Source organism: Nymphaea colorata, chromosome 2 (assembly GCF_008831285.2).
Source record: "Nymphaea colorata isolate Beijing-Zhang1983 chromosome 2, ASM883128v2, whole genome shotgun sequence".
Taxonomy (NCBI): Eukaryota; Viridiplantae; Streptophyta; class Magnoliopsida; order Nymphaeales; family Nymphaeaceae; genus Nymphaea; species Nymphaea colorata.
The window spans coordinates 10,266,460-10,338,548 of record NC_045139.1 but is presented as its reverse complement, the minus strand read 5'-3'; the positions used below and the strand labels follow the sequence as shown (position 1 = coordinate 10,338,548).

The window sequence follows — 72,089 nt, the reverse complement described above, 5'->3', positions numbered from 1 at the left end:
CAGGCCAAGAAAGTTTGATAGAGCCAAAGAAAATAGCGTTGGCATTCGAAGTAGGCGATTAAGGAGCAGCTGGCAGAGGAACCTGGACCCAAAAGGATGAAGCGACCACCGCAAACCCATGCCACAGACCGAAAAGTCGCTGATCATTCTGACAATCAGGAAAACGGCAGCGAGCACATGTGGACGCCCGATGGCCGTTCAAGATAGAACACCTCTGACACCACCATTGGCCCCATCAAGAATCTGACTCAGATAGAAGCAACAGGCCGAAGAAGCTGATGAAGCTTTGAAGCACTATTTGGAAGAGGGGACACACCAAGGTGAGGGGGGCGGCCTACCAACGGAGACCACCTTGGGGAGCCTCGACAACAAGGAACAGTCACCCATTTGCAAAAGGAGAAACATACAGTGCGCGAGCGGGAGGAATGCCTGGAGGAGGCCGCGAGCGTCTTGCAGCTGAAGCGAGCCGGCGAAAACACAACTGAAGATGGTAAACTGCCAATTGAATGACAACACCAAAGCCTGATGGACCCCTTCAGGTGAGCAAAGAAAAATGACTGCAACACGACAAAGCGAACGATTAAGGGAGAGGGGGTTACTCGGCCTGATACCACAAAGACTGAGACCACCAACCCAAACCCCTGCGGTGGTTGCAAAGGCAGAGGAGGAGGCAGGGTGGCCATAACACCAACCCCGTGCAAGAACAAAGAGGCCAGTCAAAAGCAACAAAGCCAAGCACACGTGTGTGTCCACCCACTGCCAAGGGCAGCTGCGTCTGGACCCGCTCAAAGCTTAAGCTGAGCACGACCCCGCAGGCTGGTGAGACACAACTTAACGCAACGTGAGAGCAAGGCACCAAACAAGAACCGGTCAGCTAAGAAAACGCTCCAAAGGAGATCACAATCTATAGGCATTTCATCAAATAGTTGATGCACAACTTCAAGGTGAAGGGGAACAGGCTAAACCCTTCTAACCAGTCCCTAAACCCAGAGGGAAAGAGATGCTACGACTGCCAATGGTAGAACGATCAACTTTGGTGGTGCTGTCAACCGTGAACCAGTGTTGAGGAAGAGAGAGATGTCTCCAGCACTTCGTTGATCGAAGGAAGGTACTTGAAAGAGGCTCAAGGTTGATCACCAAAGGCAAAACTGCTGGAACAACCACACCAGAGAAGCTGGTCGGAGGAGGAGAAGGTCGTCATCGAAGCAAATTGATGTCAGAGAAATGGGACACCACTGGAGAAGGATGCAGCCTTTGAGTTGGATGACGCTGGGGAAACAGAAATGTCACCGTGAATCGATCAAAGATGAAAGCCAGATTGAACGGTATATCCTTCTCTAAATGCATCCAACGAAAGGAATGTCTTCGGTTCCTACTCTGTGGGTGACAGCAACTGTCTGGCCATCGAGAGAGACCAAGAGAGAGAGGAGAGCGAGAGAGGGAGAGAGAGTTGGATGGGAATGAGAGGAAGAGAGAGAGATTTAAGAGAGAGAAAGAGATACTAATTTGAATATTTGCTTTAGTAACAAGGTACCCAACTTTTCCATACAAATTATGCTTCAAGAAATAGTTGAGAAAATTTTTGACTTCGTTATTTTTATGTAGGATGGGGAGGAACTGGGGTTCATTGAAGTGCCTAGGCTAAGTTTCCAAAGCCTCTTTAGGGGCTTATTTTGAAATACTTTTGAAATAGACAAAAGTAGTCAAAGTATGTAAAGACATAAATTGAAAATGTCTCACTTAAAGTCACTCTTTGCAATAAAAATATGTCCCTCTCACCATTGGGTATGGGTGGGAACTTAAACTTTGAAGAAATCATCCATTATAAATAAACTTTATGAAGAAATCCCCTCTCGTGCATCAATCCCATTAAAGAACCTCTTCTCAAGGAAAATCACTTTTTTGGAACTACTAATAAGATGGTCAATAGGCGGTTTTTCAAGAGTGAGGACTAAAAAGCATCTAAGATGTAGTTAAAACTAATTATAAAGGTGACATCAAAATGCATAATAGCATGTACACATTTGTAGGATTTTCCTCGGTTTAAATAAACCCCAACCGCAAAAATCAATATAAAATAAAGAAAATCTCCATTCCCAAGCTCTCACCCTTCATTCATTTATTTACAAATTGAAAAATCAGCCATCCAAGGTACACACCATCTATTCCGTAGTGATATAAAGAAAACATGCATTCTAAGACAAGCAGAAAGAAAGAAACACATATCATGCCTAACCAGATTTATAAAAAGAAACGAGGATTTAGCTCACCTTGGTCATCTTTGGGTGCATTTTAGGGTGGCTTTTAACTTAGAGAGGAGATTTCAAGACCCTCCTTGGTTGGCCATGGGAAGAAAACTAATGAAGAATGAAATGAAAGAGAGACTACATCCCTTATTATAGCCTAGTTGGAGAAGAGAAGACTTCTTCACTTCCACCAGGTAACGAGGCCTTCAAACGAACACCCCAATGTGTTGGAGAAAGTCTCTTAGGGCCTTCCACAATTTCCCCTTTGAGCAGCTCCTTGATGGTGGAAGTCGAAGAGGAGGAAGTGTAAGAGAGAAAGAGATTTAAGGAGGAGATCAGGAAGAAGGTTTGAGTTGGAGAGAAAGCGCTTAAGAGATTGAAGGATATCTGTTAAAGGAAGGGAAACCATGGATTAGAGGAAGAAGGTCCAAGGGAATTATAATATTTTTTAAAATGTAATTAACCTATTATCTAGTCATTATTGTCTTAAAAATAGCATAATTACATTAATAATGCTAAATTTGCCCAAAAAAATTAGTTGACTAAGGTTTGACTTGCCAGGAGCTGCGTGCCCCTCCAAGGCCTGCCCCACCTCAGCTTGGCCAAGCAGCAGAGCCAAAAAAGGCCATACTGGCCAGCTATAGCCCTATTTTGGCCAATTCTAGTTGGCCATGCCTAGCCTGACCAGACCACAGCCTATTAGCGGCCGGGGCCATATCTGGCTAGGCAGTTGTCCCATTGGTGTGGCCAATCATGGCCTAACCTGGCCAGGCCACAGGCCTGCCAGCGGCAGAGGCCATACTTCGCCAGTAGGACCCGCCAGGTACAGCCTGACATGGTAGATAGGCCTGGTAGTACCTTACTAGCCAGTGCATGCCCAAGCTGGGCCTGGATTCACTAAGTGTGGTTTTAGCAAGCCAAGCAGGACCTGGCTGCACCAGGTCCAACATGATTGGGCCAGGTCAACCTGACACATAAGCTATGGGCCCTGTAGAGGGACAAAAAGACATTTTGGCTATTTTTGACAAAAATGTGGGTATTTTGAAAAATATGAAGGAAATTTCAAGAAAAAAACATTTCGGTTCATTTGAGGGTATTTTGGAAAAATTAAGAATATTTTAGAAAATGACAGTAATGCATAGATCCTAGGGCATGGGAAGGTTTGTTACTTAGATTTGGATCCAAAATAGATACAAATACCAGGGCAAGTCAATGTGGGCATTTTTGAAGCCAGAAATGAACACAAAAAATGGGTATCGATCTCAAATATGAACTTAGACTAGAAATGGACCAAAGACTTATATTTAGATTTGGAACAAAAGCTCAAAATTGATTTAGAATTTGGATCTAGATCTTGGATTTGGATATGAACTGTGATAAAACGTGAAATTGTGTCTAGTTTTGGGTCCAAGCTGAGGATTTGGATCTACAACAAGGATATGGATCTAGATGTTGGACCTTGAATCTGAATCTGATCTAAATTGTTCTAGGGATGGGACTTGGGACAACTGGGTCCAGAATTGGGAATAAGATCTAGGTTTAGATCTGAAATAATGTTTGGGATCTAGGTTTGGATATGGAAGCCGGTTTTAGATCTTTTTGGATCTGAAGGTTTGCCTAGGATATAAAGCTGGGATTTTGTGCCAGTTCTACGTATAGTGGTATATTGGATATAAATTTGGATTTCAATCTAGATCCCGATCTATGATTCTGTTTTGGATATATAACTGGGATTTGGAAGCTAAAGTTGAATCAACAATTGAAGTGATAAAGAAAAGCCTAAAAATATTAAAAAATAGTTAAAAGCTGACAAATAGCAGTCTTAAATGGTCATTGAATCGGTTTGCCATTGACCGTAGCCAATTCAAGCTGATCCTGACAACATTGAGAAAAACTCATAAAAGCTGAAATCCTAACAACTAAATACCTTGAAAAATAAAACAGTTGTTAGTTGAGTGCAACCACCCACTAAATCTACTGGAACAAGCAAAGTTAAATTAAAGAAAGTGATGGCAATTTAAAGCTAGTAAAAGATAGAGAAGCTAAACTAGGAGTCAGATTGAATGGCTTTCGATCCAAAGCAAAAATTATACATGTATTAGAAGTATGTTGTAATACTTCAATTATCAATTTATGTCATATGAACCAAACATGTACTCAAGAAAAGAGATTGAAAGCAAACACCTACCTTCCTTTGTGTTGATGTATTCACTTTCTTAAGTGATTCAAATGTAGGTAGTGTTGTAAGTCAGTTATTTGTGGTTTTGTTTGTTGGAAGTCTACAGGACAAAGTCTCGATGCACTAAAGGAGTCTAAAAAATCATTAAAATATTTCGCTCTGCTACATTAGTTTCTTCAAATTTTTATAAGCCATTGATTATTTAGGTGGTGTGTTAGTCATTAATCTGATAACAGATGGGGATGTATTTGGCAATGTAATTCTAAAGAGGTGTGCGGAACAACAAAATTCATGAATTCTCTCCCTCTTTGTGTTTTTTGGCATCTCACTACCGTTGCATTGCTCTTCATTTAACTCTATTCCAATTCCTTTTTCAGTACTTTTCTATGCTCTTCCTTTGTTGTGCTTTCTTCTCTAACGGTTGGTACCCGAAAACAAAATGGCATCCATCGAACCAACCAATGCTCCTTATTTGGACGGTGCAATGCCACCTCCAAACTCTTCAAACTCCAATTCACTGCCTCATTCCTCATACGATTTGAGCAATACTGAGATGGCAAATCTATTTTATCTGCATCATGCAGATAGCCTTGGAGCAGGCTGGTTTCACAATTGCTTAATGGAGAGAACTATGCAAGTTCGAGCAGGGTTGTGTTGAAGGCAATTTCTGCTAAAATCAAACTGGTTTTCGTTGATGCATGCAAGCTCTGAGGACACTGTTAGATAGCAGAGATTGCTTTCAAAGATTGGACTACTACTCATCAAATCTGCCCTCAGAATTGCAGAAAAATAATAAAAAAAAGACATGAAAAAGTCTTCCGTACTCCCTCTCTAAGTCGCTGTGAGGGGGGTCTGGCGGAGAAGGGGAAACGTGTGCACAAGAAGGCTTTAATTTTTTCTTTCACTGTTTTTGTTGTTTTTGTGCTTTCTTTGCTTTTAGATATGTTAGGATTGCAAGAAGGCTTTTACTTGTATATTTTACTGTTTTTGTTTTTGTTTGTTCAGCTTTCTTTTCTTTTGGATGTATTAGGATTATACATAAACAAGGAATATGCTTTAGTGGCAATTTTTGTTTTCTCTTTCTTGTGTTCTAGGGCTACTTCACATATCACTGAAGGCTCTAGACACCACTAATTCACAAACACGCACATATATTATATATATGTTCAGACTTTATATAGTCTTCAACGGTGATTCTGCTCTATAAAACTGGGTAGATTAACGAAACATTTTTTTAAGTAAACAATGAATCTAAGTAATTTCTGGGTTAAGTGCATGGCACAGTAATGTTACTATTCCCAAATGGCACCTAAGAGCATCAAGTTTGGCAGCAGTACCAAGTTGTTACTGTTTTATAAACTTACCCCAAGGATTAAGATAAATTCATGGACCATGGCAACAAAGTGTTCTATGAACCCTAAAGATTAGGGCAAATTTATAAGACAGTTTACTGTTGCCAAACAGAAGGGATGTGTCTGGACTTCTTTTCAACGATTTAATAATCACAGTTTACATGGCCTTCTGCGACCATAGCTACTTCCCTTTTTTTGCAGTTAAGTTTTTATTTTATTAAAATAAAATGACATTTACCACCCGATTAGTTCTCTTATTCCCTTTTTTAATAAACATTCGAGAAAACATTAGCATTCATTTTTTCCCATGTTCCCTAACAGGATGTTGGCATCAGCAACACAATCTTACTATCTATATGAATCTGCTCTATAAAACCAGGTAGGTTAATGGAACACTTTTTTAAGTAGACAATGAAACTAGGCACAGTAATGTTATTGTTCCCAAATGGCTCCTAAAAGCATCATGTTTGACAATAGTAACAAGTTGCTACTGTCGTATGAACCTACCCCAATGATTAGGTTAAATTCATGGATCATGGTAATAAAGTGTTTTATGAATCTGCCCTAATGATTAGGGCCAATTTATAAGACAGTAACGAACAGGCTCGATGTGCCTGGACTTCTTTCCAACAATTGAATAATTACAGTTTACTTTGCCTTCTGCGACCAAAGGCGATAGCTGCTTTCCTTTTTGCAGTTAAATTGTGCAAGAAAAACTTAGTCATAGGTCGGAGTGTAAGGTCTTCAAAAGTCGTACTGAAGCAAGCAGAAGAAGGTGGTGAAAGCAGAACGAAAAGAGTTTGATAACACCGCGTTCAAGCATGTATGCCATATCTAAAAAGTAAATAACCTTTGCTTGATATGATACTCACGTAGCTGTGGACGAGCAGATATCGACGCGTTTTAAGCTTACAGCCAGACTATACTGCGAGGATCTCCTTTTGCAGTCCTTAAAAAACTTGTCAAGCTAACAGTCCTGGTAGGTGCCTATTGCGATGGTTTTTTCCATCTGCTGGTGCTCGTTGATGAATTGGTTGAGACTCTGTCCAAGCCTAAGAAAATGAGAAGATTAGCAAGAAAAACGAGTACTCCAGGTTTATCTTCTTGTTGGGGCACACCTTTGGTTTCGTTTTGTTGTTCAAGTAGTTGACTTCAACTCAAAGAAAGAATAGCTAATTCAGTCACTACTGTGGGCTGTAAGATTATTTTTCAATTATTTTTCATGACAGCTTTTTTTTTTTGAGTACTTCCAGCAGAGTTGCTTTTTAACATAAAAGGCGGCAGTGGCTAATTTGAATTCAATGGTCTCTGAATTCTAAAATTTTATTTCTATTTCAATGAAACAAGGAATTTTCAATTCTGGAATGAAGATTCTAAGTTATCAAACACAAGTGGAAGTTGAAATTTGACGGAAATTTTCAATTTCATTTTCAGGTGGAATTTTGCTTTAAAAATTTTCATTGGAGAATCAAAATTCCCGACCGATCAAACGTCCCCTTAGAGAATACAGACAAAACCCTTTAGAACTGCTAAGAATTCATTAAAAAAATACAATTTAATTTAACATCTATAGTTACCAATCAAATCTCATATTTAATTAGCAACACGAAGGAATTTGTGCATTACTTCTCCAACAACACCAATGGCAAGCAAGAGACGGATTCCTAGGTTGTGAATGAGATGCAAGAGCATAAATTGATATGAGAAGAGGAGGAGGAGGGGAAGGAGAAATTGCTCTAACTGTTGGATAACAGAATAGCTCCTCTCTCCCTGCCATCATCCCGGCAGCTGAGGCTCTGCACACAAGGAATTGGTCTGTCTTCATCATGGTGGCTAAGAGTCTCCATGCAAGGAATCAACTACACCTCATCCTATTGGCCAAGTGACCTACATAGGAGGGATGCTAAGGAAAGAAGACCGCAAGCATTTTTTGGGCCGATATAAACAGCATGAATCATTTCCCTTTTCTACCGCTTCGCTGGTGACAGGCAATGCCAGATCACTTCTTTTTTCAATCCTCTCTTCAATGGCGATTGCAGCTAGACCACCCTGGATGTTTAGCAATGTGGCGGACACTATTCAAACAATGGCGATTGACCCTCCATTATAGAGGAGGACGGTTTTCATTTTTCAATGGCACACATGCTTTCCCTTGCCATTGAATATTGTACTTTGTGCAATAACATTTAATCGGCAAAAATCGAACATCCTTTGAGATGCAACACTTAACTTGAAAGGTAGTAAGATCTGCATCGACATGTGTACATCCCTCATTATATATCTATGCCATGATAATTGGTGGATATTGAAATTAGACACCAATCGGAATCTCAGACTGCTTCTGAGGGATGTAGTGTCATTGGCTTGCGTCGGTGGCTAGTGGGCTGTTAGTTACTGGTTGAAGTAACATGAGCACTTCCTTTGATCAAAGGGTGAAGCTGGTTATATGTATCTAATATAAAAACTAGCAAAGAAAGCAATTAACGAGGTTCGGTGCTGAAATCAACTGTCCTCAATGCTCTCTATTATCTTTCAACATAGTAACCAGAGATAGAGGTTTCACTATTTAAAGAACATTAATTACAACTTGAACTCCTAAAATGATGGAGTTGATTTTTACAATTTGTTTTGTTCAAGAAATCGTCTCCACTTGTGATGCCTATTTTATCTCTTTCCTTAGATAAAGAGATTTGATGATATTCTTTTCTTCTGATTTTACAACAACATCCTCTGATTTCTTGGCAATAGATTTGTTTGCCTTACAAGTATGGCCATCTTGCATGGCATGAGTTGGTTCTCTAACAGCCCTCCTCAAGATCAATGCACGGTTTTCAATGTTGAGCTTGGTATAATGAAAGCATGACGATCTTTGGCTAAGGGCTTAGTGAATATATCTGCAATATGATATGGAGTTGAAATGTAGCTGACTGTGAGTTCCTTCTTTGCTAGTTTATCTCAAACAAAATGTAAGTCTATCTCTATGTGTTTGCTTTTGTTATGAAACACTGTATGTGATGCGAGGCAAGTGGCTCCAATATTGTCGCATCATATATTTGGTGTGCCATAATTGGGTACATCAAGTTCTTTGAATAGATATTTTAGCCAAGCTATTTATGCAACAACGTTTGCCAGGGCACCATATTCAGATTTTGTGCTAGAACTTGAACCCATGGATTGCTTTTTTGCACTCCAAGATATAAGATTTGGTCTAATGAAAATAGCATAGCCTATAGTGGACTTTCGATCATTCGGATCTCCTACCCAGTCTGCATTAGAATAGGCATTTATGGAATAATCTTGACCGCTTTGTATAACAAACCCATAATCAATAGTTCCCTTTAAGCATCATAGAATTCTCTTGACTACTTTCCAATGTTCGTTAGTCAGAACATGCATGAATTGATAGATTTTGTTTACTGCAAAGGAGACGTCAGGTCTAGTAAGAGTAGCGTACGAAAGTGCTCCCACAATGATAGATACTTGGGTCTTGAAAGATTGTACCAGGGTGGACATGCAGTGGTGGAGAGACAACCATGGGATAGTTGGCAATTTTGACATCAAGTAATTTTGTTCTTTTCAATAAATCTCCAATATACTTTGTTGGGATAATAGAATCCTTGCTTATGTTTTTCAACTTCAATGCCAAAAAAAAAATACAAGTCTCCGAGGTCTTTTAAGGTGAATTCTTGCCCAAGCTTATGCATAAGATCTTGCACTTGTCTTGGAGAATTCTCGGTTATAATGGTATCATCTACATATATAAGAATATAGACCATAGAATTCTCGTCTTAAAATGAAGAGAGAATTGTCAGTTTGCACACCTTTCAGTCCCATTTGCTGAAGAAAAAGACTGAGTCTAGAAAACCTTGGTCGTGGCGCTTGCTTGAGCCCATAGACTGCTTGTTGTAGCTTGAAAACGTAGTTTGGAAATTTTGGATCTTCAAATACTTGTGGCTGTTTCGTACATTCTCATTAATATGTCCATGGAGGAAAGCATTTTATACGTCAATCTACCTTATGTACCAATCTTGTGTGATAGCAATAGAAATAATAGTTTTGATTGTGGTTTGTTTCACCACAAGACTAAAAGTCTCGTACTAATCTATTCCTTCTTGCTGGCTATATCCTTTCACAACCAACCTTGTTTTGTACCTTTCTAGACTTCCATCTGCTTTGCGCTTTATCTTATAAATCCAATTGCATCCCACAATTTGTTGCTCATCTGAACACAGAGCAAACATCCAAGTATGACTTTTCTTCAAAGTAGTAATTTCAGTTTTCATAGCGGTGATCCAATTTGGATATTTGCTTGCTTCTTCAAATAGTATATTATCTCTGTCGTGAGAGAGCTTGGCTAAAAATGTTTGTGGAAGAGAATGTTTTGTTGAGTAAGGTTTTGGTTTCAACGTGCCATCTTGGAATCTAGTTGTTAGACAGTGAGTACTTGTGAGAATCGGTGCGTTACCTTGAACAGAGTAATTTTCATCATGCTGGGATGACAGAGTCATGCTTTGATCTGCATTCTCACCTTGGCAAGCCTCACTTTTTGGATTCTCACCTTAGCCACTAGATTGATTAACACAAGTAGGAGTACCATGTGCTCTCTCAATATTGTCATTAATGCTATTTTGAGAGAATGGATATTGAATAGTGACAATCTAATTGTCATGGCTTTCCTTTTTGTAATTTTCCTGGACATGTCTCTCTTCATTTTTTTTTGAAAGGGAAACAGCTTTCATCAAAAACAAGTTGACGTGATATAAAGACTTCCTATTTTTGGGATTGAGGCAAATATCCATGATGCTTTGGAGCATAACCTAAAAATATGCATTTTTCATATTTATGCTCCAATTTATTTTTCATGTACGGCTGCAGGCATGGGAAACATGTGCATCCAAAAATTTTAAGAAATTGTAATTTGGTTTGGCTTTGAACATAACTTCAAACTGGCTAACTCCTTCAAGATTTTTGGTGGAAACTCTATTTATCAGATATGTAGTTGTATGAAAAGCATAAGACCAATACTTGTTTGGTATGCAAGCATCAGCCAACATAGTGAGACTTGTTTCAACAACATGGCGGCGACGTCTTTCTACTGCCCCATTTTGTTTTGAAGTGTGAGGACAAGAAATCCTATGTCCAATTCCATTTGATTCAAGAATACCAGTAAGGCCTTGATATTCTCCACCCTAATCTAAATGCAGAAATTTTATTTTTGCACTTGTAACAAACTCATCATGCAATTTAAACTTTTGGAAAACTTCATATAAGTCTAATTTGTTCTTGAGAAGATATATCTTAGAATATTTTGAATAGGCATCAACAAATAGAGCATAGTATCTATATCCATCGATACTAGTCATAGGTGCAGGGCTCCAAACATCAGAAATAAACAATATCTAAGAATTCATGTGCTGGTGTAGAAGTCTGGTTAAAAGGTAGACGATGACTCTTACGCTTTTGACAGGCTTCACACACTTTATGTTGTAGAAAATCATCATAAGGCAAACCAAAATTATTCAATATGTTCATAACAGTTTTTAAAGAGGAATGGCCAAAGCGTCTATACCAAGTGTCAAACAAGTCCTTGATGCCAATATCTCTAGTGGTAAAGAATGTACGTTTTTTCTTGTTCAGCATCAACTTGTATAAACCTTCCTCTCTTCGTCCTTGGAGCAGCACTTTCTTTGAGGTAAGATCCTTAACATAACAACCAGAGGGGTGAAATTCAAAGAAAATATTATTATCCTTAGCAAATTTGTGCACTGACATGAGGTTAATAGCCAAACCTGATCCGTCTCCAATATGAACATTGTCATTGCCTTGACATTCCGAGTGCAGAGATAAATTGTTCAAGTCGCTGGTCACATGATGTGAAGCCCCGAAATCTGAATACCAATTTTGATCATTGGTGGAACTCTGGTGAGGGGCCACATGATATGCTTTTGGTGCCAATGAATGATTGTTTTTAGCATATGAGACAAGTTGATAGCAGGTGCATGCAGAGTGGCTAGGTTTTTCATAGATTTGGCAAGTAATATGAGGTCTATCATTTTGAGATCTGCCTGCACGACTTCTAAAATTGCTATGATTTCTTCTTCCACCATGATAAAGTGATCCTCCATGATTTTGATTTTGAGAAGTGAAATTAGTCTTGTTTGTCAAATTAATAGAAGTATTCAGCTGATCGGATTCAACACCAAACCCTTATAGTATGTTACATTCTTGCGTCAAGAGTAGACCATGAAGCTCTTCTAACATCACTGGTGTAGATTGGGTCTCCATTGAATCCTTGAAGGCACGATACTTATTTGGCAATCCTTTCAACAAATGCATGACAAGATCATCATCATCAATAGGTTTAGAGAAAATAGTTAATTGATGTGCAATAGATTTTGCATAAAATGTTCATCCACTATCTTGTTTCCCTTTTTCAAATCCTGAAGTTGGCCTCTAAGATGAATTATGCATGAACGAATATTTCTGCATATGATTTCTTCAATGATGATCAGACTTCATATGCGGTTTCCAAACCAATAACTTGACTCAAGACATTTTCACTTAACGAGGTAATAATCCAACTCAAAACAATCTGATCATGCTTCAACCATAAGATGTAATCAGGATTTACATCATTAGAGTTTCCAATAGTTTTGGACGGACAGTGGTTTGTTCCATCAATATCACCCATGAGCCCGTAAGTAATCAAGATGAGTTTGAATTGAGTAGCCCAAAATATATAATTATCTGTTGTAAGTTTGATTGAGAGAAACTGAAAGAAGTTTGATGGCACCTAGTCAAAGTTGAAGTTGGTGCTCATAAATCTATTCAACATTGAAGAGGTCAACGATGAAGAAGATGCTGCCATAGATACCAATGGATGAAGCCAAATGATCAACCATGCAGCTCTAATACCATAATAGAAAAACGAACAAAGAAAGCAATTAACGATGTTCGGTGCTGAAATCACCTACGTCCTCAACACTCTCTATTCTCTTCTCAACATAGTAATGAGAGATAGAGGTTCCACTATTTAAAGAACATTAATTACAACTTGAACTCCTAAAATGATGAAGTTGATTTTTACAATTTGTTTCGTTCAAGAAATCATCTCCACTTGTGATGCCTATTTTATCTCTTTTCTTAGATAAAGAGATTTGGATGATATTCTTTTCTTATGATTTTACGACAGCATCCTCTCTTGTCAATAGATTTTATGGCAACATCGTCTGATTTCTTGGCAGTACATTTGTTTGCCTTATAGGTATCACCATCCTTCATGACATGAGTTGGTTCTCCAAGAGTATCTTCTGGTTTACAAAAACATGTTGTGCTTCACCCTGCATAATGACCAGAATATTCTTAAGAATATAACGGTATTCTTTTTATATATGGATAAAGCAGGGATCTCCAACTATGATCAAGCAGAGCTCGAATGATGATCATGCAGGGTGCTGCCACTAGCGATGAGCGAGGCATTGGTGTTGGCGAAGCAGTGATCGAGCAGACACTGTTGTGATGACGAGCAGAAATTTGCTTGAAAATGCCCCCTACCACGCTGGAGAATGACCCCCATTTCAAAACCCAAATCATGTTAACGCCTTAAAGAATATGTACAGCGGCGAGATGGCCTTAAGCAGTGATATTATCTATACCAGTGAATTTTTCATAGATATAGCTTTCTCGTTACCGATAACACAGATCATATCCAGCATTGACACGCCAGCATAATAACTTTTTTTTTTGTATTGACATGTATTGCATTTGAATCTGCAGGAATAGAAACAGCCAACTACTGGTGTAGTAACATGTATTATATAAAATAATTTTATGTAATTTAATCTATTGTCCTCTATTCGCATCCCCAAAATTTTTGGTTGGTTTTGGAGTGCTCAAGAAAAATGAGTTTTTATTTTGAAAATAAGAGAGAAAGGGACTCGCCTGTCAGAACGAGGATCAACTGTTCCGCCTTTACTGGGGGTAATCAACCCAAGGGCTATGCTTATTATTGATGCATTTCATCTTGGCTTAAAGTTCTCTTTCCATATGCGGTGTACAAAAAATATTCAAAGTTTGTTGTTTCAAACTTTTGAAAAGGTTCTTGAAGAATTACTTGAGAATGTGAAACATTTCAGGAAAAAACTAGAATTAGAAAATCTTTATAAATATCGTTTGGAAAGCTTGGGAAATCATTTTGAAGTCAATTTAGTGCTCTCTTAAGACTTTAAGTAGGTTTAAGATTTTGTTCTAATTCGGTTACTACCTAGTTAGAGCTCCATCTCATCTTGCTTAAACTCTTTTGGAGAGGTGCTTGTGATCATAAGTGATATTAAGTGATTGCGGATGCATGAATGCATTGATCCTATATGATTGGAAAGTGAAATCATTCATTCCTACCACAACATACATCTAAGATTTTTGTTTTGATAACTATGATATATAAGAAGGAAAAATTTTTCAAAATGGATTGGAGTTGTAGACCATCAAACATGAATCCAATATTAGGTCATTACTTGATTTTTTGGTCTTAGTGATGTCAGTAAATGAAAATGATCTTAACCATGAGAGAAAATATTTGAAAGAATGGAAAAGATGAAATATTCTTAGAGGAAGAAAGAGAGATAGAGAAAGAGATTTCAATGATCTTTAAATGGAAGATTTTGAAATAGGAGGAGATACATACTCTCTAAATGTTTGTATACATATTTGTATAAGCTTTTGAAAATGAAGTCTTAACTTAAATAGAGAGGAAAAGAAAAGGATATATATATATATATATATATATATATATATATATATAAGAAATTTCTAGGAGAAGACAGTTATCTTGAAGAGATAAACAAAAGGTTCTAAAGAGAAAAGATAGAACACATGTATATATGCATTCATATGTATATGAAAATTTGTAAAATAGAATGTAGAAACGTAAAGAGGGAAAGATAAAAGGAATCATCATGTGCATATATATGTATATAACATGTATATAAATGGGTCTTCATGAGATTAGAAATGAAGAAATGACTTAAATCAACTGACTTCAAGTTTGATGTAGGTCAGAGGGGAGCTTGGACTCATGCAAGAGCCTAAGCTAAGTCTCCAAAGCCACATTGAAGAGGGTATTTGCTTTTGAAAATCTTTTATAAAATATGATTTATATATAAACGTAGAATGTTATTATTTGGTTTGTTAGAAGGGAATATGTTTCTTCTACCGTTGGGTATGGAAGAAAATCAAACCACACAATAAGATGTTCATTAGGGTTCCTAATAAAATGATTAAAAAGGAAACTTTTGTCAAATGACATGAAAATGCATATTAACATGTACATATTCGTGAGGGTTTTTCCTGAGTTGGACAAGTCTCAACCTCAAAAATTAATATGAAGATAAAGATAAAGAATCCCAAATCACACTCTCATTCTCACCATTCATTCACATATAAATGGAAAACCAAACAACTATGCATGAATAATATATAGACAATATTCAACGAAAAAGAGAGAGAGAGAGAGAGAGAGAGAGAGAGAGAGAGAGAGAGAGAGGTTCAACTAGGAGCATGGGCATGATGTAACTATGATGAAATGATATACCATCTCATCTTCCTATGCCCCCAGTAGCACTTGAGCATAGCCTCTTGACTCTAAAACAAAGATTGAAAGCAATTTTCTTTGGCCATGGGGAAATGAGGAAGAGAGAAAGGGGGAAGCAAAACAAGACTATTTTCAAGAAATGAAATAACATGACTCAAGCATGAAAATAAAATATCATTTCATTTTCTCATGCTTCTGGTGCACTCGAATATAGCCTCTTGACTCTAAAATAGAGATTGAGGAAATCGAGATTGAAGGCTATCTCATATGGCCATGGAGAGATGAAAATGAGAGAAAAGAAAAACATCACAATAATGCTATATTCAAGAAATGATAGAACATGATGCAATCATAAAATGAAATAACATTTCATTTCATGCTCCTAGTGCACTCAAGCATAGCCTCTTGACTCTAAAATAGAGAGTGAAAGCTATTTCATGTGGCCATGGGGAGATGAAGGATAGAGGAAATAAAGTAACAAGAACAAGACTATATTGAAGAAAAGAAAGAGCATGATTTAATCATAAAATGAAAGATTACTTCACCTTCTCATGCTCCCGGAGCACTTAAAAATAACCTTTTGACTCTAAACTAGAGATTTTAGGGCAATCTGATATGGCCATGGGGAGATGAAGAAGAGAGAATAATAGAATAACAACAAGACTATATTCAAGAAAAGAAATACCAATAACAACAAGAATATATTCATGAAGAGAAATAATGACAACAACAATAATATATTCAAGAAAAGGAAAGAACAATAACGACAAGAATATATTTATGAAGAGAAACAACAACAACAACAAGAATATATTCTAGAAAGGAAAGAACAATAACAACAAGAATATATTCCAGAAAGGAAAGAGCAATAACAATAGGAATATATTCATGAAGAGAAAGAACAACAACAACAAGAATATATTCAAGAATGGAAAAAACAATAACAACAAGAATATATTCATGAAGATAAAGAACAACAACAACAAGAATATATTCAAAAAAGGAAAGAACAATAACAACAAGAATATATTCATGAAGAGAAAGAACAACAACAACAAGAATATATTCAAGAAAGGAAAAAACATGATTTAATCATAAAATAAAATATCATCTCATCTTCTCATGCTCCTGGTGCACTCGAGCATAACCTCTTGACTTTAAAATAGAGAGTGAGAGCTATCTCATATGGTCATAGGGAGATGAAGAAGAAATGAAAGAAAATATGAGAGAAATAAAGGGGATGATGATTACATACCTCTAATGAGAAATGACTTAGGGTAAATAAACAATCATGCTTGAAATGATCTTAGACTCACCTTAAATGAATCTCCAAGACGATGAAGAGGAGGCCTTCAAGAAATCTTTGGTGCTCCCTTAAAGAGTTGTAGTTTGCTCCAAGTTTGATAAGTAGAGAGAAATGGAAAGAGGGAGAGGGAGAGGGAGAGAGAGAGCTAAGGGAAAAACTCGAAGTCTTAAAGTGATAATACACAAGAGTTTCTCAAAGGGCTAGCGGATGCCCAAGAGGGAACATAATGGGGGTTTTTATAAGAGAGTTTTGTAGCCAAAACTCAAAATTTGATTTTTTTTAATTTCACAACATTTTCATTTGAATTTCAATTAATTTTAAATTATTTTCAATTTTTTGAAAGAAAAATAGGTTTTGACTTAATATGGTTGGCCATTAGGCTTGCAAATCACTTTTTGAGGTGTAGGGAGGGCTAATGCCCACCTAAAATGGTCAAAAATTCCCCTAATTGACCAAATTTGGAACAAAGTTGGGGCCTGTGCACAAGGCAGGCCCCGGCCACACGTGCGAAGGGCCGCTTGCGCGACCGCGCAGTCAGGCGACCCAGGCACGCCGCGCGACCGAGCGGTCGTGCGGTCGAGCGACGCGCAACTGCATGATGCTTCTTTTATTTAATTAAATTTAAATAAAATGGTATAAAGTAAATAAGGGCTGTTTATAAAATAAAATTATTATTTTGTTATTAAAAATGTTTTTTTTTGTTACAAATGGGTGGACGACTCCATTTTGAGCGACTCCGAACTCGCTCTAAATCCGATTTTGGTTTTGTCGGTTGTCAACTCGTTCAAGCATGCGACTTGGGTTTAAAAACACGTTTTGGCGGGAGAAATGAGTTTTTAAAACAAACGGAAGGTCCATGCATGCGTGACGCTCAAATTTTGTCTTTTCGAATGAAATTTGAATTTTGGGTCTGAAATGCTCAATTTCGACCTGAACTTGGGTTTTGGATGTTCAAAAATTTTGAAAAAAATTAGGGTGATTACAGATGTCTCTCTTTGTTACTAAGCCGGTGTTAGCCGTGCTTAGTGACAAAGATGAGCACCACAAATTTTTCAAACAAAATATGTGCAAAGTGATGTTTCAAACTTATCCTCTCACATCAATGGGTTGTTTGAGCTTAAATTACGGGTTTAACCCTTTACCTGCAGGGTTTGCCAATATTAAATTTGGGTTTAACCCCCCTGAAATGGGTTGCCTTGGCTAGCATTGTAGGTTTGACCCCTTACTTATGCGGGTTGCCCTCATATTGCGGGTTTTGCCATTTACCTGCATGGGTCACTCCGGAAAGCCCTTGGCCAAATGGCCAAGTTGTGCTTGCTCCATAAGATTCCCTTGTCTAATGACATGGTTGAGCTAGCTTTAAAAAGCTTCGAACCTAGCGGTCGGATCGCGCTTGATCAAATCTTTTAGCTTAATCGCTAAGTTGATTTGATTGGGATATGACCCTCTTCTTGATTGATAATGACCATTGTGAAAGAAAGACGTGTGTCACAAAAGTAATTCAAAAAAAATGCTCCAGTGTAATTGTCATGTTTTAGGACTGGGATGAATCCAGATGGAATGGTAGATTAAATGTGAAAACATAAATATTTGACATTGATTAGAAAATGAGTACAAGAGGACTAGGCAGAGAATTTCTTGAGGTGAAGGCCATTAACAGGATCGGCAAGTTCCACCCCATCAGCATTAATCATACGGTATGAATTTCGGGGCAAGGTTTCCCTAATTACATATGGATCCCAGTTTAGTGCCCACTTACCACGTAGCCATCCTCTAAGGTACACTGTAGATCGTAGGACTAAGTCGTTCACCTTGAACTGTCTTTCGATAACTGATTTGGCAAACTGTCTAGCCACTCTTCGATGATAAGCTTCAGCGTGCTCAACCACTTTTAGCCTTTTTTTGTCTAGCAAATCGAGCTGCATTAGCCTCTTTTGCTGATATTGATTTAGAGAAACTCTATGAAAGAAGTAAACTTCAAAGCGAGTTTCAGCACATGTAATGGCAGAACCACTTTTGTTCCATAGACTAGCTCTGCTGTAGTATTTGTTGGAGTTCTCATAGTGATGCGATATATTCATAGAGTGTTATGCATCTTTTCATGTCAGTCTCTTCCAGTTTCTACTGTCCATTCTAAGATATGGATCAGGATCTTGTTGGTGGCCTCTACTTGCCCATTGCCTTGGGGGTAATAAGGAGCTGAAAAATGATGCATGATACGGTACTTGCTGCACAATTGCCTCATCTTTTCATTTTTGAAATGAGTCTCGTTGTCAGATACTATATCATGAGGGACTCCGAATCTGCAAAGAAGATTTTTGTGAATGAAGGATACTACATGACGTCCTTCCATTGTTCTTAGTGTGACAACTTCTACCCATTTGGTAAAATAGTCTGTTGCAGCAAAAAAATACTTATGGCCATTAGAAGCTGCAAGGGATATCAGTCCGACTACGTCAAATGCCCACATTGAAAATGACCAAGGAGATGTGACAAAATGCAAGTGAGAGGCTGGGGCATGGATCACTGGAGCATGCAGTTGACATTGTTTACATCTTTTAACGAATTGGTGACAATCTTTTTGCATAGTAGGCTAGTAATATGTTGCTCGAATTATCTGCTTACCGAGGGTTTGGTAACCAATATGGCACCCACGGTCTCCTTGATGTGATTCTTCGATGACTTCTTTTGCCTCATCTTCATCAAGGCACCGAGAATATTCAGTACTAAATCTACGTCTATATAGCACCCCTGCAAGAACAAAATACCTCGCTGACGTACGTTGATTACTTTTTGTTCATTTTTAAGCATTCCAGTTGCAAATTCTCCACTTTCAATGTATTTTTTGATATTATGATACCAAGGCCTATTTCCCTCTTGGATATGATGAACATGCGTCAATGTTTCAAAATCAAGGTGTTCCAATATCAAAAGAACAGATTGTTTCATTGGTTCGAAAGGAGATGGTGGACCCTAGACTCGCGAGACCATCCGCAATGGGGTTGCCTTCTCCTTTTATGTGAACCAGTTGTATTTATTCAAACTGACGGATCAAAAAGGTAGCGATCTTTTGCTATGGCACCAACTTTTTGTCTTTGACTTGCCATTCTCCATTCACTTGATTTATGATAAGCTGAGGGTCGCCAAAGCCATGTACCCTCTTCACTTGAAAACTCAATAAAGAACGAAGTCCTTGTATGAGGGCTTCATATTCTGCCATGTTATGGGTACATGGAAAGTCGAGTTTCAAAGAATATGGGATCATTTCATCTTCTAGAGTGATGAGTAAAATGCCTATACCAGCTTCCATCACGTTTTTAGATCCATCAAAGTATATTTTTCATATCGGCACTATTTCCAATCTAAGTACGTGTTCGCCTCAAAACTCGTCGTTTGTTCTGATTTCTTTGTACTAGGGAAAATCTGCTAACTGACTCGCAATTTCTTGTCCATTGATCGACTTCTAGGACATATATTCAAGATCATATTGCATGAGCAGAACTTTACCAGGGGAAATTGAGCCAATAACTATGTTTATTATTGATGCATTTCATCTTGACTTAAACATCTCTTTCCATATGCGGTGTAAAAAAATATTGAAAGTTTGATATTTCAAACTTTTGAAAAGGTTTTTGAAGAATTACTTGAGAATGTGAAATATTTTAGGGAAAAACTAGAATTAGAAAATCTTTATAAATATCGTTTAGAAAGCTTGGGAAATCATTTTGAAGTCATTTTAGTGTTCTCTTAAGGCTTTAAGTAGGTTTGAGATTTTGCTCTAATTCGGTTACTACCTACTTAGAGCTCCATCTCATCTTGTTTAAATTCTTTTGGAGAGGTATTTGTGATCATAAGTGATATTAAGTGATTGTGGATGCATGAATGCATTGATCCTATATGATTGGAAAATGAAATCATTCATTCCTACCATAACATTCATTTAAAAACATTTCTACTACAACATACATCTAGGTCATTACTTGATTTTTTGGTCTTAATAAAGTCAGTAAATGAAAATGATCTTAAACCATGAGAAAAAATATTTCAAAAGATGGAGAAGAAGAAATATTCTCTTAGAAAGAAAGAGAGATAGAGAAAGAGATTTCAAAGATCTTTAAATGCAAGATTTTGAAATAGGAGGAGATACATATTTTCTATATGTATATATACATATTTGTATAAGCTTTTGAAAATGAAGTCTTAACTTAAATAAAGAGGCAAAGAAAAAGATATATATACATATTTATATATATATATATTTATATATATATATATATATATATATATTTATATATATATATATTTATATATATATATATATATATATATATATAAGAAATTTGTAGGAGAAGACATTTATCTTGAAGAGATAAACAAAAGGTTTTAGAGAGAGAAAATACAACACATGTATATAGGCATTCATATGTATATGAAAATTTATAAAATAGAATATAGAAACATAGAGAGGGAAAGATAAAGAGAATCATCATGTGCACATATATATATATAACAAGTATATACATATGTGTCTTCATGAGATTATAATGAAGAAATGACTTAAAACAACTGACTTCAAGTTTGATGTAGGCCGAAGGGGAGCTTGGACTCATGCAAGAGTCTAAGCCAAGTCTCCAAAGCCACATTAGAGAACGTATTTGCTTTCGAAAATCTTTTGTAAAATATGATTTATATATAAACATAGAATGTTATTATTTGGTTTGTTACAAGGGAATATGTTTCATCCACCGTTGGGTATGGAAGAAGATCAAATCACACGATAAGATGCTCATTAGGGTTCCTAATAAGGTGATTAAAAAGGAAACTAGCGCTAAATGATATGAAAAAGTATATTAACATGTACATATTCGTGAGGGTTTTCCTCGGGTTGGACAAGTCCCAACCTCAAATATTAATATGAAGATAAAGATAAAGAATCCCAAACCACACTCTCATTCTCACTATTCATTCACGTTTAAATGAAAAACCAAGCAACTATGCATGAACAATATATGGACAATATTCAATGAAGAAAAGAGAGAGAGAGAGAGAGAGAGAAAAAAAAAAAACTGTTCAATTAGGAGAAATGGCATGATGTAACTATAAAATGATATACCATCTCATCTTTTCATGCTCTTAGTGCACTTGAGCATAGCCTCTTGACTCTAAAATAGAGATTGAGAGCTATCTCCTTTGGCCATGGGCAAATGAGAAAGGGAGAAAGGAGGAAGCAAAATAAAACTATTTTCAAGAAATGAAATAACATGACTCAAACATGAAAGTAAAAGATCATTTCATTTTTTCATGCTCCCGGTGCACTCTAGCATAGCCTCTTGACTCTAAAATAGAGATTGAGGTCTATCTCATATTGCTATGGGGAAATGAAAATGAGAAAAAAGAAAAACATCACAACAAGACTATATTCATGAAAAGATAAAACATGATGCAAACATAAAATGAAATAACATCTCATCTCATGCTCCCCGTGCAATCGAGCATAACCTATTGACTCTAAAATAGAGAGTGAAAGTTATCTCATATGGTCATGAGGAGAGGAAGAATAGAGGAAATAAAGTAACAAGAACAAGACTATATTCAAGAAAAGAAAGAGCATGATTTAATCGTAAAATAAAACATTACTTCACATTCTCATGTTTTCGGTGCACTTAAAAATAACCTTTTGACTCTAAAAGAGATATTTTAGGGCTATCTTGTATGGTCATGAAGAGATGAAGAATGGAGAAAATAATAAAACAACAACAAGACTATATTTAAGAAAATAAATAGGAATTAGAACAAAAATATATTAATGAAGAGAAAGAACAACAATAACAAGAATATATTCAAGAAAGGAAAGAGCAATAACAACAAGAATATATTCATAAAGAGAAAGAACAACAACAACAAGAATATATTTAAGAAAGGAAAGAACAATAATAACAACAATATATTCATAAAGAGAAAGAACAACAACAACAAGAATATATTCAAAAAATGAAAGAACATGATTTAATCATAAAATAAAATATCATCTCATCTTTTCATGCTCTCGGTGCACTCGAGTATAGCTTCTTAACTCTAAAATAGAAAGTGAGAGCTATCTCATATGGCCACAGGGAGATGAAGAAGAAATGAAAGAAAATAGGAGAGAAATGAGAGGGATGATGATTACATACCTCTAATGAGAAATGACTTAGGGAAAATGAAGAATCATGCTTGAAATGATCTGAGACTCACCTTAAATGAATCTCCAAGATGATGAAGAGGAGGTCTCCCAGAAATCTTTGGTGATGCCATGAAGAGTTGTAGCTCATTCCAAGTTGGAGAAGATGAAAGAAATGGAAAGAGGAAGAGTGAGAGAGGGAGCTAAGGGAAAAACTCTAAGTCTCCAACTGATAATACACAAGAGTTTCTCAAAGGGCTAGTTCATGCTCAAGAGGGAGGATAATGGAGGTTTTTATAAAGAGTTTTGAAGCCAAAACTCAAAATTTGAATATTTTTGAATTTCACAACATTTTCATCCGAATATTAAATAATTTTGAATTATTTTCAATTTTTTTGAAAAAGAAATAGGTTTTCACATAATATGATTGGCCATTAGGCCTGCAAATCACTTTTTGAGTTTTAGGCAGGCTAATGCGCACCTAAAATGGTAAAAATGCCCCTAATGGACCAAATTTTGAAGAAAGATGGGGCCTGCACACAAGGTAGGCCCCGGCCACACGTGCGAAGGGTCGCTTGAGAGACCGCGCGGTCGGGCGACATAGGCACGCCGACGCGCGACCTCATGATGCTTTTTTTTTAATTAAATTTAAATAAAATGGTATAAAGTAAATAAGGGTTGTTTCGAACGCGTGATGCTCAAATTTTGTCGTTTCAAACGCGATTCGAATTTTGGGTCTGAAATGCTCGATTTGGACCTGAACTTGGATTTTGGATATAATTTGGATCTTCAAAAAATTTGCAAAAATTTGGGGTGATTACATCCTCAAAATTCAACATACCAATTGGTTAGTGTTGTCGTAGCTTTAGCTAGTTTACAATAAGTAAACATGATAACACGTTAGTGGTAATACGTTAGCTCTGGCCTTGTCCAATGTGACACCTATTTGGTTGCCATTTTGAGAGAGAGGAACATCTTTAAGTCTTAGTGCTATATTTTAAGATTAATGCTTTTCAAATTGTAGCAAGGATTAGGGGTGGATCTTGCTGTCATAATATCGAGGTAAGGGAGGGAAGGGAGGGAAGGTTGGACAGATGGATTGAGATGGAAGGTCTTTCTATGTTGTGGGGAATAATGGCTTTTTTATTAAGCGTGCAAGAACTATCTGATGAGAAGGGGATCATGGACAAGTCTTCTCTTCTATAGAGTAAGAGGCTACCCTAATTTAATTAAGAGGCTGAATGAAAAGGCGATACCTTTTTGTTATAATCACAGCGAAACCAAAGTTGCTAATAAGCAAAGCAGCCCACAGTTCCATAATTTTGAAAATTATGCTTTGCTAATGCATGGATTAAGCCATATCTCTACTTATTGAAACCAATGGTCCACCAAAAATGCCTTGGTGAAGCCAATCTCTACTCAGTATATCAAGCCTTGGCTGCTGTTGCATGTATAAAGGACACAAAGGTATTGTTTGGCACGAGGAACACTTTGTCATTGTGTTATAAATCTTCCTCAAAAAATTCTCACAAAGTATCTTTTGAGGCAGATTTATGAAACCATGACAAAGCTTCTTTGAGGCAGATTCATAAAACAATGACAATTTATTTCTGGTGCCAAACGACCTCAAAAGGATCAATTTTGGACACTGAGACACATCAAAATCGATGTCCAGTGGGAGCTGAATACAAAACTCTAGTGTTGGCTAATTTGAAGTTCTTCTCATTTTCAGCTAGCTGTCTCTCTTGGTAACTGTATGCCAACGAGAACATCAATCACATCAACATAATGGTGGCCTCCAAATTGGTTAAGTGGTGATTTTATTAACGTCTTTGGCTAGAGATGCGGCAAATGCAACAACATACCATCCCCAGTTCCTTCTCGCCAGAAGTAAGATCAGTTCGCCTCTGTGTGTTCCCTAATAGCATACAATCTTCCCCGGTTCAGCGAGAGAGAGAGAGAGAAAGAGAGAGAGAGAGAGTTGTCTCTAGCAAGCAGTCCTCCTTGTGGATCATACCACTAAGCAGATGAAGCGGGAGCCATCTATCTCAGCTTTTGGAAGTTATTTAAAACTTTGATGTGAGCTTGATATTGCATGCTTAGGAACATGACTGAACGGGGAAGTGAAGTGAACGGCACATAAATGCGCCACACTCACTCTCATTTATGACTAAATTAATGTTGGACGATTTTCCCCCTTACAATCTGAACGAATTCCCTTTCTCAATGACAGTGATTTGCATGAGAGATCACCTACCAGAGCACCCGCGTTTTGATCTTCGAGTTTTGGACTCATGTGCCATTGATGCAGCCCAGATCAATGCGTCTAACCAAACTTTCTGCCAGTAAACGCATACAAAGGCTATGAAAATATACAGTAAACTTTCTTGTACTTAGCTGAAGCTTGATCATGGCTTCGTGTGGTACTGGAGATCTACAAGGTCCGGGCCCGAGCTGTGCATTGAAATGAAAAAGATCGAGATATTATATTAACGTCAGTTATGGCCGGATCCAAGTGGATCCAGTCCATGATCTATATAAGTGCTTTGACTTTCCTTTTCCCACCTACTTGTGCAGGTGGTCTCGACCGTTTTTAATTCCTTTTATATCTTGGAAAGTGATTTCTCAGCTGCTTATATGCTTTCAGACAAATGCTGAAAGTTACGAGCAGCCACTTGCTCTTCTTTTCTCCTCTTACTTCATAAATTTTTGTTCCACTTGTTTCCCATAGGCAAGCTGGCCAGGTCAGATAAGGCATTACTAGGTACCAAGAGGGGTGTATCAAGGGCAATAAATAGGCCAATGTAAATTAAAGGTGATTATGTGCATCTTGCATAGGTCCATGTGCATGACACTTATCTCCTAGAAGTGGGCCGAGCACCCCGGCTGTGTACTCATAACCACCTCTAGACTAAGTCATAGAGGAGGGGCAACCTGAGGGCAGTTCACTTGGTGCAATGCCTAGAAAAATCTCCTTCGCCATTCACACATGGGCCGGGGAATCACATGAGGAGGTGAGGATAAGATTGGCTGCACTAATGGCACAGTGGTACCATTGTCAGAGTTCTTTATAGTGATCAAAGGGAGAACGGGGCGAGGTGCCAGTTCCACATATACAATACTGATTTCTACGCACTAACAACCCCCAAGCTAATGTCCTACATAAAGTGAGAAGAAGAAAAAGAAAACACAAAGCAAAATCTAAAATGTGTCACTAATTTTACACGAACGCATGTTTAGATGACAGTAAAGTTGTAAAGATTAAATGAGGAACATTGCACGAAGATGGGAAATATAAGGCTAGATCCCAAGCTTGAAGTGCAATATCAAGGAGGATGTCTCTAATCTATAGAATGCGTGATACATATATATATGTACCCTTTGACTTGAGATTTAAGCTGACATTTTGATCTAATGCGGCGAAAGTAGCTTCCATGTTTGGAAGAATTTGTAGTCCTTCTCTTGTTCGTTTGTGCCTTCTTCTTTCGATTCCTGAAGTTGGTTTTTTTTTTTTTTAGTTTCCTTCTCTTATTTGAGTTTTTACAGATATTAGGTTGCACAGATATTTGATGAAGACTGCAGATGTATTGTAAATTTATGGAATGAAGCCGAAATATTGAAGCCAGAGGCAGAGCTACGTATGGGCTGGTGCCCACACCAGCCCCTCAATAGTTTTCTTATTTTTAATTAATATTTTCAAATATTAAGTCTGTTATTCTTTCCTAGATGAAGGGTGCCCCTCCAAAAAATTTTTCTGGATACACGATCATTTACTGAGTTAAATGATTCCTTGGCATACGTACCACAGGTGTACAGAGCACCGTAACTAAACAATAAATTAAGATGTGCATGTGTATGTTACTGTGTGGCAGCAATTCGACGGTACATTATGCATGTAAAAGGGAAAAGAAAAGAGAACTATGTACAAGGAAATGGCCAACACCGAGGAAGCGGTGGATTAAGCAAGTTTTGATTAAAGAACACTAGTTATAAAATGCTTAAAGTTTCAAGGACACCAATATAAAAATGAAAATGATTAAGTTAAATATCACTATGAAAATAAACATTTTTGTTGCATCTGTATGGGCAATTAGCAACATAGCGCATGCCTTGGGCCCTAATCAAGGCCAATTTCCAGTACTTTTGACTTGACACCTTTCACATGGACTCCTCCTATGATAACGAAACTCCTTTAAATGTGATAGCAAGTGCTACCTACCAGATTAAAAATGATGAAAGCATATTCCGTCTCTCTTCTGGAAGGGATGAGACAAGTAGACATGTCAACCTATACTCAATGTCAATTCCTGTAATGGAAAGCACATTTGTTTTAAGAAATTTACATGAGAGATGCTTCGTCAACTCGCTTGGAGCATAAAACTTTCAAGGACATTATTATATACGAGTGAATGAATGGTGACTCTAGCTATCTAAAGTCACTCAACTTACTCATAATGGTTGTTCAATCTATTGTCATGAGCAGTTGAGAGAAAAACAATAAGAAAAAAGTGTAAACTATTATTACATGATAAAAATACTCATCACCTGTTTCTCCTGATTTGTCTTTCAATCGTCTACCATATCAATTAGATCGCCTCTTGCTGATGCTGCTTCATTATGATATTGGGCACTACACGAGGTTGGGGTTCCACTTTCTCTATCGGATACCTTAGCAAGTATAAATATTTGCACAGAAGATGGGTCCGTATGGCTCAATTTCCCTCGCCCTTCAAATTAAGGTGGTGCCCCATTGCAAGCAGGCATGCATGTAGGTAAAAAGTTGTTATAAGTATATTTTTAGGTAATTTCAGGAATCTTTTTTTTTTTCCTTTTGAATCCTTCCTTTGTAGTTACGTTCAGCAGTTGAAACACGCAATGGTAAGAAGTATATTTCGTTTCACGCTTTACCTATTAACCGATTACACACTAGTTAAGTTTCTTGTCTCCAGGAGTTACTTTCATAAAAGTAGGCATATATATGAGTTCTTAATTTATGTCAAAAATTTTAGTAAAGTAAGGATATAAAATGTATTTTTCTGTTTAACTATAAATACGTTTTAAGTGAAAAAAATTGGGCCATTGAATTTTACGTCGGCATGTGATCCTATCCATATATATAATAGAAGCACACATATACACTCTTTGGGTTGATTCTTAGGTTCTTTCTCTCGACCTCCTTCAAGATCCTCTTTAAGAAGTCACATGATTACTTCAAATTTAAAATATACCAATCTGATGTGGCATAATTAAGGATCTTTAAGTCAAACTTAAAATATCACGTAAAATCCTTATTTTTCCTTTTTCCATTGAAAATATGTGAGATTTAAGATATGGGAAGAGAGCGTCTGATCTAAAATTCATAAATTCATGATTCTGAAAGTCTGATGAATTTAGCACAGAAGCAATCAATTGCCCGTTAACGGTAACTGCTTCTAAAATAATGAAGGCTGATTTCTCAACGCTTTAAAGGACAAATTTAGAAATCACATAGCTCATTAATAAGGTAAGGACCATTATGAACATAACTAGTTTTGAGTTGTGGTCCATAAATAGAAAATGCATGAATGAGGTTGGTCTTTGAAGTTTAAAAAGGAACCAGTATTTATTGGAAGTAGAACATCTTCCCTTTCCCTTAATAAATTATTTTAATACTTGAATTAATAGAAAACTAAAGGTCAGGCATTCATTCAACTTAATCAGTGATGAATTGGCCAACATAAAAACTATGACTATCTCCTCTCGGGACATTGATTCAGACACGAACAGACTCCATACAAGAAGAAGAAGGGGGAGTGCATTGGCACAAAACTCTTTTGTGAGAGTGAGTTGTGTGTGTTGTTGAGCACGCGATTTATATGCACCTAAGAGCAGATGAAACATTTTAGTAATTTTTCAAAAAAAAAAAGTACTTTATAGTGGTTTTACTTTTTGTGATTTCTGTTTTTATCTTGGCAAAAAGGTTTCTTTTTTCTAGTGTGAATTGCGGGTATTTTAGTCATTATTATGCACCAATATGGCACATATAACTAGGTTCTCTCTTTTGCAGGCAGTAGATCATAATCCTCTCCCTTACTGAAATTGACAACAAAAATTAAAGATAAACTTTTTTTATATATTTTCAAAAGTAGATAGTTTCCCACATAGGTAAAATGTCATTGTCATAATCAACACTATATTCACTTCAAGGTGTGGGCTACCCCAAGCAGCCATGCACAGGTTGGCGCCTTGATTTCATCCAGAACATCGATCCCAATTAACAATCACCTTGAGGGATGGGAAATATATAAGCAACATGGTAATGATATTCTTTACGTATCCATTCATACAGAGATATAGACAACATAGTGTCTGAGGTCTTTTACCTAACAGTAAGATCTTAATGGAGTTCTATAAATATCACAGGGGGTTTGCACCAAACCCATCAGGCACACTAGTAGCTAGCTAGCTTCCTCATACTAGTGTTCAGTACTTAGCAAGTGAAGGAGAAAGCAAATGGGGAGTCTCGCCATGGAAGGCGGCGACCATGACCAGCCACTTCAGGTGGTCATGTTCCCATCTCTAGGCTTCGGCCACATCTTCCCTTTCATACATCTCTCCAACGCCCTTGCTGCTAATGGCATCAAGATCACCTTCCTCACCCTTCCCTCCCTTGTCCCCAAGATTCGCCTCGCCCTCGACCCTACCATCCCCATCCTCAATTACAAACTTCCGGCCATCGACGGCCTCCCATCCGACGTCGACAGCACGGCCGGCTCCGGCCAGGTGCTGGCCGACCTACTGAGCCAGGCGCTCGACGCGACTCGGCCGCAGATTGCTACCATACTTGGCAAGCTCGCCCCTCAAGTCGTCGTCTTCGACTCCATCCAAGGCTGGGTGCCGGAGGTGGCGGAGTCGCTGGGCATCAAGTCCGTCTACTTTTGTGTCTTCACTGCCATCACCGCTGCCAGCACCATCCTCTTCGGCCTGACACCTCACCAGAGGCCGTCGCTGAGCCGGCTGCGGCTGCCGCCGAGACCGCTGCTCTCGTCGTACCTGAGCATGAAACCTTATGAAGTACGTGGCATGCTCTCCAACACCAACGGCTCCGGTCCAGCGCCTTCGAACTTCAGCCGCCTGGTCTCCTGCATGGCTCGCTGCGATGCCATTGCTCTGAAGAGCGTCTACGAGATGGAGGCGTCTGTCATTAAGTACCTGTCTACTCGGTGCAGGAAGCCGGTCCTCCCAACCGGCGTCCTTCTGCCGAAGGCCCCGGCCGGAGATATCGAGCCGAAGCTCACCCAGTGGCTGAACAAGTTTCCAAAGGGCACAGTTGTTTTCTGCTCATTCGGAAGCGAGTCGTATCTGTCGGGGAAGCAGATGAAGGAGCTGGTCGTGGGCCTCGAGTTGAGCGGGTTCCCGTTTCTGGCTGTGCTGAACACTCCCGCCGACGTGCCGAAGGGGAAGAGACAAGAGTTGGAGGCCGAGATATTTGGGGAGAAGGCAGAAGGAAGGGGGATCGTGCGCAGCGGGTGGGTAAACCAGCAGCTCATCTTGAGGCATCCAGCCGTGGGCTGCTACGTCAATCATGCTGGCTACAGCTCTATAATGGAGGCGGTGGAGGGCGGGTGCCAGTTGGTGATGGCACCGCTGAAAGGAGACCAGTACATGAACATGAAGCTGATGGTCGTGGAGCTCAGGGCAGCAGTGAATATCAACAGGAGAGCTTGGGATGGGTGGTTCACCAGAGAGGCCGTAGGGAAAGCTGTGAGGACTGTAATGGTGGAGGGGTCGAAGAAGGGGAAGGTGGTGAGAGCCAACAACGCCAAGTTGAGGGAGATCCTTCTGCAGGAGGGGTTGCAGGAAGACTATACCAAGGGCTTCATAACCAAGCTCAAGGAGTTGGTGGCTTCGCCATGAAGATGGTCATGCTTCCATCATGTCCATGCATGAGATCTCTCTCTCTCTTTGTAAAACATGCGTCAACTCCCATGCACGCAACTGTGTAGTGTTTTCAAGTGTATGGCGTAGCCAGAATAATGTTGTCTTTAACTTTCTGCTTTGAATTTAGTTCTGTCTTTCAATTCCCACTGGTTTCATGGCTTTCATCAAACGGAACAGTATATATATATATATATATATATATATATTATGTTAAAAATATTACGAGGAAAATATTACAAGGAATATCCTAACGTACTTGTACATTCTAATTCATTATAAATCATATTTTAGTTCATGTTATTTTTGTAAAAAAATTATTTTTCTACTATCAAGATGTTGATGTTATAAGAGCCATTTGTTTTTTATTATTAAAAAATGTTATTAAAGTAAAAAATGACTAACCTAATATATATATATATATATATATATATATATGTGTGTGTGTGTGTGTGTGTGCAAACAAGATATAAGGTGATAAAGATGGAAAGGCACACGTGATGAAAATAAATAAGTATATACCTACCATTGATAAAAATTGTTTAAAAGTACCCTATGATGCCATTGTTATCTTGTAAAATCAAATTTGCCGGATTCTAGGAGACTGGATAATGGTGATATATCTTCCAAAAATGTAATAACAAAACGAGATATTGAATAATATCTATGCGTGTAGCTGAATCTCAACTCTTCTTCCTCTTCCTTTTTTTTTTTTTTTTCTTTTGAGTTGTTAGGAATCAAGAGTTACACGATGGGAGGCTTTCCCTTGTGTCGATCCATGTTTTATACATCTATTTTTCCATATTTAATTTGAAAATACGCCTAGATTCGTAATGTAATTTATACATGCATGCGAATTGAGTGGAAAACATTCGCACATACTTAAAATGACTATTTTACCCTTAATAACAAACTCATTTTCTTTCAAAAAGAAAAATAAGTCAATTTATTCAAAATTTCACCTCTCACGCTCTATGAGAAATTTACTTTTTAACATGTTTTGACGTTTGTCACTTGTGTTTGTAATTTAATTGGTAAAATTATTTGGGCAGTTATTTATAATTTTTCGAAATTCAGATGGTTTTATGAATACATTAAACGTTGAGAAATGAAAGAACCATGCGGATATTTTTTTCCTCCTTCGCTGAAAAACTGCGAAAAGCGTTCATGTTGAGAAACATGACATTTCAGTTTCCATAACCTAACCCGACTTAAATTGAGGTACCTTTTTTTTCTTTCCCTTTTTCGGTGGTTGTCTTCGAAAGTGAGGACCATGACAGTGAAATCAGAAAAATGAAACTGCTGGTAATATCTTTGTCTTTGAAAGTGACGCCCATAGTGAAATCAGAAAAATGAAACTGCTGGTAATATTTCAAATATATGAACATTATGTGCATTACTATGTTATACATATATACTTAAACGAGATTCGGGCTTCGCTCAAATTCTGCCAATCAGGCAAAACAGAAAGCTAAACTACTTTCAGTAAACAAGAGCTCAGTTTTAAAATTTCTAAGGTTGTGTCTGTTTTGCCTCAGATTTAGATCCTTAAAGGTCCTACATCACTAGGACCTCAGGTCTGCGGATTTAAGGTCAGCTCCCCTTCCTTCTCCTTCTAACTTAAATCGAGTGAATTTAAGATCTATGTTACTAAGTTAAACTGAAAGGTCTTCCAAAACATACTTTTAATGCAACCCGCAATCTAAGATCAAGACTATCAAAGGCAACCTAAACGTCATGAGTTCTATACTCTGTTCTTCATTCCATTTTTCATGTTATGAAGAAAATTAAATAACAACAATTTGAAAGGATGCATTTTAGAACGCTCTCGCTTACAATGTCGCTATTATTTCGCCAATGAAGCAGTTTGATGTCATCCTCAATAACCAATATATAACCATGCAAAAATATTGAAAAAAATGATAAATGGAAAGAGATCTAACAACAATGAGTAACAATTATTTGTTCAACGCATGCACCATAGTCTAATTATGTTGAACAATGAACCCACGTCCCTCGTTACGTATGCCCTGAACCTGGCTCGATATTTGTGGTGCGGCTAGTTAGGTTTGGTGACCAATTGGCTTTTCGTCTCTAGTTTGAGTTGCATGAGCGCTCTCCCCTTATATCAACCACCCCTCAAGCGGTGGAATAAGGTATTGATGCAGCCCCAGACCCTAGAGCATGGGAAAAAGAGGGTTTTACTCTTACTCTATAGGTGGGATAAACTTCCCCGTGAGCCTGTTCACGAGCTGGGCCAGCTGGAACCCGGCTCAAGTAGCAAAGCCACAAACTCCAACTTGTCTCGAGTTGACTATCCTGACTTGAGCTTAAGGAGCTTTAACTCAGCTGAGGTCTGTCACCATGAAGATAATAAGAACAACCCAAAAAAAAAAGTAAAGCTGTTTTTCATGGACCCACCAAAAGCGAGGTTGCCCCTTGGTAGAGGAGCCAACCAGATGAACATTGTATTTGACCCAGAACACTGACTAGCTAGGAGCAGACACCCACAGTAATTTCTCCTCTCTATAGGACACAACATGTGGTGGGTTCCATAAAAAATTTAGACCCACATGGTCTTTAATGCAACAGAATGAATGAAACTTTATATTAATCTACCTTCTCCAACATAGCAACTATACATACAGTTTTATTGATTTTTGCAAGAATAATCGAAAAAAAAAGGCCAATTATTCTTGCTATGGTGTGTTCCATGCGCAGGGAATATTTTAGTTGAACGCATGCAGTTAAATCATTGTCACTCTTGCTGCTCCATATAAAAGTGATAACTTCGATTCCGTGGTGCTTGTTTTGGGGTCGAACACATGGTGTTAGATCAAGTTGGCCATTCAGACCCACCATGTTGGCCATTCAGAGGACAAAATGGGAAGTTAAATTGCCTTTCTTTTTTGGGTTTTATGAGGGTATTTATGTCATTTCGAGCACCACAAAAATGTTTGCCAACAATAAAACCTGGCTTTTCTAACTTTTTTATTTTGTTATGACTACTAATTTGGACGTGCTTCCATTCTTAATTGCTTGATGTAACTAATCAAGCAAGTAATCAAGAAATTGTTTTATCAGTCCCCACCCCCTCTTGGGAAAATTAAAGTGTCAACAGAGTATCAAATTGCGTCCCTATCATTCCATGAATGTACATTAATGAGATCATGTTGAGGCAATTGAATACCAACTTGAATGCAGTGGAATGCTTTTCTCATCTTATTCGAATGATATTGACATTCTATGGTGGCGTGGACACAATTCTTCCAGTGGCGGAGCCAAAATTAAAGTGAACGATTTTGAAAGAGGGTTACAACTGCAGCCTTAATTTGGCTTCGGTGCATTAAGATTTCGGCAAGTTAATGGAGTTTTGCCACTGAATTCTTAAGCTGGTAGTTCTTTGAACTATCAAGAAATTAAACAAGAGAATTATTTGTTATCGAAACAATCAAATTGTTGAATTCATAGGTGTAACACCTCTTTTTTCTCAAAATTCTCAAAATAAAAGAGTGTGGAGTGTTATAAAACAAAGTTTCCTTCCTTTATTCATTTTAGAGACTTTTCTTTTACGACAAGATTCATCCAAATAGAAAACAAAGCATTCCCAGAAACCAATATCCAATAGATGTGATAATCTAGATCGTCAGCCCCCGATCTGATCCATATCGTAATAGAACAATGTCACATAAAGAAGAAAAACTTGTGGGAGCATTAAATACATTGCAACCAGCAGCGGAGCCAAAAAAATTTCGTGAGACAGGCCGAATTAAGTTTTTAAATTTTAACTAGTACCAAAATATCATTTTTTCAAAATTTTTATATAGAATAAGTGATTTTTTTTAAAATTTACATATAAATTTAAAAAAAAATGAAGTGGGGCCAGGGCCATCCCTATCTTGGCTCTGCCCGTGATTGCAAGTATTTATAATCAAACCAATCAATCAATAAATATAGGTAGGAAAGGTTGAATTTTCATTTTAAGGTAGGGACGATCATTGATCAAGGAGTGTCCTGTTAACTTGCCTTACAACATTATGAGATGTCACCACTTACTCGAGAAGTTTAAGACTATACCACCAAGGACTCATGTTAGGTCTGGTCTCCTAGCTAGGACTTGGTCCCCTAGCTAGGACCAAAAGGAGATGTCTTACTCAGCAAAATATATAATGATGGTCCCTGACCATTTGTACCACCCACACCCCAAGCAAGCCGATCAACCATTCTTTGGTTCAAGTGTTCAAAATTTGAAGGTGTGTAAACAAATAACAATCATTATAAAACTTTAAACAATGGTAACATACTCAAACACTGCAAGTGTTTTTTCTCAAAATAACACCATTGTTGTATTTTTTCTTTCATCTATTCTAATATAACCATATGGTCAAATACCCATTTTGTGCTCAAATATCTTTGCACATAAGCATTCTTTCTAAGCAATATATGGGTTTTTGGATCTCTACATATACTATGTTCATCAATCACACATTTACAATAAAAAACATAAAAAAATATCTTTAAGCAAAAGTCATGTTTTGATCATAGTTCAGACTTAGTCATTGTTAGACGTGAGCCTTAGAAAAGAGTGAAGGATTTTGGGTAATAATTTATTTCAGCAACTCAACGCTATTGAAGACAGAGCAGAATTTACACGACAGAATTTTATCTCTATTGTAAACCATTATTGGAATTTTTTAGGAGAATGTGTATGAATATGTTAGGTATCAATCTTCTAGATCTTATTAATTTTTTACTTGTAAATTTGGAGAAATAAATTTTCTATCGATGTCTGTCTGAAAACAGAATCTAGTCGGATTTGAAAATAAGATTTACTTTGATGAACTTTTATGAACAAACCACAAATCAGTTTTCTTGAAAGTAATAGTTTAGTTTGTTCAATCTCTCAAAAGTTCCAGAATACTTTTGCCTGTCAAAACTTATTGTGAAATAAATTTCTATAATTATTAAATCACAACTGTATTGCTACAATTATATAACATAAATAGTATTCATAGCATTTGAATATCTTGAACTCGCACTTAAACATAGTGTGGAGACTCTAAGCAACCATTCAGCTTAGTCTTTCTTCGAGATCCATTATCTAACACTAATTTTAAAGTCATAAATCAATTTGAATATAATTTGCAAGACAATGAAATAATCAAGCAATCTAATGTGGCATGCATTCTTGTTTAGCTAGCAATATAGGTTACTTGTCTACTACAAAAAATTTGAGGATGCACGGATGGCTGGAAAACATCATTAAAACATAGAGACGCATCAGTAAAAGTTTTACCAACAACCTAGGCGGTCGATGATGATGAAAATGTCAATAAAAACTATTATTGACATTCTAGGCATGTGCATAGGTAAATAAAATTATTACTGACGTCCTCCTCAGACGTCAACAATAATACTTTTACCGAAACATGAAACGTGATGGGCATCGATAAAACTTTTTATCTGCATACATGTGAATGTCGGTAATATATTTATCGATGCATTTTCATTCTTCAGTGAAGGTTTTCTTTTTTAATCCACGAATGCCTGACTTTAGCTAATCATGTCCTCTAGTCTTGATGCTTCCACAAAATTCCAAAATATTCCTCATGCAAGCAGACACAATTCTCGACTCTCTCCACACTGCTACTAAATTTTGTAAAACTTGATATACCCCAAACAGTCACAACCCTACATGGTAAATTAATAATATCAACCTCTACTTGATTGCTGAATGCAACAATATGCAACACACTAAATCAGTAATTAATTAAGAAGTGCATGCTGAATTAAGAGTACTTTCTTAAGAGAACAAGTTTGTCATCTTCAAAATCAATAACCTCCATATTTTGCATGTCAATAAGTACATGTATGCCTTCAACTGGGTGTGCATATCCAATCTCCATTAGGCAGTCACTCTCAATTTTGTAGAAAATAAGTGACTTTCCAAGTTGGCGGCTAGGGGAATCTGCTTCACTATGATAACCAGCACACCAGCAAAGGATTGTCATAAATACAAATAGGATAAAATCTATAAGAGAAAATGACTCAGTCAAAAGAAATAAGCAAGTATCTACTATCATACCATCAATCCACCATAACAAGATCTATGCCTTCTATTCCCCTTTTCTTCTTGGCTTCCCTGAAGGGTGGGTAATCCTAGCCTCACATTCAGCACATAACTTTGCATCTTGTAATCATAGTTAAAGATGACAAAAATATAGACCATAAGTAAATGAATCAATAAAAGACCTGGTCATGCGAACGGTTTTGGCCACTCAAAAATTGAACTTTGCTAGCTAACGTCAAACACCAAAGATCTTAACTGTTAATTGAATCCTATTAGTAACTTTCCAATTCATATTGAAGCTGATCTTCTACATGTTCATTTCCATTTTAACATTTTAAAAATTGAAGTAAATACATCCCAGAAATAAGTATTCAATGTGAAGTTCATTAGTAACAAAGATGGAGTTGTTCAAACATAGAAAACAAAAACATGTATTTAAAGAGACTAAATAGATCAAAATACTGAATTAATCATTTATGAGACATTAATAGAATGGCAATTACATCATATAAGGATCACATCAAATTGCAATACTAGATTCTAACTCATTTAGGGAAAATTCTACTACATAATATACTATTAGCTCTAAAGCAGAAAGTTTGAAACCCACAAATGACAAAACCTACAAATCAAAGGATCGACCAGAACAATCAATGGTGAAAATTTAATGTTCATACCGGAAGAAAGAATTAAGAAAAGAGAGAGAAGGGGAAGGTGGGGGTGGAGGGCTCACACATGACTTCACCCTTAGTCCCTACCTAATGGTGTAATGCCCATGGGTAATCCTTAACAACAGTCTCACATTCAGTATATAGTGTTGTACAGTGTTATAGTTTTATAAAGTTTTATAGTATTATTATGACATATAGTGTTATAGTGTGATATAGTGTTATAGTGTTTTATAGTATTATAGTGTTTTATAGTATTGTATATTGTTAGCGTGTTCTAGTGTTATATAGTGTTACACTATTATATAGTGTTATATAGTATTATAGTGTTATATAGTGTTTACACATTATATTACACTATATAATATTATAACACTGTCTAACACTATACAACAATGTAACATTCTGTGACATTGTGCAACACTTTAACACTCTAACACTATCACACTACAACACAAATACACTATAACACTATATAACAATATAAACACTATATAAAACTATAACACTATATAACATTATATAACAGTATAACACAATATAACAATGTGTAATACTATAACACTATTTGATGTAATATAATACTATAACACTAACAATATAATACTATATAACACTATAACACTGTAACACTATCAAACACAATAATACTAAATAATAATATGACATTGTATAACACTATGTAACACTATAACTTTATAACACTATATAACACAATAACACTATGTAGCAACATAACACTAAATAACATTATGTCACTATAACACTATATAAGGATATATCAAACTATATAATACTATAACACTATTAACACTATGATAACATTCTATAAAACTATAAGTCTATATAACACTATAACACTATATAACAATATATGACACTATAACATTATATAACACTATAACGGTATATAATACTATATAACATTTATATATTATTATAATATTTAACAATATTTAACATTATATATCACTGTAACACTATACACTATAACACTATAACAATATATAACTCTATAACACTCTATAACACTATAACATTATATAACATTATACAAAACTACAACACTATATAATACTATAACACTATGTAACATAACAACCCAATGTAATACTATAACACCGTATAATACTATATAATATTACAACACTATATAACACTATATAGTATGGTAACATTATACAATACTATAACACTGTAATATTATATAACATTATATATCATGCAATCTATGCAATCTTAGTTAAAGATGACAAAAAATGCAGACTATAAGCAAATGAATCAATGAAAGACCTTGTCATGCGGATGGTTTTGGCCACTCAAAAGCTGATATTTGCTAACAAACGTCAAACCCCATAGGTCGTATATGTGGAATGCAAAAATACAAGTGTGTCATTGAAAACTTGAAGCAAAAAACCTAAAATCATTACCCTATAACAATAACATAACCTAAAAACATTCACAAATAGCAAAAACTTTGGTAAATGCCGGTGCAAAAAAGATGGAGGAGAAAGCAAAAGAGAGAAGAAGAAAAAATGAGGCAAAGTTATAAAGTCGAGGAAGCCTTTACCGACACGTGGGAGGCATCGGTAAAGGTCGTAATAAAAAAGTGTCGGTAAAATTTATGTGGTAACTTTTACCGACATTTGATGCATTTCGTTGAAAGAGACTTTAGCAATGCGTGTGTGGATGTCGGTAATTCTTTGTCAGAAAACAATTACACTGATGTGAGCATGTCCACGTGTCGGTAAAACTAAATTCATTTTTATCAACGCCTGTGAAACAGACGTTGGTAGAATGGTTTTTACCAATGTTCCCTTCTAGATGTTGGTAACAGTATATGTTTAACGCTGTTTTTGAGCTGGATGTTAGTAAAATTTCAACTTCAACATCCTAATGACATGTGTCAGGGAAGGCTACTTTTCACTGATGTTTTGTTCCAGACATCAGAAAGAGATGTTGGCACCCTAAACATCGGTAAAAGCCCAACTTCAATGACATCCTAGCGGCACGCATTTGGGACGACTATTTTCATCGACGTCCCATTCTGGTCATTAGTAAAAATTAATCTTCACCAACATTTAGAGTCATACATTGGTAAAAGTAACCTTTCATTGGTTCACTTTCCCACATGTCGGTGAATTTATCTTTTTTTTTCTTTGTAGTAGTAGTGGTACTTTAACTTTTTAGGGAAATCTAACTTTAAATTACTTTTTGGACAACTTGTTCAAATCCTATAAAATATATAATTTATTTACAAATGAATCCTGAAAGAAGCACCATGTGCCTACCGGCTTGGCAAAATACACAAAGAATGACTTCCATTGAAACCATCACCACCGGCAAATCCACGAATCTACCCTTCCTCCTTGTCTTACTTTGTGTCTGTGATTTGGAAGCATAAAATTTCAGTTTCCATAACCTAACCCGACTTAAATTGAGGTTCTCCTTTTTCCCTTCTTTTTTTGGTTGTCTTCTAAAGTGAGGCCCAAAGACAGTGAAATCAGAAAATGAAACTGGTAAAATTTCAAATATATGAACATTTTCTGCAATACTATGTGGTACATATATATTTAAAATAAATTAGGGGTTCGCTCGCATTCTGCCGAAAGCTTATCTGGTAATAATAGGGGGTTGTGTTCCTTCCTATCAAACATCCATTCACATCCCTCCCTAAAATATTTTCAGTAAAAAAGAACATGCTGATCAAGTTATGAAAAATCTCAAAATGTCACGAGTTATGCACCCCTTTGTTCCTTCCAACATTCAACATGGTGTGAAATATTCATCTTGTATGATCAATCTCGAGTGCAGCACGACCTCGGTCCTCAAGTGCAGCGCAGACTCCAACTCCAGTACTGATGCGGCCCCATACCCTAGATGATAGAGGGTGGGCAAAAGGAGTCTTTCCTCTTACTCGATGGTTGGGATAAACTTCCCATTGAGGCTGCTCATGGGTTGAGTGCTAGCTGAACTGGGTCGTTGGAACCCAGCTCGAGTGCCAAACCCACGAACTTGAGCTTGGCTCGAGCTAGAGTCGACTAGCTCGAGCTCAACCTGGCTTGAGCTTAAGAAGCTTGAACTCAGTTGAGGTCTAGCTTGAGCTCAATCGAGCAGTTTATTAAAAAATGGTTTTTTTTTAGCGTACATGGAGACTCTAAGATTTGAAAGTTGGCACAAGCTCAAGCGTAGCTTGAGCTCTAGTTGACTGGCCCAAGCTCGACCTGGCATGAGCTTAAGAAGCTTGAACTCAACTGAGCTCTGGCTGGAGCTCAGCGGAGCTGTTTACTGAAGAACTGTTTTTTAGTACATGGAGAAACCGAGGTCTGAAGTTTGGATATCAGAGTTGTGAACCACAAAGAAACCAATTAGTAATCTTTCACTTGTGATAATAACGTGAAACACCTTTACATATATTTTTTTTTCTGCAAGCTCAATCGAGTTTAATCAAGCCAAACCTACCCAACTCGATTTTAACTCGACTAGTTTATTAAAAAAGTTTAATTTGAGTGGAGTTTAACCGGGTGAGTTCAAGTGGAGCCCAAATTGACTGGATCCATTGAACACCCCTACTTCCACCTTATTTAAGGGAAAACTAGTTGAAGAGAATTGTTCTAAAGGTGAGTATTAAGTTGGAGAGGTCAGCTACTTCTTTGGGATCGTATTGAGAATTGAAAAAAAATTCCCAAAAAAGGTCAGTTTCCATGAAAAAATATATGCCATCATGAAGATATAATAATTAAAAAAAATAATGTTTTTTCTCATGGGCCTATAAGAAGCGAGGTCGCCTCTTGTTAGAAGGGTCAATCACATAAACAATATATTTGACCGGAGCACAGACAAAGAGGAGACGGTCCCAATAATTTCTCCTATCCATAGAACAGACGGTGGGCTCAACGCAAGAGAATGAATGAAAATTTTATATTAATCTACCTTCTCCATATATACAGTTTTGTGGATTTTTGAAAGCAAAATTGCAAAAAAGACAAGAGAAAAGCCAATAATACTTGCTACGGTGTTTGTATAGCCAGTTTCATGAAAACAAGGGTTATCCGGAAGAGACCTAAGACCCTTCTCTTCCTTCCCTTGTTCCCCTTTAGGTAGGGAATATTTTATTTGAACACATACAGTTAAACGGTTGTCACATTTGCTGCTGCTCTACGAGGGTGATAACTTTGAAAGAAAATAGGCACAGTAAAGGAAGAAATGACATTTTGGTAATTTATTAAAAAGAAATGTTTTCTATAGTTTTTTTTTACTTTTTTTATTTTCATTTTGTCTATACAAAATTATTTTTTTTCAGTATTAAAGTAAAGGTATTTTAATCATTAACCATACTGATGTACGAAAATTCATAAACCAACCACTATGGTGCATGTAACCATGTTCAAATATCTCTGCTTTCATGGTGCGTGTTTAAGAGTCAGAACACACCACAGACAAACTAGGGTGTTGGAGAAAATGGAAAGATTATGTGTCTTTTTTCCATTTTGAGGTGGTATCACTTTTGTTTGGGTTTTCCTTTTTTTTTTTTTTTGGGTATTTATGTCATCCCGAGCACTCCAAACATGTTCGAGCCCCAACAGACCACGGTCAATGGCATCTTCAAAACGATAAATGTGTCAACAGATTATCAAATTGCGTATGGCAATTAATGATATCATGTTGAGGTAATTGAATACCAACTTGAGTGCAGTGGTACAATGTTTTTGTCATCTTATTGGAATGATATTGACATTCTATGGTGCCAGGAGACAATATCTTAGCCAAGGTACACAGTTACTTGAAATTCAATTTGGAAGAGGGTCACATATGCAATCTTAATTTGGCTTATGTATATTAAGGATGAGGCTGGTTACCAATCCTTTATGACACATCCACTTGAATGGAATTCAAAAGAAACATTGTCATCACAACGGAAATGATGTAAGTTTTACATAATATTTTTAAGATGCAATATTTTTGAAAGATTAAAATTTGAGTAAGCTTTTGAGACCGGAAATAGCCAAAATTTTTAACTTGCAAATCTGATCCACTCCCTATCTTGACGGTGTTCGTCCCTTCATATGGAGAGTGGAATCAGAAAGACTTGAGATTATTAGTTAGTGATACGGTGCATTGCACGAGAAATCCAGGAACCAATTTGAATATTCAACAGATTGAGAAGCAGTAAGAAAGGGGCCCGAGCCGAGGGCTTTTGCCCTTTTGTCACCCTATTCCGAAGTTCGAAAGAGGGAAGAGGGGAAAAATCGCTTGTCACTGGCCACTTTCTGCTGTCAGAGGAAGGCCACCGCCGCTGGCTGCCCGCTGCTGCCAGAAGAAGGGCACTGCTGCCGGAAGATGGGCACTGCCGCCGCTGCCCGCCGTTAGGTCTCTCTCTCTCTCTCTCTCTCTCTCTGTGTGTGTGTGTGTGTGTGTGTGTGTGTGTGTAGGCAGAGAGATGGGTCATGGCGAGCGGTCGTTGTGTCCCTATAAATTCCCCCTGATATAAACCCATTTTGTGAGATTATTTTTTTGTTGGTGGAGCATCTTGTTTCGACTGTTCACTCAGTTTCTGGTTTTTTTTTTTTTTTTCTTTTTGGTTTGCTCTGAATCTTAAAAAGGTTTTTGCTCTCTTCTTGAGCTGTTATTTCTGATCAGGTGCTCTATTCCTTCATTCCTGTCCCCCTTTATTTTTTTATTTTTTGTCTCCATCATTAACTGATTGAGGACTTCCCCTGCTCGCCTACAACAAAAAAACGATTGAATCAGGAAGCTTCAATAGGAGCTGTGTCTACGAGCACCCCTGCCTTGCCCTCGCCAATTATACTTTTGCTCATTAAATTCTTTAGTTAACTTACCTTCGAAGCATGCACGGTGGGTCTACCTTGATGGAAGTTACTTGACTGATATAACTTCTTGGGTATCAGGTTGTCGCTTTTTCAGAAATGCATTTATTTTTTTCCGTCAAACTTTTCATTTACATAGCAATCTAAACAGAATGTGCATACATTTGCGTTTGTTTTTTTTTGTTATTAACCGATTGATTGCTGCCAACCGGCCATGGCCACGTTTTTTTGGTTCATGGTTTTGTTAACTAGTTACTTTGTTTAACTTCTCAATTATAATATTATTGATTGTGTTGGTTTATCTTTAGTTTCACTGCACTTGAGTTATAATTTAGTCAATTTATATGTTAAATTACCGTTTGAGAATTTATTTGCATCATTGCATGGTCTAGGCTAGTTTTATTAGATTCTTTATATAAGTTAGCTTGTTGAATAGTTGAAGCCTTTTTGAATCTGTATATTATTTTTTATTGCTAAACTTGTCATTTTTGTTTTTTTTTTAATTTTCTTTTTATATTTTATAAAAAATAGTATATAATTCACAGCCATGAAGCTAACGTGTCAATCAACTCGACTTCGCCTCAGATTCACATTGTCACAAAAAATGGGGACGGGTATTAAACGGCGAGAAAAAAAACAGGTATAATACGGCAAAGTTTTATATATCGGAAATAAAACGGGAAAAGTTCGGCAAATTTTTTTTAAAAATTAAACATTTAATACATCTTAAAAATTATAAAAAATAATAATTAATAAAAAAACGGCAAAAAACGGGAAAATAACGGAAAATAACGGTAAAAAATGGGTATTATACGTGTTTTTTGTTTTTTGATGTTTTTTTAAAAAAAACGGGAATAGTACGGGTATTATACGGCAGAACTATTTTTGACGTTAAATACGTGTTTTTTTTTTTTAAAACGGCGTTTATTTTAAGAAAACGGTGTTTTTTTTTAAAAAACGGCGTTTTTTGTGACTCAGAAGATGCAAAGCTCGTCCCTTTGCTTTATGGCCTTTTAGAACATTCATCTCCTCTACAGCCCACCACATCCATGAATTCTCTTGCGTCCTTCACACCCGCAGGAATTGATGCTCCCATCTTTATTATGATAAAATTGAGCACAGAAAAAATGAACAAAGGGTGAGAGACTCAAAGGGCCGTTGCTCCACTCCAGGCAATTGAAAAAAAAAAAAGATTAAAATAATTAAAAATTCTTAGTTTGGCCCGACCCAGGTTTAAATTGGCCCCTATCGATCTGAACCCGGATTCAACCCACAAAACCCAGCCCTCAGCCTGCCGGCCGCTTGAGTCTGAGTCCCTGACTGCTACCCACCGCTACAGTGCCACCGGATCGCCACCCGCCAGGCGGGTCGCCTGTGTCTCCCTGACTCGCTGCTACCCACGCCGGCCGCCTGAGTCCCTATTTTCAGCAATTTCTGTTCCTTACCTAATGTAAAGACATGCAACTGAGGGTCTGTACAAGGGAGGAATTTCTCGGATGACCTAAGTAAAGGTCAGGTGAGTGTAGAAGTTCAAGTGACTACTTTGGAGGCTAGAAATTCTTGGTACGTCATGTTCTTGTTGAGACGCTTGATATTGTCGTGGTATTATTTTTTATATTCCTAAATTGCTACATTTTCTTTCCTTTTCTCTGCTTTTTCCTTATCATCTGCACGACAAGATTCATGCATATCGATTGTGCTCGGCTTTGTGGCATTTGAAAAGAAGTTGATTCCTAATTTTCACTGTTCTAAGCATCAAGGCAATACGAAGCTCTTGATTTGCAGTTCTCTACGAGCTCTTGAGAAAAATGAGAAAAAGACGGTGCTTGTAAGCTTCCATTAGATCAGGAATACCCTTATATCAGTATGACATAGGTTCCTTTGCCAAAGCGGCATTCAGTTTGAACCTAATAAAAAATTGTGACACCATAATCACTAGACTTTCAAATTTTGGGATTTTTGAATCATAAATTGTTGTTCAACAATATTTTCTCTACTTGTTTGTGTGAGATGTTCAATTTGCTGTGGGTTGCAATATTCCTTTTCTAACTGTTGTACATTGCTGTTCATTTGATTATCTATAATCCTCTTAACCATGTCTTTGATATACTCTATAGGCCATTTGGAAAGGCTTTCGGAATTTAAGAAGTTCGTTTCTGGTTATTCCAATTAAGCCCACTGTCAACCCGCAGCCTCACTCCTTCCTTCCAGTCGTGAGGGACAAAGAAGCATTGATGGCATCCAATCTTAGTATGAAGCAAAGTAAGAAGCCTATAGAGTTCTTCAACTCTTACAATTAGTGATGGCTAGGATCACACATGGTGGGTTTTTTGTACTGGTATGCCATAAATTTTCTCTTTGTTCATGTAATTTATCATGTTTTTTTGAATTTCTTGGTGATACTTTATGTTAACATGGTTTCTCAGGATTTTCCAATGTAACCACTAGTAGTATTGTCGGTTTTTGTGATTGCAAATGCCAAATTATCAGTGTCTGTGATTGCAAATGGTGATGACTTTGACTATGAAAAATTTTGCTTGTTTGTGCCATGTAGATGCAATGAAGATAGCATAGTTTTTTATACCTAACATAACTTTAATTATGAAAATTGGTAAGTAAAGTATCAACCTCATTTATTTTCTTGTCAAACAAAGGCATACCCCTTTTCTTTTCAAGCTCATATCTCATTTGTTGCATTTCCACCAATATGATGTGCTTACATCTTCGCTTGGTATGTTTATAACTATATATCACTTATTTATGTAAAAGAACCATAGGTTACGGTAGTGTCCAAAAGGTTCGAGAGGATGGTTGGTTCTTTGGCATGAAAATCTAACATTTTATCCATTTATACCAAACAGCTTATGTGGCTGATCCTATCAATTACTTTTGATATGTAGATGAATTAATTCATCTCTGAAAAGACTTTGCACATGAATCTGATGTTATTCAAAAAGTTCAAGTTCAAACAGACAAATATCCAAATTACTTGTTAGTTTAAGCTGCATAGTGCATTTTTTATGTGATTAATGTATGCAATTAGGTGCATGTCATTTGTTTTCTCATAAGTGCTAAAGTAATGCTACTCTAGTCTAGTTCAACCCTCTTAACTTGGTAGGGCTTCAAATATACAAGGTAAGTTTAACATGAAATATTTGTAGATTTAATCGCTGGATTTCTACCCTAAGGGCATTGTATTTGAAACCAAACATCATTTAATGTTTTCAAAGTCTTTTTAAATCTTTTGAAAATTTTATTTACCTTAAGCACACATATATATAGAATGTATGCAAACACTTGAAAATGTTGTAATGTGCAAAGAGAATTGGCTAGTTCTTGGTCTAGTTAACCCTAATAAAGACATTGGAAATGGCTTACCCTCATATCGATGGGTGAGTCCTTTTATCTCTATTTTCAAAGATAAAACACATTTTTCTGATGCAAACATAGAAACCAAAGCAATTTTAGGATGAAAACACATGGATTGTTTGGCTTTTTAAGCTTGAAAACATGTGTCCATACTAACCTCAATTACAAGAGAAAAAATTGGGCATTGTAGATGACTTAAATTCAGTAGAATCTTATAAAATCTTAATTGATGCAATTATCCTACCTTGCAGTATAGCTTTCGTATTGGATTTCAATGAGGAGTAAAAGCAAGAGTACACAGGGAGTAGCAAATGGATAAGACCTATGTATATAACCAAGGATAATGCAGACAGAACTATTTGTAACCAAGGATGATGCCAATCTCTATATAACATTGGTCAAGGAGCCCCACAGGCATGATGGCTTTGAGGCATGCAAGGATGAGAGGACTCAAAAATGAGTCACATATCAATCCACAAACATTGGGAAAATTTTGATTGAGACGGATTTTTTTCTCTTGGAGAGAAAAAGTCTAGTATATGTATGTTTTTAATTTTTATTTGTCTAAATAAAAGTTTAAGGATAATAACATTGCAATCTTTTAAATTAATGCACCTCCATACATCTCTCTCTCTCTCTCACACAAATGTGTGCCACTGAAAAGTCTATAGTGGCATTTTCGATATGCCATCAAATAATAACAATGGCATTCAATGTCTCACTGAAGAGCCGTCAGTGGTGCTTTTTATGTCTCATAAATTGTTGATAATGATATATTAAATGTGTAATTGGCACGTTTCAGTGGCGTTTATTTCTTGTCATAGAAAACTATTTAATGGCACTTTTTTAATGTCAATGTACACCCAACTATGGTGTTTAAAAATGCCGCTGAAAGTTACTTCAATGACATGCTATGGCAGCTATAAAAAAATCTACAATAACATTTTTCAAGTGTCACTTAAAGGTTGTTAGTGGCTCATTTTCTTTTCAACAGAAGGTCTACGTCTATGGCATACGTAAACAATGTGCCAATAAGAATCACGTCTCTCTCAGTGGCATCTTTCAGTGGCATTTTTTCTGGCATAGCTTTTTTCAAAGTAAATACTTTCGGTGACACTTGATGAATGCCATTGAAGATCAACATTCATGTAGTGCGGATGACTTATTTGGAGGCTGAAGACTTATTTGAAACCAAAAAAAAAAAAAAGAAAATGTAGAAAAAATTTAAAGTGGAAAAACACCTCTCAACTATGAACAACACCACAAAAAAGGGGGTCGGGCTTTTACTGACTCAAAAAAAGGGTATTGTAAAAATTGACAGAAAAAAAGTTGTATTTTTGTGGTTCAACTAGGGTCTCACCCAGGCTATTAAACTGAATTGGACCAATCCATGCAATATTTTATCTACGGTTGACGAAATTCAATCGATGCATCCACTTATCATAATTTGATCTGACTAATGTGACAGACATTAGATGGGTCTGATGGAAGTCAATTAGGGTAAATTACAATGGAACGATCTTAAGAGGGAAGTTTTAGCCATAATCCTGAAAGCTGGCCACATATTTATGTTTTTCACTGGGCATAGGCCTTTACGCTCGATTAATACTGGTGCAGAGATTATAAGTCAATTTAGGTGCAGTAGCAGTAATATATGCATGTCCGTTTCTTGTGTAAAGGTAAAAATCCATTGAAGTTGTTGGCAAAAGCATAGGATCTGTTCTTCTAGATTATGGCAAGAAATTTAGCCAGATGGCTCCTAGAAGTTTTTCGATTGTGAGTTGGTGCTGGAAGAACTAGGCGTTATCAAGTTGCACTTACTAGATTCTAATCTATGTAAACGATCTGACGGAATTCTTTAAGGCCAAAATCCAAAGTCGGACTCTATGTCAATTTAACATGTATTGAGATGTCGGTTGCATACAGATAAATTCTTATTCTAACTTCTCCTCACATATCGTTGGTTATTGGACTTTGTTTCATCGCCAACTTTGCATATACACATTGGTTTTCAATTTGTATCATGCTGACCTTCAGCGGTGTTTGATAGCCTCAAATTAGAAAACCTCGGGATTTAAGAACAAAAATTTTACGGTCGGACCCTCCCCCCTCCGATTTTAAGTCCCATAATTTAGCAATGCAAAGAAGTAAGATAAAAATCTTAAGGATAGATCTTAAGTCTGACCTCAAATTTCTAGTTTAATAAGTATGAATTTTACTATAGATATTTTACCACATCAGCAATAGCACGCCACATTAGTAAATAGACTGTAATTTTTTCCAACTGACTCGAAACTGATCAATAATTAGCCAACTTTGGTAAAGGCAACAGGGAATTGATGTTGCATTTCTGGTTCACTTTAAGACTTTGTGTGAAGCCAAGTAGCCAACTTTTGTTGAAAGCCGTCAAATTACAGTGGGAAAAACACAGAACTAAATGCAGTAAAGAAATTTAACGACAGCACTGTTGTTACCACTGATACACTTGAAAACACTACACACTTGCGTGCATGGGAATTGACACCTGTTTTACAAAGAGAGAAAGTGAGACAGCGAGAGAAATAGCATACTCAACATTACAGGGCTATATATATATATATATATATATATATATATATATATATATATATATAGAGAGAGAGAGAGAGAGAGAGAGAGATCCCATGCATGCATGGACGTGATGGGAACTTGACCATCTTCATGGTGAAGCTACCAACTCCGTAAGCATGGTTATGAAGCCCTTCGTATAGTCTTCCTGCAACCCCTCCTGCTGAAGGATCTCCCTCAACTTGGAGTTGTTGGCTCTCACCACCTTCCCCTTCTTCGAACCTTCAACCATTACGGCCCTCACTGCTTTCCTTACGGCCTTCCTGGTGAACCACCCATCCCAAGCTCTCCTGTTGATCTGCACTGCTGCCCTAAGCTGCATGACCATCAGCTTCGTGTTCGGGTACTGGTCTCCCTTCACCGGTAACATCACCAACTGGCACCCTCCCTCCGCCGCTTCCACTATAGAACTCCAGCCACCATGGTTGATGGAGCAGCCGACCGCCGGATGCCTCATGATGAGTGGCTGGTTTACCCACCCGCTGCACACCATCCCCCTTCCTCCTGCCTTCTCTCCTATCTCCGCCTCCAACTCTTGCTTCTTCACCTTAGGCGTGTCGGCGGTAGTGTTCAGCACAGCCAAAAACGGGAATCTGGTCATCTCGAGCCCCACAACCAGCTCTTTCATCTGCTTCACCGACAGATACGACTCGCTTCCAAAAGAGCAGAAAACAACTGTGCCCTTTGGGAACTTGTTGAGCCACTCGGCCAGCTTCGGCTCTAGGTCTCCAGCTGGGCCCTTCGGCAGGAGCACGCCGGTGGGCAGCACCGGCTTCCGGCATTGAGAAGACAGGTACTTAATCGAAGGCGCCTCCACCTCGTAGGTGCTCCTCACGGCAATGGCATCGCTGCGAGCCACGGAGGAGACCAGGCGGCTGAAGTTGGAGGCCTCCGAGCCAGAGCCGTGGGCATTGGAGAGCATGCCACGTACCTCATAAGGCTTCACCCTCAGGTACACGGAGATCAGCTCTCTCGGCGGCAGCCTCAGCCTCCAGAGCGATGGTTTCTGGTGAGGTGTCAAGCCGAAGAGGATGGTGCTAGCAACGGTGATGGCATTGAAGATAGAAAAGTAGACGGACTTGATACCGAGCAACTCCGCCACCTCCGGCACCCAGCATTGGATGGCGTCAAAGACAACGACCTGAGGGGAGAGTTTGGCGAGTATTTTAGCAATCTGTGGTCGCGTCGCGTCCATTGCCTGCCTCAGTAGCTCGGCCAGCACCTCGCTGCAGCCGTTCGTGGTGCAGACGTCGGAGGGAAGGCCGTCGATGGGGGCAAGTTTGTAGCTGAGGATGGGGACGTTAGAGTCGAGGGAGAGGCGAATCTTGGGGACGAGGGAGGGAAGGGTGAGGAAGGTGACTTTGACGCCATTAACAGCAAGGGCGTTCGAGAGATGGACAAAAGGGAAGATGTGGCCGAAGGCTAGAAATGGGAACATGACCACCTGAAGTGGCTGGTCGTGGTTGTCGCCCTCCAATGCGAGACTCCCCATTTGCATTCTCCTTCTCGTGCTAAGTACTGAACACTAGTATGAGGAAGAAGCTACTAGTATGCCTGATGGGTTTTGTGCAAACCCTATGTGATATTTATACAACTCCATTAGCCCATGTTCGGATGAAATCACGGCCCAGCCGGTGCAATGCTGCTTCTGGTAACACATTGAACTGAATATAATGCGCATGTTATTATGTGGATACTGACATTTTCACCCAAGTGGAAAATTATCTGGTTCTTAAGATATGTAAAAAAATATCGATGGTGACTTATAATTTTCCGTTTTCTCGATCGACAATGGTCGTTCTTTTCAATTTTTTCAATTTTTTGATGTTCACATAGTCCTTCCTAGAATCTTACGACTAGATGTCATTTTTACCCAATCCGGTGCTCAATATATATAAAAAAATATCGGTAGACGTGACGCACAATTTTCTTTTTTTTTTTTCAATCGATAATGGGTATTTTTTTTAATTTTGTTAATATTTACATGGAAAAAGTTGCGGGTGTTATGCTTTTAAGACTTGAGCTTGTTATGGGGCTTGGGTGGATGTATGTTACATTCTTCATCTCTAGTATCGTATTTGCCACAGTTTGCAATCTATTTTTTCATATCTACTGTTGCACTTGCCACAGTTTACAACCTATTTTTTCATATCTAGTGTTGCACTTACCATAGTTTGCAACCTATTTCTTCATGTCGAGTGTCGCACTTGCCACAGTTTGCAACCTATTTATTCATGTGGAGTATCCTACTTGCCACAGTTTGCCACAGTTTGCAACCTATTTTTTTTCATGTAGTGTCTACTTGACACAGTTTAAAAGTCAACCTAACCAAAAAAAAAAAAAGATATGTTATATTATAAGTGAAATTGTGAACACCATTATATAATTATACCTTACCCGATAAAGCTCATTTGGATCTCACGGCATCCATCATCATCCATTGGTGAGCCTTTCAGATAGACTTCACATAATCTTTTATGACAGTGAGAGAGAGGAAAAGACATTCCTATTTACGCTAAATATCTGTTTTATATGTCGATAAATAAATCAACCCCATTGATATTAGGTTCACCTAATTTTCTGCTGGAATATAGTGGTTAATTTTCATTTCTTTTCCACTAATATTTCTATTAGGCACTGACTTTTCAACAAAAGTGAAAATACTATAAACAAGTCTTTGGAATTTCTTTCTTTCTTTATTTTTAACGTATGAGCCTCCCAATTAGATGTTGGATGCATTTCCTCCATCCATTTAAAATTTTGAACTCTATCTTCAACTGAACTTCCATATTTGTTCTACCGCCATGATGAAGAGTCTATTATAAGTGAGAGATTAAGTAATTGGTTAGCAAAGAAAAAAAGAACACATTTTATCTTTGACCACTTTCTAACAAATAAGACTACATCTTTAACGTATGAATTTTCTTCAAATAACAAAAAATGTTTCCCTTGAGTGTATATAAGCTTTTTATGAGCCTACAAATGAACCATCACAAGCTCCTTTAAATTTGTTTTTTTCTTTTTTCATGATCGCCATATTTTCTCTTAATTTAAGTGCGAAAGTAATTTATTCTGGAAAAACAAGGGAATCGCTGTACTTTCAATCAATATTTGTTCCTTTCGAACATTAATGGTCAGCCTCATGTAATGCACTCTCCCAGTTTTGAACTTCAACTCAAAAAGTGGCTATGTACGTAATGGTCCTTAATTAGCTATTTAATTTCTAAATTTGTCTTTTAAAGTTTAGAGAATTCAGCCTCCATTACTTAATTTACAAAGCAAAGTCAACAGGTTTACTCGTAAAGGTTATGTGCCAAATGAAACACACTTTGTAAGTGATCTATGAATTAGACTTAAAATTGAGATAGATTCATAGGCACTCAGTTCTACTATTTTATAAATCTGCTTCAATCTTTAGGTAAAATTTATGAAACACTCATAAAATGTTCCAACTACCAAATGACCTCTTAAGAACAATTTTGGAAGAGAACGTTTTTGAAAGAGAATGAGGGTGAGAACCTAAGAAACATCCTAAAGATTATGTATGTGAATTTGTATCCTTTTCTAAATTTCTTGACACAAATTAAGAGCTCGAATATATGGCTATTTTTATGAAAATAACTCCCATTGACGAGGAACTGAATTAGCTCGTTATCTGTTAATAGGTAAACTGTGAAACGAAGTAGAATTTTTACCGATCGGATACTGCATAGAATGAAGGATTCAAAAAAAGAAAGAGGACCGGCTTTGGAAAAACTAAAGGAAAAAAAGTGGTTCCTGATAAAAAATACTTTACAACAGAAATCTACAATCAACATAGCAGAAATCCACAATTTCAACTGACTGTAGATTTCAACATGAACTCCGATCATCATGGATCTCAAATCTACACTATGTTGTCAAAAAACCTGGAATTGAGGTCTCATCGGGAGGCGGGAGGCAGTCAGACTTCAAAATGGCGTACCAGAGATCCCCTCCGCTGTGATCTCACATCATCGTGGATCTTCTCTCGACGGTAATCAAATACAACCTTACAATCAACCAAACTCTCAATAGTTTCATATTGTTTTATGTGCTTGTATGAGTTGAGGTAGCCCCTGTGAAGGGAGAGAGAAATTAAACGCGATGGACCCATTTTCTTTGGAGGATTGATTGACAAGATATCTATAGAGAAAGCCGGACCAGCTTGGACAACGGTCGAATGTCATCACTAAGAAGGCATGGGGAACCTATTTAGGAACCTAAAACCAAGGGCTAAGTCAAGGGGGACAGGCCGGTTTCAATATATATATATATATATATATTGTCTCTGGCAAAATTTTGAAACTAGTTTACTTTCTTAACAAAAAATTTCTAACTCCCTCCTGCAAGTCATCCTGTTCTTGTCAAATGAAAGGGAAAAACATTTAGGTTGCCATATTTGTATTCCACAAGTCCCAGCATGTAGTAATCTAGGCAAATATGCTCACTTTCACTAAAGGAAAGTGGTAAGAAAACAAGTCAAAATAAATCATTCTCTTGAGATCCTCTCAGTCAATATTAGTTATGAAACGCATGGTCCACTGAGTTTTTAATCTCCATTAATATTTTATATGTAATCAAATTGCTCCGAAGAGTTTGGCACACCTCATTCGGTCAGCCATATGGCTGGTAGATCCCTGGTTCAAATCTCAAGGGCATCCATCGGTAGCACAAGTGTTGAGGGTGGGATTATGCGAAACAGGTTCTATACACCACCCCTGTTTCATGATTTTTTCACCCACAGGGGTATGCAATGACGAAAATATCCCCATTAAAACACTGAAAAAAAACTTTTTATAAGGGTAAACAAGAATTGTGAAAAAAAAAGAGAAAAAAATCTAAAATGTGTTCTACTTTATGAAAAGATTTCAAAAGTACCTTTGTCTACCTTTTTGGTGTATATTTGTTGAGTGCTGCACGCAACTCAATCCCAAGAGGATGGCCTTGACAGTTTCATGCTCTCTAGGCCGGGGAAGATGATGTCTCTTATGTAAATTTTTTTAAAACAAAGTTGAAGAGCAGTAAGGTAATTTTTGTGAGTCTGTTCGATGGATTTAATAATTCCTACGGCTGCTTTCATGTGGGAGTTGACCTTGAGATTAGGTTGACATATCTACCTCTCCCATTCAACGGTTTCTACATCATCCCATAAGAGTGATGGCGCCATATGCTTTTATCGATTTGAATTCTGGTGGATAGCAATTGCTATCACTTTTAAAGAGAATGTGGAAAGTGTTAATGGATATATATATAACTTTTGGTCTTGATTTATCCTGTTTACCATTTCCTTATACATGTTAATTTTCTTTTATGTTCCCTTTTCACATTTATCAATCAAGCAAGTTAATGTCTCGTTGCTTCAATTCGTGCAGATGCTGCACAGTAACATGTGTGTGTATGTTGTATGTAAATCCATCTTGTTCGTTCAAATGTTTGTATTTATTAAGCCAATGGTTAACAAAGAACGCCTTTGTGAAGCCAATCTCCACTCAATACCTCAAGCCTTGGGTGCTATTCCATGCATAGAGGGACACAAGAATTGATTTCGGGACACAGACAAATAAAACTCGAGGTCAAGTGGGATTTGAAAACTCTAATGTTGCCTTGAACCTGTTCACTTGGCCTCCACCATGGCACCCTTAATCTCAAGAGTGGGATTTGAAAACAAAACTCTAATGTTGCCTTGAACCTGTTCACTTGGCCTCCACCATGACACCCTTAATCTCAAGATCAACATTTCTCAATACCATCCTCTAAGACTCGAACAAAGGACATACACCCTTAATCTCAAGATCAACACTTCTCAACGTTTCCACATTACGGTATTTGTGCAAAGAAACATCTGTGCCAGCTTTTTGCAATATACAATCTAAGTTGTTTAATGTGAGCCTTCGTATTGCATACATCCGGTCAACACGAACATAAATGCGCCACACTCAGATCATTCATTACTAAATTAATGCTGGTATTTTTTTACCGTGGAATACTCTGAATCAAATCCTTTGTCAACGATGGTGATTTGCACGAGATGTGACATAGCTATCAAAGCTCGCGCTCTTTGATCTTCAAGTTTGGACTCATGTGCCATTGATGCAGCCCAGAGCAACGCATCTAACCACACTTTCTGCGAGTAAACGCATAGAGAGGTTATGAAAATATATAGTTGAGTTTCTTGGAGTTGAATGGAGCTTGATCATGGCTTCGTGTAGTACAGGATATCTTCAAGGCCCGGGCCCGAGCTGTTGGATATTGAAATGAAAACGGTGAATCTTGGTGGGATGAATCGACAAATTAATGGGAATTATGGAATCCCAGTGGACCCGGTCCATGATCATCTATATATGTGCTTTGACTTTTCCATTTCCCACCTACTTGTGCAGCTGGACTCGTCTATATCTTGGACAGGATGCTTTCAGAAACAAAAATGCTGAAAGTCACGTGCAGCCTTGGCGTCCCCAAGGGGGATGCACCTGGATCGCCAAATGGTCAGGTTACGTGATAGATCCATACAATTATGGGTTAAATGAGTCAAGCGAACTTAGGCTTGAATCAAACTCGTACGTGTAAGCTCGACTCATTTAATAAATGAGTCCAGTTCGAGCTTGATGAGCTCGGCATGTTTAAAATTGAGCCTGCTCATGTCTTCCTTGTTTGTTAATATTTAGGGACATGTCAATAATTTTTGACAATTTTAACACACCTCTTGTAGTTTTCAACTTTAATTTAAAGTAAAAAAAAATTGTATGAACCAAGTGACACAAGCTTAAACAAATTGAGCTCTAGCTCTCTTGTTGGACATTCCTAGATGCACTATGCACTGTCTTATAAAGTAACAATCACCAAGCATGTCCTGCCTAGAGTGAAGAACAAGATGAAGAAGAAAGCACAAAAGGAATCTGAAAATGCATCACAAAAGACATGTTTGGTTTGGAAGCGATAACAGTAAACAAGAACTAATGACAAATGCTTGAAGATAAGACGAAGCAATGTACGACCTGTGTCCGAAATGGTTTTGATAAAAGAAGAAAACACCTGGCATTTGCAAATATATTACTCAAAAGGATGACACAATGCACTTGGTCTATTGCAAGTGAATGAATTTTGTTCTTATTGTTACACATATGGCTGAATCCATGCATTAGCAAAGCATGATTTTCAAGTTTATGGAACTGTGGGCTGCTTGTGCTGCTTATTAGCTGCTTCAGCTTCGTGGTAATTATAGGCATTAGAAAGTGGGAGTTCCGTTACCATCCAGACCCCTCATTAGTAGCGTAGTGGTTTCATGAATGGAGCATCCAACCTCTTAACAAACCTGATATTGAAGATTGGCAATGTTCCCTTTCACCAAGCCTCAATTCTAGATGAGTTTGCAAGTAATTTGTCATGTTTTCGGAAGATCTTGATCTTAGATGGAGATTAAAGGAATATATAGCAGAATTTTTTTTTAATGTTTTCGCTTGCCTCAAACGGCAGAGCATAGTTGGTCGAGCAAACAGGAGTGTAGGAGGCACCTTGCCTCTTCCATCCTATGGGTGATACTCCCCCATATCATAAATGGTGGAAGCAGGAGCATGATACTTTATTTGATGGACATACTATATCCCACCCAAGTCCCAACACAGCTCCAGGACCCTGGAAGCAAGGACAATAGGAGGGCCTTTGTATCTTTTCCAGCTGATAGCTTGTTAACCTTGTGTTCAGCTAAAATGTGTTTTACCTCATATCTACATGAAAGAAAGCAAAGGCTCAACTTAGTTAGAGGTACTGTATTATCCATGTTCTAAGGCTTGCCAATTTGTTTCTTTCCAGGCCAGCTATTTGGCTAAAAGCAACTTGTTTTTCATTTCACTGGGGCTTGAATATGATCGAGAAAAGCCTCTGTGTCACTTCAACCTTTATGCAAGGATGCATTCTCTGGACATTGAACTCCAAACTTTGCTTTTACATGAAACTTTAATAAGTTGACCCAAGCCTTTCATTTTATTTTATGACTAAAACAGCTTTCCATTATGTTCATGATGGTTTAAACACCTCAAGTTTTCTGGCAAAGAGCTTATTCGCGGGCCTTTAATGTCCTGCAATTGCCCAGTTCAAAAGTGCATTTGCTTTGGAAAAGCAAATTAACCAAAATAAATAAGGAACAAAGAGATTTTGCCTCTTCATTCAGCTTCGTAATTAGGGTCGCCTCATACTCCGTAGAAGAGAAGACTTGTGCATGATCTCTATCTCATCAAATCATTCATGCACATATAATAAAAAAAGCCAGTAATTAGTATCTCAGCCATCTGCCCAACCTCCCCTCCCTTACGTCGAGATTGTGATAGCTAGAATATTCACCACTATTCCCTGATATATATGCCATTTGTGATGCGAGGCTGCTAGGAGTTTGGACCTCACCTTTTATTCAAAATAATGAACAAAAATTTGGACCATTCTTTAATTTGTGCATGTCATCCTTGCACAAGGGCCATGCTAATCTTCTCCGTATCGTTCCAATTCTATTAGATACATTTGAAAAGCCTTAATCTGAATATTTAATACTAGTCCTTAGACATGTTCCTCTCTCTCAAAATGGCATATTGTCTGTTGGCTGTTTATCCATTATAATGAACCTTTTAATCCCAATTAGGCATCACTCGGGACAAGGACTAACATATTATCACTATCCTGTTATCATGTTTACTTATTTTTCTTATTCTAAAATAACTGAAGCTAAGGTACCACTAACCAATTGGACCTTGAATTTTGAGGACAATATATTACATAAATTATTTTGTCCAAGATGGCAATAACTCAATTGGAGCATTGAATTGTCAGTAAAGTGAATAAACAATTAATATGTACCTCCAGTGAGGGCAATATATTGACCTCTTAGTATCGCAAAAAAGCAACATTAAAGAAAGAAGAAGCATGAATGAAGTTTTCAATGATGCGACTACTACAGAAATAAAAAATGTAAGTGAAAGCAGTGTTAAATGAATTACTTACACCAAACATGCACATTAACGAAGAGGCACTATTACATGATCTAAATAAATATCACAAATGGCAGTGGGCGGTGGGTAAGTAGTCGAACATCGCCTTTGCCAACTTTTCATAAATGTCAGGAAAGGAAGTTCTCAGCCACCACCTGCCCTTCTCCTAGGTAATGACTTTGGAAGGCATGCAATCAATGTCGGGAAAATTCACTTTGGGGGCGTTTGATACGCCGAAAATATACTGTAGCAACAGAAAAAAAAAATCAAATCTTAAAAATTTTTCCGGTTTATCAAACGCGGAAAAAAAAAATCGACCGTTACGGTCGATTTCGAAAATTTTTTCTAGAAAAAAATTTCCACCCGGAGGGGTGGAAATTTTTTTCCAGAAAAATTTTTTTGCCCGTTAGGGCACTCTCGCTTCCTCTCGCCCGTGTCTTTCTCTCGCCCGCTCCCCGCAGCCTCCTCTTCCTCTCGCTCTCTCCAGCTGCTCTCTCGCTCTCCCCTTCTTCAAGTTTCGGCGGCGGCGCCCGGTGATGTCGGCCCCCGACGGCCGGCCTTCAAGCTCCACGAGAGGCGGCAGGGCTTAAGGAAGCTCGATATCAAGCTCAGCATCGCGGCGCTCCGGCCGCCCCACCCTTCCCCTCTATCTCAGCAGCTCCTTCTCTCCCCCACCACCGCCTTCTCCAACCTCTCCCTCTCCGGCAGCGAGTCGTCGTCGCCGCCAGGGCCCAACACAGAGGTAACGGAAGAGGAGAAGGCCATCGCGGAAAGAGGAAGAAAGGGGAAAGAGGAAGAAAGAAGGGGAAAGGGAAGAAAAGGGAAAGAGGAAGAAGGGAAGAAAGGGGAAAGAGGAAGAAAGAAGGGAAAAGGGAAGAAAGGGGAAAGAGGAAGAAAGAAGGGGAAAGGGAAGAAAGGGAAAAGAGGAAGAAAGAAGGAAAGGGCATCGTCCTCACCCAGCACCTCTCCTCCGGCACACAGTCGTCATCTTTCTCTCCTCAGGCACACAGTCGTCCTCTGCCTCTCCTCAGGCACAGAACCGTCGTCGTCTTCCTCTTCCTTCTTTTCCAATTTTTTTTCATCAAACAAAGAAAATTTTTTTCAGAAAAATAATTCCTGTGTAACAAACAGAAGGTGGGTTTGGACATTGGAATTTTATTTCCTATTCATCATTTCCAGAAATTTTTTTCTGGAAATTTTTTTCCATTTCTAAATTTCCTGCCATCAAACAGCCCCTTTATGATTACAACCTGCGGCATATTTGCTCGAATTGCTTTTAAAAAATCGAATATGGTAAGCAATTTAACATCCAATTAAAAAAATCAGATTCAGATTTAAGAAATAACATCCAATTGGATGCGGATTCGGATTCGGTTTTAAATAAATATATGATCGGATACTAACTCTCTCAACAAGTATATCTGAATTTGAACTATATCCTGACATCCAAATCTGAACTATAACCTAATATCTGAATCCGAACCATGCGTTGATATTTGAATCTGAATTATAACTCGATATTTGAATTCGAACATCGAGAGCTGAAATCCAAATCGCCTAATATCCGAATCCGAACCGTGAGAGCTTGAGTTGGTGACGTAGTTTTTGAAGTTGCGACATATGACAATGATATGATGTTTAGGCAAAAGGTTTAGTCAAAGACACTAACTTAACATCATGACACAAGAAGAACATTAATTTTATATGAAGGTATAATCTAACTAAGAGCTAATGATGTCCATGGAGTTGCATATAACAATAGCCCTATTACCCTATAGTTATCATATACACCATTTAACTTAAAATATTTAAAACTATATCATATAAAACTAATTAATTAATTAATATTGTATTTAATTAAACATTTTTTTGTAATCAAGCAAACTATTATAGTTAAGGCATCAACTAAGCAGGATATCTTAAATAATTTATTTATTTAATTAGAAATAATAAAGAAAACTTCAATCAAGAAATTCAACAAAATGGACATTTTTAAAAATATGAAAAAGACACTTTTAGAGCTATAAATTTTTTAATGGGCCGTTATGTCAAATTGGTTTCAAAAATAGCTATATTATATATTTGAAAAATGGCAGGTTTCAAAAAAATTATTGGCATTGATGTATGAGAGACCTCGAGGAATTGAAATCAGTCGGCCACCAAATATTGTCTGATGACAAATTTGTTTAAAAGACTACCCCTAAAAATACCTTGCCACAAAGCATTAGTGACAATTATCGCAAAGCCATGGTTTGGTGACTCTAGCATAAGCTTATGGTGCTTTTTTTAGTTATCTAGCAGTGGACCAATTTCGAATTTTCGAGACTCATAAAGTCAGAATTTGAAAGAAACCAAACAAGTTACTTCTTGAACAAAAGTACCAAACAATGCACTTTAATTAGTATAATTATGTTTGTGCAATTTGAGCTTGTAAATGTGATATGTTAATCAATGTTTCTTATGAAAATTAAAAAAAAAAGTTGATAGCAAAAAATATACTTTTTTTAAAACCAACTTAAAAAAAATATTTTATAATAAATAGAAAATCTTAAATGCATTATGATATTCATTTTAAGTTGAAAGCATCTTCACTGTGCATAATATCAAATAAATATATTTAATATGAAAAAACTACTGAACTCATAAAAAAGTTTTATTTATCAAATTTATCAATTACGTATTTAATCAATAAAGTAAATTATTTTGTATAATCATAAAATTTATCCAAATGTCTTAATTATTTGATATATAACACATAATTCACAAATTTGAAAACAAAAACATTTAACTAGTAGGAAAACAACAAATTGTTCGATTTAATAAATTATATGATATATCATTAGATTAAACAGACAATTTTGTGTAAAAAAACACCTATTTTGATAAAGCTAAGAGGACTAATAAATTATCTGATATATCATTGAACACTCTTTGATGTAACACAAATTATTTTAATTAACTCAATTAAATGAGAAAAAATAATAAATAATGTTTTTTTAAAATGAGAAATAATATGGGTCATCTGATTTGATAATTCTCAATAAGAGATCATCATGTACGTTGAAATGGGCCCAACTGTTCCTAATTTAAAATGTATTTTGATTATAAAAAATAATTTGAAAAATATTAAGAAATCAAGCATATGTTAAAAAAATGTAAAAATGGAGATGAAGAAGGTTCCCGCCCATTCCCCTTTGTTTCTAAAAAAAAATTCTTTCTATTGGTGTTTCATGTATGTTATTGGTACGTTATTGGATATTATTGGTTGTTTGCCTGTCTCTCTCTCGTTTCTTCCTCAAACACGTCTTCCCTACACTACCCAACACCAAACAATGATTTTTTAGGTTTCAAACAAGAGAAAAAATGGGCAACTGGCCTGAAACCTGCACGGCAGCCAAAAACTTCCAAGCGTCTCCAGGGATTCACGGATGGTGTGAGTGCTAAGGTTTGTCTACATCCATCTTTCTCTCGTTTTATCCATCACAGATCCTTCTCCACCTTCACAACAGGGGGACCTGAATGGTCTAAAACCTTGCACTAGAGTCGTTCAGCCATGTTTCTGTAATCTTCGGGTAATGCCTCTTTATCACATCTTTGAGGCTCTCCGTGGTGTTCACCCATTCAAGCCCCTTCTCTATGCTTCAATAGTTCTTAGTTTGTTTTTATTGTTCATGAATCCTTGAGAAGCATTTGAATCGTTTGAGGCTTAGCTTTCTCTATTATCTTGCTTCAGCGGCAGGTTTCATTTTGGTTGCTTCTGCAAATTCATCTGTGGAATTCATCCTGGTAGGCAATCATTGTCTGAATGTTAAACTTTGATTTTCTAGACAGTCCATTGTCTTAATGCTAAGGTCCTCTATCTTTTTCCCTTAAAAGCTATACACTCTATTGTTCTTCACACTTTCTTGTCTTCTCCATGTACGGATGTGAAATTTTTTTCCATGTTTTCCTTGTTGTTGTGTGAAGGGTGCATACTTTTATGTATTATATGTTTGATGCCATTGAGATGGTAATGGAGTGCCTCATTTTAGGAATGGGAACTATCCTCCCTTTGTCTGATTTGATCATGTTAATTGCCTGTTTGAGTGTTAGTGTCCTGCAAAACGTGAAATGCTTTTGATTTTCATTACATGTAGCAGCTGCTGCAGTGAGAGTAATGATGTTGCCAACATCTTTAGCTGTTAATGCAGATCCTATTGCTGATCCCAGTTGGTCTTTTTTGGCACCCATGGTCTGAAACACTTCCATGCACTGAGCTGCGACAAGAGCAGCAGCAGAGGCCAGAACTGCATCTCTGGCATTGTTGGTCTCTTCCTCATCATCTTTGCCCTGCCGTTTCTGTTGACGCTGATCACAGTTACTCTTTCTGATGTTTTCTGCCGCAACTGCTGCAAGTATTGCCGCCACACCTCCAACTGATATAGCCGCATGCACCTCTGCTTTTCGGAGTCTAGTTTCTTCCTTCCTCTTTCTCTTTATCTCTTTCAACCACAACCTTATCCACTGCCCTCCAAAAAATTTTGCTAGTGTCTGCATCATTTATTAGATGATAAAAGAAAGCCAGAATTAACATATGATGTTTGGCAGTTTGGATTTGATGAAAACTTGTTTTCCACTGAAGAACCCAGCTAAAAGTTTATGATGTCGGGTAGACTTGGTGGAGGTGGTCAAGAAGGCATTTGAAAAATTGGTGCTTGTCTTAATTGCATTTAATTGAGGAAATTGTATTATGTTGGCTGTGTGCTCTGTGGTTTTGTCGGAATTGGTATCTGAGGTTTTCTGGGAATTTGGTTCATGCCCTTAGCAGCTGAAATTTTGAACTGCCAAATTTTCCGTGTGTTTGCTTGCGATTGGCTCTAGGCTTTAGCTATCCTGGTTGTATGTGAAATTGACTAGCATTAACATATTAAAGTTGAGAGTGTTATTTTTGGTAAAGTTTATATGGTTTCTTTTGCATGGGTATATGATCAGACATTCATAAACAGCAACGCTAACATCACCAATGCCACGAAGTTGATAATACTCTTCCATAGCAGCTTCCAAACAATGAGATTTACTGTGCACAAGGATCAATGCCTCACGCACTAAAGAGTAAGTGGCTGGTGCTTTCTCTTTTAGAAAATTAATGAGTTCTTCTCCATCCGTGTGTCTGTTCAATGAAAGATGTGAATTCAAGATAGATAACAAGTTATTCTGACCAGGCTCCGTGCCCCGTCTTACAGCAATCTTCAAGAATTCAAAGGTGCGATCATAGCATTGTGTATTAACAAGAATGGTACAGATTTCATTTGGATCAATACTATGAATTTCCATGAAATGCTGGATCATTCTCTCCACATCTCTATGTTTGTTTTCTTTGGCAAACATCTGTATCATGAATGTATATGTCTGGCCTGAAACCATCTCTAAGCATTCGCTGATACATAATCAAAGCTTTTGCAGTATCATTGGACCTCAATATTACATCCAACACGACTGAATAGGCTAATGAATCAGGCTTTATTCCATAGCTCACCATCCGCTCGAAAGTTCTCTTAGCTTCCTCATGCATCCCGGCCTTTGCATACCCACAAAGCAATGCATTAAATATAGTGTAATGTCGGCTTCACTCCTAAATCAATCATCTCTAGCAGCACATCTGCAGCTTATAATATCTGATCAGTTTTACCAAGTGAATCTATTAGCACCGTGTATGTGACAGCATCGGGATTGCAACAAGCCAATTGCAATCGGCCAGCGCTTGCTCGTTTGCAGCAGGTGTACGAAGCTTCATATCATCTTTTATAGACTTTGTCTCATTTTATTTGTGTGATATGTCGACATGTTAATGTATCCCACACTAATTTCTCAAATGCAAAACACATGTAAAGTGAATTAGTCTAGAAAATAAAGAAAATCAAGCTCTAATCAAGGGAAACAAAATATGCCAGATTTTCTTCCCATACAAGTTTGTGTAAATGCACAGCCTACAAAGTGCATATGGACGGATTGGTCAAAGTCTTCCACTGGCTACTATAATTTCTTAGTGGATTACATGATGGTCAAAGTTTTGTACATCACTAGGTTGCCAACTTCATGATAGAAAGTCATTTGGGTTGTATTCTTGCTTTAGCTAACAACTTATCTTTATTGCAGTTAAAGCATGCTCAGTTGGATATTGAAATGCTTGATGATCACAAGTGTGAGCTAGGTATGCATAGTATGGTGTGAAAGAGAAATTCATATGTACTATTGTTTCAGCTAGAACACATCATTAATGGTTGTTCGCATCCTCAACAAATTTTTTGTTTTGGAGTGCTTTAGAAAAATGAGATTTTATTTTGAAAATGAGAGAGAAAGGGACTGGCCCGTCGGTACGATGATCAACCGTTCCCCGCGCCTTTATCGGGGGTAATCAATCCAAGGGTTATGCTTATCTTTGATGCATTTCGTTTTGGCTTATACATCATTTTCATTCTGAATGTGGTCAGGTGTTTGAGAAAATATTGAAGACTTTATATTTCAAATTATTGACAATGTTTTTTGATGAGTCATTTGCTTTGATTTTGAGTAAAATCCTGAATTGGAAGATTTTTACAAATATCATTTAAAAAACATTGAAGATCTCTTTTTGAAATCACTTTAGTGTTCTCTTAAGAAGTTAAGTAGGTTTGAGACTTTGCTCTAATTCAGTTACTATTTAGTTAGAGCTCCGTCTTATCTTGCTTAAGCTCTTTTGGAGAGGTGCTTGTGATCATAAGTGATGTTAAGTGAGTGTGAATGCATTGATCCTACATTATTAGAAGAGAATAATTCATTCATACGACAACATTCATCTAGAAACATTCTTATCATTACATACATCTAAATTTCTTTTTTTTATTTATAAGATTGTTATAAATACTGTTATGAAAAGAGAAAAGTTTTTGAAAATAGAATGAGATTGTACACTATCAAGCATGATTCTAATATTGAGTCATTACTTGATTTTTTGGTCTTAATAAAGTCGACAATTAAAACCTTAGATCTTTTGGAGAAAAATATCCAAAATAATAGAAAAGATGAAATACTTCCATCGAAAGAAAGAGTGAAAAAAAAATCAAAGATCACTAAACGAAAGGTTTTAAAAGATGGGGAGATATGTATCTCTATATGTATGTATGTACGTATATATATATATATATGTCTGTGAAAGCTTTTGAAAATGAAGTATTAACTTAAATAGAGAGGAAAAAGAAGTTCATAAAAGAGATAGAGATGCCCATATACGTGTACAGATATATGAAAGTTTATAAAAAATGATATTGATTTGAAGAAAAAGAGAGATTTTAGAGGAAAAGAAATAAAGAATATATATATACATACATACATATATATATATATATATATATATATATATATATATATATAAGAAATTTTTAGGAGATGACATTTAACTTGAAAATAGAAATAAAAGATTCTAGAGAGAGAAAATAGAACACATATATATATGCATTCATGTGTATATGTAAATTTGTAAAATAAAATATGGAAACCTAGAGAGAGAATGATGAAGAACACCATCATGTGCACATATACGTATATAACATGTATACGTATGTGTCTTCATGAAATTTAAAAATCAAGAAATAACTTAAAATATTTGACTTCAATTTTTATGTAGGCCGAAGAGGAACTTAGGCTCATGCAAGAGCCTAAGCTAGGCCTCCAAAGCCTCTTTAGAGAGGGTTTTTGCTTTTGAAATTCTTTTGAAGTGCACAACTTCAAACATTTTTATATGTGAACATAAAACATAATTATTTCATTTGTTATAAAGGAATATGTTTCTTCTATCGTTGGATATGGAAGAAAATCAAGCAACATAATAAGACACTCATTAGGGTTCCTAATTAGGTGATTAAGAAGAAAACTAAATGTAAGAATGATATGAAAATATATATTAACATGTACATATTCGTGAGGGTTTTCCCAGGTTGGACAAATCTCAACCTCAAACATCAACATAATAATAGAGAAGAATCTCAACCCAAGCACTCATTCTCATGTTCATTCATATATGAATGAAAAAATCAATCAACTATGCATGGATAATAATCCAAAACAAAGCAACATTCTAGGAAAGAGAGAACATGTTCCAAACATAAATTAAAATATCATCTTGTCTTCTCATATTCTCGGTGTACTCAAGAATAGTTTCTTGACTCCAAAAATGAGATTTGAGTGCTATCTTATATGGCCATGGGGAGATGAACAAGAGAGCAAGTAACGAAACCAAAATAAAGCAACATTCAAGAAAAGAAAGAACATGTTTCAATCATAAAATGAAATATCATTCCAACTTCTTATGCTCCCAGTGTAGTCAAGAATAGCTCTTAACTCCAAAGTGAATGTTTGAGTGTTATCTTATATGGCGATGGGGAGGTGAAGAAGAGAAAGAGTAGGAAAAAAAAAAGGATTCAGATGTTGGTTACATACCTCAAACAAGAATAATTTTAGGAAAATGAATACCCTTTCTTTGGATGATCCTAGATTCGCCTTGAGTGAAACTCCAAAATGAAGAAGATATTGCTCCAAGAAATCTCCTTGTGCTCTCTTGAAGAATTGGAATTTGGAGAAGTTTGCTCCCAAGGTTCAAAGAGAAGAGGAATGGGAAGGAAAGAAGATGAGAGAAATGGAGAAAGAGAGCTAAGAGAAAACTCTAAGTCTTCATGTGAGAATGCACTATAGGTTCCCCAAAGTCTGGCTCATGCCCAAGAGAGATGATTGTGGGGATATTTATAGAGAGTTTTGGAACCAAAACTCAAAATTTGAATTTTTTTTAATTTCATAACATTTTGATGCAAATTCTAAGTAATTTTGAATTATTTTTATTTTTTTAATAGGTTTTGACTAAGTGGGATTTGCCATTAGCCCTGCAAATACTCTTTGGGGGTGTGGGCAGGGCTATGTCACCTGAGTGAGGGGAGCGGGTGCCGGTGTGGGTGCGGGCACGGTACATCTCAAAAAATTTAGGTGCGGCGGTGCGGTGAGAGTATTTTATTATTATTATTATTAATTTATAATAATAATAATAATATGTATATAATATATATGATAAAAAATTGTCTATATACCACAAAATTATTAAATTACAAGATCAAAATTAAAATTTGCTAATCATGATATCATTATCAATCATTAGTTCTTCATATGCAAATGCTTCACTAGGTATTGTAGAAAACTTTGAAACATCACCTTCATCCACATTCACATTAGATGAAGAACCTATTGCAGGAGAATCTGAAACAACTTCTTTTCCTTTCGTTCTATTTGCCATCTTTTATGGTTTTACCTTCAAAGTTCAAAATAGAAAAGTTCAAATATAACAAATTTAAGAATAGATAGTTTGCATAGTTCACTGAATCACTTTTAGTCAGATTTCAGACGTGAAATGGAAGTTCACATCTAGCAATGAATGCCTATAAATAAGTGTATCAAGTTCAATCCAAGAAATGGGGAGAGATATAAGATTAATATACGATCACATGATCTTTCAAACATAAATTCCAAATTAGTGCCAGCCCACTTATTTGTACAAAACATCCCCCCTCAGATCCCTTTCAACAAGATTATCCCCAATAAACACAAAGAATAGTGATGCATCGACATAATGAAGCACAAATATCACAGAAACACTTAACATGGATGGAAGCCTTCTACCACTATTAGACCCATCTCTGGACCCTTGGCTAGATGCCTATTTTGAGGATTGTACTTGCTACTATGACGATTTCTGAAAAGAATGATATGGTCTACCCTAATATTTCAGTTAAATTAATCATCCATTGAACTCCGAGATCTAGCTCCATAGAGATGCCCCTACTTCTACAACTAGGAAAAAGAAATGCAAGTATTATCTTTGCTTTTTGCATTAGCAGAGAAACACACCATAACCATTCAAACCACCCAAGAACCCTATAATTGAACTTGGACAAGTGCTTATGGCAAATCTTTTAGTTCTTAGTCTCCATCCATAAACTTCTCAAAGTTGTCGTCACATACCACAACCACACTTGATAGGCAAAATAGGTATTATTTAGAGCGGCCCGGTTGCACCATTTTTACAAATCAGGGGTGTTCTAGTCACCTTGCACCACAATAGCACCCTTTTTAAAGCCCACAGGATTTTTAATTTGATAATTTTTTTAAGAACTTAATTATATAACAGGTCAAGTCTTCTAACAACCCATTTCCAAGACTTTCATGTGAAAGGCTGTTCACAGCTATATACAAATGAAGGCTTCTTCAGCACTGCTCAACACAAGCAAGCAGTGAAATTTTGTAGATGAGACAGAGTACCCTTTTTGCAGCCATTTTACTTTGTCTGCTTAGCTTTCATTTTACCATTTCAATGAACATGAACATACAAAATAGCAAAACCGAGGTCCTATAATCTCCCATAGATAATCTAAAACACACAAAAATTACTAGATTAGTATAGTAGTCTATCCTACACAAACATGCATACGATGGAGCCATTAGAGATCATTTGTTAGGTTAACAGAACATACTTGAGCATATTTGCAGTGTTCCTAGGCCATCAGCAAATGGGACCACAGGGCTTGGTGCCTAAAGAGGTATCCACTAAGATTTGAAATTCAGATGATACACCAGAATCATTCATCAAAATGTTGTTACTCGTTAATGCTAACACAAGAAATCGAATCAATTAATCCAAATAAGAAAAGGGAAAAGAAAACGTACAAATACAACAAAAGAGAAGCAGACGAGACAACGAAAAACAAAAAACCCTAAAATTGCACGAACAACAGCAAAAAAAAGAGAAGCATGTAGGGAAAGGGGGTTTTAGGGTAAGAAAACAAAGGGAAAGAAGGAAACCTGATGCTGTCGGCCGGAGATGAAGCCACAGACGCCGTTCGATTGAAAGAGATTGGAGAGGAAGCCCGAAGTTGCCGGTGGAAGAGAAAATCGCAGACGAGAGGAACAACGGCAAAGGGAAAGGAGTAAAGCAACAGGCTGCAGCAAACGGGCAAAGGGGAGAGGAGATGCAGAATCGACTTTGCTTTTGTTCAAATTAAAAAAAAAAAGAAAAACCTAAAAATTGGACAATATTAGACTGACTCTCCTTTGACCGCACCTGACTCGCGTCAAATGCGGCGAGTGCGAGTCTGAAAAAGACGATTTTAGTCGGGTGCGGCTGACAGCACCCGACTCTTGTTTGACTAGCTTGGGTGCGCATCTGGAGTGCACCCGGACTCGCGATCGCCTCGATGCGGGTGGGAGGCCAAAAAAGGTACACCCAGGTGATGTTGGGGCACGGCTAATGCCCACCCAACAGGCCCAAAACCGCCCTTGGGAGGTAGTTTTTATCATTGAAATGGGGTCTACGCCGTTTGCAGGCCTTGGCTAGGCCACATGCGGTCTCACATGCAATCACAAGTCGCTCGGTGTTCGGTTTGTGTTCGTTGCTCGGTGTTCGCACTCTTTACATCTTTGCAGTCATGCGTTGCATGGCGCGTTTGCGCATGATTTCATATCGCGCGGGCACAAGACATCTTGTCGCGTGTGCTTTTTTTTTTACATTTTTCTTTAAATTAAATAATATGAAATAAAGTGAAATAAAATAAGATAAAATGAGTAAATAAATAAATAGAAATCGGTTTTCATAAAAAAAGCACAAAACCCCCCTTTTTATTTAAAGTGTGTGTAAAATTGGTTTTTGTTTCAAATGGGCGGTCGACTCTTTTTCGAATAACTCCAGACTGGTTTTAAATCCGAATTAGGTTTAATTGTTCACCGACGCATTCTAGCATGCGACTAAGGGTTAAAAACACATTTTGGCATGAAAACAAAGCATAACCAAAGGGAAGGTCCGTGTGCGCGTGCCCAACGCTCATAAGTTCAAACTTTGTTGTCGTGATTTCAGTTTTGAATTTTGAGTTTGAAATAATGAATTTAGATCTAGACTTGGATTTTAGATCTTATTTCGATTCGAGAGTTAGATTTTGGATTTAGATCTCACGTCTAAAGATGAGTTTTGAATTTGTGTTTGGGTAAAAAGAATGTAGACTTTTCCAAAAAAAATTGAAGTGATAACAAATGCCCAACTTTGTTACTAAGCTGGTGCTAACCGTACTTAGTGACAAAGATAAGCACTCCAAATTTTTCAAACAAAATATGTTTGGAGTGATGCCTCAAGTTTAACCCCTTACCTGAATGAGTTATTTGAGTTAGAGGTTTGACCCCTTACATGAGTGGGTTTGGGTAAGATTGAGTTCTGGTTTGACCCCTTACCTGAGTGGGTTGCCTTGCATTGCAGGTTTACCCCTTACCTGCATGGGTTGCCTTACATTGCTAGTTTAACCCCTTACCTGCATGGGTTGCTCTCAAGTCTTGATCGATAATATAAAAAAAATTCTCCAATGCAATCGTTATGTTTTTCGACTGAGAAGAATCCAAAATGAATAGCAGATTGGATGTGAGAAACATAAATATTTGTCATTAATTGGAAAGTGAATACAAAAGGACTAGGTGTAGAATTTCTTGAGATAAAGAACATTAATATGATCGGCAAGTTCCACCCCATTAGTATCAATCAATCGATATGAATTACGGGGCAATATTTCCTTAATAACATATGGGTCTTCCCAATTTGGTATCCACTTACCACGTGCTTGTCTCTGAGGTATACCACAGATCGTAGGACTAAGTCATTTGCTTTGAACTGTCTTTCGATAACTAACTTGGCAAATTGTTTATTCACCCTCTGACGATAAGCTTTATTGTGCTTAGCTGCTTTTAGCCTCTTTTTATCTAGCAAATCGAGCTGCATTAGTTTTTTTTTGCTGATATTGATTTAGGGGAAGCTCTATGAGAGAAGTGAAACTTCAAAGCGGGTTTTAGTACATGTAATGGTAGAACCACTTCAATTCTATAGACTAACTCTGTTGGAGTAGCATTTGTCAGAGTTCTCATAGTGGTGCGATATGCCCATAGAGCGTTATGCATCTTTTCATGCCAGTCTCTTTCGATTTCTACTGTCTGCTCCAAGATACAGATCAGGATCTTGTTGGTGGCCTTCACTTGCCCATTACCTTGGGGATAATAAAGAGCTGAAAGATGATGTATGATATGGTATTTGTTGCACAACTGTCTCATCTTTTCATTTTTTAAATGAGTCTTGTTATCAAATACTATATCATGAGGTACTCCAAATCTGCAAAGAAGATTTTTGTGAATGAAGGACAACACGTGATGCCCTACTACCGTTTTGAATGTGATGACTTTTATCCATTTAGTAAAATAGTCTGTTGCAGCAAGAAAATACTTATGGTCATTTGAAGCTGCAGAAGATATGGGTCCGACTACGTCAAATGTCCACATTGCAAACGGCCAAGGAGATGTTACAGAATGCAAGTAAGAAGCTGGTGTATGGATCATTGGAGCATGCAGTTGACATTCTTTACATCTTTTGACAAACTAGTAATAATCCTTTTGCATAGTAGGTCAATAATATCCTGCTCGAATTATCTGTTTGGTGAGAGTTTGGTAACCAACATGGCCCCCACAGTCAACTCAATGTGACTCTTCGATGACTTCCTTGGCCTCATCTTCATCAAGGCACCGAAAGTATTCAGTGTTAAATCCACGTCTATATAGCACTCCTGCAATAATAAAGCACTTCGCTGACATACATTAAATTGCTTTTTGTTCATTTTTTAGCATTCCAGTTGGAAATTCTTTGCTTTCAATATATATTTTAATGTCATGATACCAAGGCGTATTCCCTTCTTGGATATGATGAATATGCTTCACCTCTTCAA

The 72,089-nt window shown here is 37.1% G+C and overlaps 2 protein-coding genes, 1 long non-coding RNA gene and 1 other non-coding gene across 4 annotated transcripts; 2 read left to right on the top strand and 2 right to left on the bottom strand.

The window, feature by feature from the left end:
- Positions 1 to 29,324: 29,324 nt before the first annotated feature.
- Positions 29,325 to 30,728, top strand: LOC116247254 (anthocyanidin-3-O-glucoside rhamnosyltransferase-like). The gene has a single exon (XM_031619304.2). The coding sequence runs from the start codon at positions 29,325 to 29,327 to the stop codon at positions 30,726 to 30,728; it is 1,404 nt and encodes a 467-aa protein (XP_031475164.1).
- Positions 30,729 to 42,617: 11,889 nt separating this feature from the next.
- Positions 42,618 to 47,145, top strand: LOC126409834 (uncharacterized). Its single transcript, XR_007572643.1, has 3 exons — positions 42,618 to 42,857; positions 45,433 to 45,636; positions 46,936 to 47,145. It is a non-coding gene; the product is annotated as an uncharacterized LOC126409834 (long non-coding RNA).
- Positions 47,146 to 49,003: 1,858 nt separating this feature from the next.
- Positions 49,004 to 50,868, bottom strand: LOC116247422 (anthocyanidin-3-O-glucoside rhamnosyltransferase-like). Its single transcript, XM_031619606.2, has one exon. The coding sequence runs from the start codon at positions 50,787 to 50,789 to the stop codon at positions 49,383 to 49,385; it is 1,407 nt and encodes a 468-aa protein (XP_031475466.2). The 5' UTR covers positions 50,790 to 50,868; the 3' UTR covers positions 49,004 to 49,382.
- A 6,862-nt stretch (positions 50,869 to 57,730) lies between these two features.
- On the bottom strand, positions 57,731 to 57,832 carry LOC116249415 (U6 spliceosomal RNA). The gene has a single exon (XR_004171181.1). It is a non-coding gene; the product is annotated as a U6 spliceosomal RNA (small nuclear RNA).
- Between the last annotated feature and the right edge of the window lie 14,257 nt (positions 57,833 to 72,089).

What these genes read in the sequence shown, in the direction of transcription:
- LOC116247422 (XM_031619606.2), bottom strand. Translation starts at nt 50,789, where the DNA reads ATGCAAATGGGGAGTCTCGCATTGGAGGGCGACAACCACGACCAGCCA.
- LOC116247254 (XM_031619304.2), top strand. Translation starts at nt 29,325, where the DNA reads ATGGGGAGTCTCGCCATGGAAGGCGGCGACCATGACCAGCCACTTCAG.